At 45.2% G+C, this 65,258-nt stretch overlaps 2 protein-coding genes across 2 annotated transcripts; one reads left to right on the forward strand and one right to left on the reverse strand.

Annotated features, from left to right (window-relative positions):
• Positions 1-19,584: 19,584 nt before the first annotated feature.
• Positions 19,585-31,020, reverse strand: VPS18 (VPS18 core subunit of CORVET and HOPS complexes). The gene is made up of 5 exons (XM_048307145.1): positions 30,888-31,020; positions 25,743-25,884; positions 25,465-25,556; positions 22,885-24,755; positions 19,585-22,160 (listed from the first exon to the last, which is right to left on the reverse strand). The coding sequence occupies exons 1-5, from the start codon at positions 30,976-30,978 to the stop codon at positions 21,432-21,434; spliced, it is 2,925 nt and encodes a 974-aa protein (XP_048163102.1). The 5' UTR covers positions 30,979-31,020; the 3' UTR covers positions 19,585-21,431.
• A 9,251-nt stretch (positions 31,021-40,271) lies between these two features.
• RHOV (ras homolog family member V) lies at positions 40,272-47,176 on the forward strand. Its single transcript, XM_048308324.1, has 3 exons — positions 40,272-40,626; positions 43,956-44,014; positions 44,342-47,176. The coding sequence occupies exons 1-3, from the start codon at positions 40,431-40,433 to the stop codon at positions 44,780-44,782; spliced, it is 696 nt and encodes a 231-aa protein (XP_048164281.1). The 5' UTR covers positions 40,272-40,430; the 3' UTR covers positions 44,783-47,176.
• Positions 47,177-65,258: the final 18,082 nt, after the last annotated feature.

The raw sequence follows: 65,258 nt of genomic DNA on the forward strand, positions 1-65,258 counted from the left end.
TTGCTCCACAAACAGCAGGCACTAATTCTCCCATCTGCAGGCTTCACCGTTTTCCTTGCCTTGCTTTCTTGCCTGCCAGCAGACATGCCCTCTCTTTACCTAGTCAGTCTTGCAGTCTCCCCACCACTTCCTAAACTGGTGCTTTTTATCAAGCAAATTCTCTGTTGAAGCATGGTGTCATCAGGGGAAGAGCTTCAGGGGCCAAATGCTGCAGGGATTAAGACAGCATGATGTGCTGAAGCCTGTCCACACCCCACCTCTGACTGGCACTCCAGAGGCACAGCTGGGCACACCTGAAAACCCCAGAACCAGAGCAGAGACATACCACGTGTCTCTGCCTTGGCTTATGGTGGATTGTATTGCATACTGAGGACAAAAACACAATAGCAAGAGATCACAAACAGAGTTTCAAATATGCTGATTTCTATTTTTCTTTTGTTTTCTAAATTTGTCGATAGGTTATTGTAATTCTGTGTAGCACAGTGATGCTTTGGCTCGAAGCCAAAGACACTAGTATTTTGAGGCAGCTGACTGCAAGGTTAGAAATTGGGTTAATACATTTTTAAAAACAGCTTTAATATTAGGTGGTCATCTGCTTTCCCTATTAGATCAGTCTTTTTAATCTTTAGCTATGCTATTTAGCTGCATGCTATTCATGAGATTTCACAGTTATTTGAAAACCAGACTTAGTCCCAGCCCTTCTATCTTATGTGTTTTGAGAGACAGCTTCAAATCTAGCCTCATCCACTGAAAAGATTAAACCTTCAGAGAGAACTGCCTTAGGTTTGATTATAGTAGAAATGGAATTATACTTTCTTTTCCTGACTCTTTACAGAGGGTTTTTAAACCCATGCAAGTGTTAAATTCAGTCTGCAGTGAAGCTGGTGAGGATGTTTGTTCTGAATGGTTGTTCACTTTTTACCACTACCAAACAGGAATGACAAATTTGAGAGCAAGTCCTGTAATATTTGTTTTGACTGCACTGCTGAATAAAAAAAGCTTGAAGGACCATCCTGATATCTCTTCAAACCACCTTTGTACAATTTTATCAGACATGCTTACCATGTCTCTTTCTAGCACCATCTCATTAAGAAAAACAATCAGAGGCGAAGGAGGGTAAAAAGAAAACGGAGTGTGTAGATGACGAAAACTTCAGGTTTTTTCTTACAACAAAAACAGTTCCAAAGCTGGCCTGAATGTCTCTCTCATGTATTTTATTCTCTCCCCAAATCCTTCCTAGGTTGTGTCATTTTAAAAACCTGCAAGCTGGGACATCAAAGAGAGCTCAGGCATAAGAGGAAAGAAAGCATGGAGGCACTGTAAAGAATTAATACACAAAGATCTGTGGGATTAATGCCTGGAGATTTGGGTGTGTTCACAGCCACAGTGGAAACTATGCAGACAGGGCATGAGAAAAGATTTGCCTTGAATATCAGAGTTTCCTGCTCAAGGGCTTTTTCAGCTCTGCCTTGCAGGATGGGAAGGCAAAGTCAGCACAAGCAGATCTACACTGATACAACAGCTGAGTTACTGCCTCAACACCAGATCCCTTCCTCCCAGTCAGAGCTGTCACAAAGGCAGGTTTGGTTTTGTTGGGGCAGTTTGTTTTGGTTTTGGAAGGATACGCTTTGTCCTTGAGATTTTTTCTTGTTGGACAACCAACATTTGGGGCGATGCCATAGATTCCATCAATGCGGGAGCCTGCTGCGCCTTTTCTTTCTAGACTGAGCCCCCACCCTGCGAGACCAGCATGGTGTCTCTTGATCCTTCCAAATGAAATTAGGAAAATGGGCTGGCTGACTTGCATCTGCCCTACGCTGCACGAAACGGCATTGCAGAGAGGGCGCATTTGCTAGGAGAAGTAATAAATGTAATTTCCTCCATGAATTAGCTGTGCCACACTGGCTCCAAAGGGGCCAAAGGGAGAACAAGAAAAGAGCCACTGTCTGTTAAAACACCAGCCCCTGACTTATCAAAGGAAATGGGATATCAGGTCATACTTCAAAACCTAATGACAGCCGTTCAGGGGATTTGATCAGACCCATTTCCTTTGCTCAATTTTTACGGGGCACTGGGTACCTTAGAGTGAGCATGGAGCCCTCTGTGCCTTTGAGGAGAAGGTGACTGAAGGATAGACCAAAGGGATGGAGGGGAGGGCAAAGCAGGGCACCGGCTTGTAACCAGCTGGCTCTGTTGGTGCCTAAAGTGACCTTGTGTAGAAGCAGGAAGAATTTCAGGTCAGCAGAATGTAATTACTCTGGTTGGAAAGTTGCCAATATTCTGGCATTAACATCCCTATGCCTCTAAAAAATGCCACAGGGCCAGAACTATAGATTTCTCCATGGCTAGCACTGGAGAGGTAGAGGAGCCTGTAAGCTTTGTGAGCAGCTTGAATTGTTGTATAGTGGGGGTTGCAAGAGCAGTTAGGTTTTCCAAATCTCTCTTTTAGTTTAAAAGCCATGGCTAAACTAGAGTAAAATGGTGGATATTCCCCTCCCCTCCCCAACCCTTTCCTCTCTTCCCGGAACAGAAGAAGAAATTCCCATAGAACTGTAGCAAATACAACCTGGTAAAATAGCACACACAGATTATTTCTCTTCCCCCACTGTCATTGCTTTTTGCAAATCAATCTCATTCAGGACAAAGTCTATAGCAGACAGAACAACACTCAATTCTAGCACTGTCCCAACACCAGATGAAGACTGAGGGCCTACAGTGCCCCCAAAAAGACAAAGGTGAGGTTCTTTTTTCTAAGCACCTCCTTCTACTTTGTGGCAGTTCAGGGAAAGCCAAACTGAGTGCCCTACACTTGGCCAAAGTTTAACAGGACTTTCTGTAGCACGAGAGGCAATAACACTCTTAGAGAGTACTGAGTCCTGCTGAGTTTCATTGCCAGCAGAAACACTTTGTACAACCAGGTGTGGAGGTTTCCTATACAGATCTTCCAAATCCAGGGGCCCACATCTGGTGCCAGAGGAGAGGAAGGGACATGCTAGCAAAACAGCTGTATTGGATTATATTCATAATTCTCAGAAATGTACAGAAACACTTTCCAGCATGCAAACACTTGCGTTTCAGGATTAGTCTTGAAAAGGCAGAATCAAATTCTTCCCTTTCCTGGCACTCTCCCCTTGACCCACAGGGGATCAATCAGCTTGTGAGCTACAGACGAAAATTTGCACACAATAAAGATTCTTTTCAGATACAGCATTTGGCAGGGGCTCATTAGAGGAAAAAAGGGCACTGCTTTAGACAAGGAGTGGCATTAACTTTTCTCCTTATAAAAGGCAAAGGATATGAGTTACACAGAAACCAGACATGAAGTTCTGAGAATGGGGGCCTGATAGACAAGCCTGAGTGACTTTGAGAGCCCCATGGCATCACCACACACTGCCTGTGCAGCCATGCCACGTGACAAAGTTGTGGCTATGCAGTATGACTTCAGTTTTACATCAGAGCTGGGTCTCTTTACATGACAGTTGTACAGAAGAGCTTGAAAAAGCAAGATGGAATGGTCATTGTCACATCTTCCTTGTCAAACATTCTTTTAAAGCCCAGACTCTGAAAGAAGACAATGACGAAATACTTGTATTTCCAAAGTTAGCTTCTGTCCTTCTCTGCTATAGAAGAAAATGTGAAAAATGATGGAGGTCCAAAACAGAAGAAGTAGAACTTCATTTTGCAAGTGTCAAAATTTCTTGGTCTCTTGCTCTCCAGCTGGCAAGATTGCTTGAAAGCCCTGGGGGCTTTTTCCTCAGGAGCTTGCCTGACCTGCAACACCTAAACAAACAGGCAGGAACACATTCTTTCATTGTTTTCCTACAATTTTTGCTCCTGTAATTATTCGTATTTTATGAAAGCCAACAAGAGAGATGAATAGTCTAACTCTCCGTGAAGGCTGTCTTTTTCCCAGGGGAAAAATCTGTAAGTTTCCACAGTGTTGTTGCTCCTGTTTGTACCTAAGAGTCAAGTAAAAGTTAACCACTCCCGCACAGATTTTTGGGGGAAGTGCATTTGCTACTTTTTATAACAAGGCAAAACAGAAGCAGACTGCCAAAGAAACTCACATGACTGGCTGCAAGTGAATCACTGCAAGTGAACTGCTATTTCTTGTGTATGCATAAAGTTTTTCAGTCCCAGCATGCTCGGTCCTCAGAGAAGAATCTCCCCCTTACTCTATTTTGACTCACAATAATTGCATTTTTTCTGTAGCATCAGCCCAAATTGAAGCCCAAACTGTTCTGCATGCCAGAGAGAATAGTTCTGCTGGACAGATTAAAAAAGGACCAAAAAAGGCAGTCATGAGATGTCTCAAATTATGCAAGGTGATGCCCTGATGAAATACAGAAAACACCCCAAGAAGAGGGTAAGCGAAAAAAAAAAAAAGTCTGGAAAAAATGACCACAAGCTTGTATTTTAGGCAGGGAAAGGAAGCTCAGCTGGTGTCATTCCAGTACAGACCAACTTTGTTTCACAGTTTAAAATGTGTTGTGATTGAAATAAAGCTGTCCATACAAGCACTGCCTGCCTCAGAGGCACTCTGTAAGTCCAGGCCCCGCTGAGATTGTGTGCTGGCAATTGTTTGATAATTCTCAAGCAATACACCTGCACTCTGAATCACTGCAGGTACTGCTTTTATAAACAACAATTTTCAAAGACTTAAGTATGTATTAACCAAGGTGCAATACTGAAAAGGTACATTGCCCCCAGATGGCAGCCTCTAAAGTATTCCTCAGTTCCTGAGGAATAAAAACATGAAGCAAGAGCAGCAAGAAATCACCACGGACTTCCTAGGTGCTCACTGTAAGGTCACTGGATTGCAATATGATAGTCCCACTGCAACATTAGGGAAGAGTATTTTCTTTTTTAGAATGACAACAGTGTAATTTTCTGGCCTCCCCATGCATTATTGGAGGTCTCGCATTTCTGGATGATCTGGATTAGTGTAACTTTAATCTGTTGCAGCATTCATTCCATCACCAGCTCTGGCAGCAATCCAGGCAGAGGACAGAAAACCTCCAACAGCCTTTCTTTGGGAGCCTTCTTTTCCCTATCCACTTCACAGACACGGTGACAGCTTTTTCTGACTCAGAAATAAGCCTGTCTTACATTCCTGTTGGCTCTGAGAGCCTGAGATAGCCACATCAGCCTGTCACAGCCGTCTGTCACAGGTATCATTCTTCTTGTTTTATCACACCATTATGCGACTCAAAGGCCACAGAGTAGGCAAGTATCAGAACCAGGAAGATGTACTAAGTTTTTTACACCTTCAAGGAACAACAGCATTAAGCAGATGGTAATTTATCATGAGCGCTTTTATTTGGTTCTGGTTTGCATCACTTTTAAGAAAAAGGTGTTGACTTCATGAGGAGTCCTTCGTGATATACTATAAAAAGAGGGGAAAAGAAAAAAATCATCAATACTCAGTTAAAAATAGACTCCCAAACTTTCCTTTGGTCAACCCAGTAAGTGAGAGCAGAAAACAGAGCTCTGCTGAACAAAACCTAGAATTGTGGCACTTCTCATGTGTGGTGGCAGATTAAACAGTGATAGTCATGAAACAATCCCCCCATCTCTTCCTCCATGCCATCCACCATGTCTCCCTCAAGTGGGAAGCAGCATCCTCATTGCAGGATCAGCTGGTAAAGTGGCACAGCAGCTGCTCTGCCACCATCATGTATCAACGTCAAGTTCACAATGTAGTTTTCACTATCTGCTGCTAATGACCAAGAGGTAAGGTGCTCCTCACCACCAGATCCTCTTTCCTGCTTAGCAGAGCTGTTCAGGCTGGTTCAAGAAGAGAGGTTGTTCTCTAAGAGTGTGAGCACTGATCCTTCTCTTCTGTTTAGATCTTCCCCAGCTAACACCATGGCAAAGAAACAATTTTGGGAAGGGACAGAACAGCTGAGGATCCTGATCAGTTCAGATATCTCAGCTTAATCTGTTGCCTATACACTACCTGCATCATCCCTACTCTGCAGCTCTTAGCACTTCTCTAGAGCTCTGGAGCACTGACAGACTTATAAAGTGTCCTGCCTTACAGTGGCCTGACCAAGACTCAGGATGTATAGCAGAGTGGAATGCTTTGTGGGGGACCCAAAAACTTACACCACTCCATGGCTGCAAAACTTCCTAGCTCTTATTAAAGATTAGCCTCTACAAGTATCCAGTCCTCTCTCAGAATCACGCACCACATCACACACAAAGCACAGCTAGATTCACTCTAGAGCTGGGGCTGCTATGAACGAGCCCCTTTGAAGATGAATTAAAAGTGTGCCATCTGTAAATAAAGCAACCTGTTCTTGTGAAGCCAGACATCTTCACTAGGAAGAAAGGCTCTCAAGTCAAAGGCAATAAAATATCTCAGTTAGGAATGGTATCTCAGAGTTTAAATTCCCTCTTTGAAGTAGCACACAGGACTGTTGTTATGTGTGTTAATGAATAGCTCAGCATTCTCAGACTAGTTAGTTAAGCACTACAAGGAATTAGAAATGCCTTGTGCCAGCCACTCTTTTCTATGGAGCCACTGGCAATGTTTTTGTATTAGTTTGTCTCTGAAGCCTTAAAAGTGGCATTGATGAGGCTTTCCATAGAATGAGGGTAGGAAGAAAGCGAAAGCAGGTGTACTGGATAAATAATAAAACCCCTGGAATTTATTTCCAAAACGTCCCAAGCAACAATTTCAGCAGCAGCAAACACAGGTGCTCAGCAGCACTCTGGACAAGAACATGCAAATAAAGATGAGACAGAGACACATAGAAAGGTGAGTTCCTTATTCCCCAATCCCTCTTACTCCTTTTGGTTATGTTCATTTGAAAAAACACTAAGGTCAGAGAAAGCAGTTAGGTATGCTGCAATCAATAACAAATCAACTGCTTTTGAACAAGAAATTCTGCACCCCTCTGCTGTCTGAAAAAATACTGCACGGGACATCTTTCACAGGAGATGCACAGTATTACTGGGTGGACCAAAGCCAGGAGTCAAAGCCAGGATAGCAGCAGAGAGAAAATAACTGTGGTAAGCTATTAACAGCAGTTCAGTGGCTTCTAAGCTTAGCCTCACTTTTGCCAGCAGGAAAGATCCTGGATACTACTTCATTGAACATTACTGCCTTAAGCAATATAGCCTCATTTATTTGTGTATCTGTTTCACCTCCTAAAGAGAAGTGGTTTGGTCTTGTAAAGGCTTGAAGTGACAGCAGCCTTGAGAACACTTTCAAGGAAATGTATGGAGAGGAATGCTCTTAAAAACATTAAAGCCCCTCTGATTTTATTTCTGTACTCCAGATGCACTTCTATTTGTCCCCTAAATAAACCCTCACTCTCCATTCCTTGACTTAAAAGGTTGATGTAGAAGTTCCAGTACCTCTGTGAATCATTGTAACTAGTGTGACAGCTTCAGTCTACACATGGTCCCTGAGAATTCAGTGGCAGAAACCTCCCTCAGAAGGAAGCAAGCTCAGCAGCATAACCCTCTGCCAGCAGTCAAGTAACTCAGGTCTACCAGCAAACAAATGCAGCTGTCTTTTGCAAAGATTAACGGGATAGGGGGAGACGGACACAGTCCAGACTCCATCTCTTCTCCTGGAAAACCCCCCTTCCCCACATGCAGATACCCATAACCCAGCTAAAGAAGTCCACTTTAAGCACAAGGGACACCTCCCCAGTCTCTGCTGCCTGACAGAGCTCTGCCCATTACCAGCAGCCTGTGCTGTCACCGTGTCCCAAGTGGCCTGTGCAGACCCAGGGAAGCAGTCCTGCCACAGTGTGCCCCTGCTTCCCATGGCAGAGAATCACTAACCCTGCAACAATACTGCACGTTAAAGACTGCCCACTACCCTGCCATCAGCTAACACCAGGCAGGTCCCTGGGTACCAGCAAAGAAAGAAGCATTAACACACAGCGCTCTTTGGGAGAAACAGAAAAACCAAAACCAACTCCCCTCCACCCCCCACACACTTGTTTTTACTTACACTCTGATCAGTTCCAAGAAGTCTGTTTTTCACCCAGCATGCTGCTGTCAGGATACACACAGTCTCGCAGTTGACTCCCATTTGTCATGATTATTGTTTCCACCAAGAGAGATCCTGTCTTAGGAATACACATTATCGTTATGTATCCAAACTCTCAGCAGCCTGAGATACAGTAAACTAAATAGCTCACTATCACAGAGAGATGAAAGTCCTGCTCCCTCTTCTCACCTCTTCCCTCCCTACACATACCTTGTCAGATCTTATTGCCCACTGATGTCATGCACAACCCAGAAGAAACAAATGCCAGCTCAGATGTACACGAAATCTCTGCCTCGGGCTTTTCTCTCTCCCTGCAGGGCTTCTGGGCAAGACCCAACGTAATCAGGGGTCACCTGTTCAACAGAATGGCTAAAAGCTCCATCTTCCTTCACAAACATCACTCTCCCTCTCTAACACAGGACATGGCTCAGCCATTCTCTTTCCAAAAAATAAATAGAACATGTTAATAAGTGTCCTGCAGGCATCTACAAGGATAGCCTGTAGTGTTGCAGTGGTGCTAAATTAGCACAGTCATAGATAGTCTCTGAAAAATACAAGGAACTTGGTTTTTTTTTCCCCTTCACAGTAACTATTGTGACTAGTTTTCACTAACAATTGCAGAAGTCAAGTTAAAGAAGACAGCTGTTATATGAACTAGCATTTGAACTCTCATGTGTTTAATAACTCCAACATCAGAAGTTTTTGCTCTGGCCACAGCCTCCCCTATGTTTCTTTCATACAGATTCTTGAGTATCTCAAATTTTGAGCATACACCATGGGTGTTGTCTATAGAGCCACTCCCCATCACCTACTTTCAGGAAACTTACAGTAAGTCGGTAATTTTAAATGTGTGTGTCAATAAAAGCACTTGGCAAATAAATTCGAAATCATAGAGGAAAAAAACACAGACAAAGAAAAAAAAGGATATAACAAATATGCACAAGCTCAGATGCCCAGGCATTGTTTCCTTAGAAACCAGGCTAAGGACAGGAAAATCCTGTAACCAAGAGCAATGTCTGTAGCAGGGCCTCAAGACTTAATAGTAAAGCCTTGACCTTAGAGTATGAGCTCAAAACCAAAAATCCTCCCTCTCCTCCAGGTTATATACCTGCAACACATGGACAGGAGTAGATAGTGATTGCCTTGTAAGGTTCAGATGCTAAAATAATTAGTGAGAAGTGATACAGCTGACAACATGATAAATACCATCCTTGCAGAGAACTGGCAGGCTGCTGCATTATCAGCACCCAGACTAAACAGAAAGGCTTACCAGGGAAAACACCTGCACTTACTATCCTATGGAATCAAGTCTGAATTTCAAAAATCTCCATCTAGATCTTAAACAAAGGAAGGGATTTTGCAAAGTAAAGGGGTTTGATGGAAGCTTGTCTGCCATGTCCACCTGGGGGATAAATGGGCAACAGCCCAGCATTAGCACCCACATGTGTAAGGCTAATTTTTAAGAAAAGTTCTTCAATCCAAATCTTTTGCCAAAAGTCACAGTAAATGGCACCAAAATGATTTTTGAGTGAGTGTTACATGGCTCATGTCAGATAGGGACAGTTAGTAATAGGAAGAGTCTAAATACATACAGATTTCAAACAGTGAAAATCTGTACTACAGCTCTTGTGCAGCACAGGAAACTGGCATTACAAGATTCATAACTCTAGTAACACTCCTCTAGAGTATGCCAGGGAAGACTTATTCCTGCAAGGACTCTGGAATAGCTTAGATGTAGATTTGTATGGGGCTGTCTCAATCTGCAAAGCAGCAGAATTTGGTTGAAGGACTCCAAAACACATGGAAGTGGGAAGTAATTTTTTTCAGACTAGGTATTAGATAGTGCAAAGGTGATGCTGGTCCAAAGGAGATGAGGATCTTCCTGCCTTGTAGTAGAAGTGGGGGAAATTGTCTCAGAAAACAGAAAAAGGAAAGTATTTCTGACCACATTGGTCAGTTAGAGGTCTTGATCACAAGAGGACTGAATGTTCATTCCTAGCACTCCGTGTGCAGTCTCTGGCTAAAACCTTAGTCTGTATGGTGGAGAGTGCGTGTATCTCCAGAAATCTTAACAGTAGCTGGAAGAAATGGGTTCCTCCCTTACTATTTCTTTAACTCAAGAGAAGGTGCCTGGTTGTCTGACAGTGCAATCTTTGAGCCAGTGGAAACAGAAAAAAACCATGAAACCTGTTCACAAGCTGATTATTATGCAGATCAGCAATCGTTATCCTTTCTCTCATTACCTCAAATGCTTTCTGCCATCTGTTGGTAACAAACCTGCATCTGGCAGATTACCAGAGGAGCCCTAATCAATGGGTAATTGGGGTAGAGGATTGTGTGGACAATCCTGGCAAGGAAAGCACAGAAAAACTTACAGTGGGAGAAGAAAGTTTGTCCGTCACAAGTGTGACATCCTATACCCAGCATTTCTCTACCGTTCTGACATAATTCCTTCTAGGTGGGAAGTCTGTGGAGGGGTTAGACAGAGATTTGTCACAGGCAATGGGATGAATTATACCAGCCTCTGTAACAATACCTCAAGCAAAAGGTTAATTTCTGGCAGATTAAGCCAGCAAGTGCTGCCAGGAGAGGCACAAGCAGAGCAAGCACAAACATGCATGAGTTTTCATTTCCACAGTTGCCTTTTAGAACCATCTGTTAATGAGACACAGAGGATGCTATGGACTCATTCAAGTAATGGCTCCTAATTTAATCTCTTAGTGCCTTCTGATAAGAAATGCTCAAAATATGTCCACTGCAGGTTTTCCTTCTCCAGCCAAGCATTCAGGGTTCTGCTCCACTCCACGTAGCCCCAAGTCTTGATTACAGCAGCTCAGATCTAATATTCACATTATTCCTCTGGCTTCCAAAGGAAACAAAGCTTCTAAAATCATACTTCTGGTGATGAACTCCCAACAGAGACATACTGACAGATTCCAACTGAAATTTCAGAATGAGGCAGAGTTACCAGATTACTACAATTTTTTGAGGGAAATGGCATCTGAGTGGAACAGAGAAAGCCAGCCAGAATCACCAGCAAGGGAAAGAAAAAGGGAATTTGCTGCTCTGCATTCCCATTGTCAGCTGGCTGGTCTGTCAGCAACTGCTTTGAGCTATTCTGCACATGTGGAGCTGCCAAGTAACTACTTCTGCTGATGTTCTTCTCTACCATGAGCATCTAAGAAGTAAGATGAAACTTTAAGTGGTAATTGTAAAGATTTCTGTAAGAACAGATTTTACTGATTCATCTTTCAAAGAACAGACCAAAAAAACCCAATACTGTACTGTTTGAAAGTTCCACCCTTCTGCCACTCCATAGATCCAGAGGAAATTATCAACCAGAAAAATGTTTAGAGCATTTGACTTTCTCTCTCTCTCTAACCACATTGTAATGGTGCTTGAGATGTCAAGATATCGAAGTTTAATAATGACACAATAAATCAACAAGCCTAAGTAATCTCCCAAAACTAGATCTAAGGGTGTGAAAAAGGCAGTACTTTTTTTTTTTCCTCAGTGACTTGCAGGCCAGTGCTGTGTTATGCCTGTTTGCACTGGCCCTGGCAGCTGGGAAGGTACATACATAACATCCCCTGCCCAGACACCACCCTAGGAGGGTTGCGTTCATTGGCACATGGAAGAAATAAGGAATTCTTGTAGTTAGAAAGTAGCCCAAAGAAAAGAAGGAAGTAGAAATCCCTATAAATATCCAAATGCTGCCAATGCCCATGCATGCTGGGCTGGGATCCAAAGTAACTGTTTTGGGGTGATAAGAATCCAAATTAGGCACCTGAACATGGGAGAGGAACACCAAAACCCTAACTAAGACATTAGTAAGACTGTGACCAAAAACCAACACCCTCAAGTGATCTAATATCCAGGCTGGGGTGACTAAAATGTGAGAATGTGAATTTTTACTATTCAAAGGGACTAAAAGGAGACATAGGAATGCAAGTGAAAGTTGGTTTTAGAAGCATGTTCCCAAGAGATACAGATCTTATTTCCTTCCTGCTATTAAAGGAAAGGGGACTTTGATATGTACTGGACTACATAAGGGCAGAGAGCAACACCCTCATTTATTCAAATCCAATGACTTTGCTTTTTTTTAAATTCAGTGTTTCAGGGACATTACTGCAATCTCCATCTAACAGCTGCAGCCTGCGACATGCTGCATTTACGTCCCTGCTCAGTAGGCATCTGAACACAATAACTTCTCATAGGCTACCAACTTGGACTGCTACCAAACCCCAAGGGTTTTGTATAGCTTGTGACCCAAATTAGCTGACTTAAAACTTTCAGAGAGGGAAGAGAAATAAAGCTGGTAGAGAGAGATTTAACACACTGCTTTTTGGGGGGGGTTGTTTTTGTTTTGAAATAGAGATATTGTGTGGCCCACCTTGAAACAGGGAAGAACAACTCAGTCACTTCTCTGAAAGATCAGATACCTGTTTGTCAATGGGAGGAATAGTTTCTCCAGCCATCTTGAGCCTCCCATACTCACTAATTGTATTAGTCAGAAAGATGGAGGCACAGTGAAGAGCCAAATCCTCTTCACATGTTATTTGTGGCACTGAAAAAGCAGTGAAAAAAATACCAAAAAACCCAGACTCAGTTCTTCAACATGGCTATGCTTTTGTGGGGAATCTCTGTAGATTTAAATCTCAAGCTTTGCTAAAACTGCAATCCTATTGCTTTGCTACTGAGACACCTCAGCACAGCTACACTGGACAAGCAAGAGGCAGCATTAGTTCAGACATGACACTGAATTGTCCTGCTGACACCTCAGTGACTCAGCTGTGCAAGCATCTAAGATGAGAGCATTTTAAAGATCCTGAGTATTTCCATATATACACAGTGTTGTTTAGGAAATAAAAGCACCTAAAAGCCAGGTATGATACTCAGCAGCTTCTAGGAGAGCTGTTTATACATCAGTAACCCTCTTGAATCCAAAGTATGTCTGTCCTACTCTCTAACTCCTCATCCACTAACATAGGAGGCTTGTAAGTCATCCTCTGTGTCTGCTGCAAATGATAAAATCTGAAACACCTTTTCCTTCACAAACTTGTGATGCTCCTGTCTATGACTCAGAGAAAAGTAGTACACTCTTCAGGAAAGAGACACTGGCCAGAAGCAAGAATTTTCACAGCCTGTACTAATTCTACTGTATTGAAATAAAGACTGAAATACATTCATCACACTACCCTGGCACAGCTTTGGTCTGTATCCCATGTTTCCTCCTTCTAAAATCTGAAACCCAGTGGGCCTCTTGATACCATCTCCATATAATTCTCTTCTTTTCTTCCTTAGTTTTCAAGCTTGGTGGCAGGGAGCTTTACCACGTATTCACCCTTCCTCTATGTATGTCAGAGTCAAACAGTTCTTTGCTAAATCAATGAGCAAAGGAGGTGAAAGAATTAAGTGAGAGACAAAGGTGGCTGTTAAGACGGTGCCTGTCCCAGTGATAGAAGAATCAATAAAAATGATTTTTTTAGGCATCACTCTTGACTCAGGGTCTCAAACGAAGATAGTCAGCTCCACAAGTGTCCTAACTTCTGAAGAACAGGATAAGAAGAGAGCACTTTGAACTTCTGCTCAAGGCCCTACCTACAGATTTTTGTTGACCTACAGAGAGCATTCAGCCTTGCTCTGACTTACATTATGCAGATGTGCTGAAGGACTCACAGCAATATCTATGTTGTGTGCAGAAATTCTTCCAATTTCCTCATTTTAACATGAACTTCTCAAATTGTTGATTTCATTCAGAGCATAACCCAGGGCAGGACAAGATACCTGGCAGGCAAATAATCCACACCTTTACCTTTGGTTCAGGTGCCACAGCATCAAGCAAGCTACTCACTGCAACTCAAAGCTGCTAAAACATTGTACTGAACCACTCAATTCCATGCAGTCACCACTTTCCAGGTAACCTCTCCACAAGGGTACAAGGGCTGTTTAAGGTTCTTCTTAAAACTCCCTTCTGTGTCTGTAACCATGCTGCAGAGAAAAACAGCTTTCAGGGAGAAAACTCTGATTCTACAACAGCAAAGAAAGTACTGCCAGAGTCCAGTCTTGCTGCCTTCTGAACACTGCTATACATTGTTCCACTTCACAGTCTCCGAGGACTGGCTGTATGCACCAACACTAGGTACATCCAGGATCACAAGACATTTCTCAATCAACAGCCAACAACAAATTTAAGAAAATGCTTCTTATAAACAGAAAAGTCCACATTAATTGATTTGTACCCACTCAAGTTCACAGAAGATGACATCTCTGTCCCATTCCATTAGATGTTTCCTGTACTAAAATATTTTTTGCTTTGGAAACCCTGCAACTGCAAGTCTTTGAAGCATATATTGAGAATTACCATAAGCAACCCATCAGAAGAAGATAGAAAGATGACATGGTCCTAGTTGTTCCAATCTCATTAACTGGGTAAGCAGGCAAGTGTTTGAAACAGACTGCAGAACATAAGGAAGTGCTTTTCTCCCAAAAAGGCTGCTCAGCAGAATGTACCACTGTAACACAAATGCAGATGTCACTCTGAGACAGTCATGCTGTGACACACAGGCAAGTATTCAGCAAAGAATTGGGGCATCTAGGAGCATAAGCCTCAAGCCTCTTTCTCCTCCTCACCCAACCACTGTTCAATTCTTTCAAACAACAGGAGCTGATTTAGGTCTACAGTCCTGTTATCTAGGATGGGAACATATTGTTCAGCTTCATGTGGAATATTTTATTTAGATCAATTATACTGTTATCTTGATAGCTACTATGAGAAAAATTAGACAACAGATATTTTGCTAAAACCATGGTAATTAGTCAGAGACCAACAATTTTTTATTACCCCTGCCCTCCAAGGCTCTTATCAGAGAATAAGTGTCTTGTTCACATGGTGAAAAACATGCAGCAGCCATCAAACACAGCCAGGGCAGCTGCTAATAATTGTCATGTAGAGTCTGTAGAAAAAAGTCCTCAAAAACTAATCCATCAGCTTTTGTGCTCCTCTTTGCCTGTGACATTCCTCAAAACCACTCTGTGTACCTCACTTTTAATAAATGTGTGAAAATAAAAGAGAATCTGTAGATAGGAACAACTTCATTATGAACCCAGTTTCACAGTAATAATTTGTTTACTAGAAAATCTATTCAGCCTGTACACACAAAGAGATGAAAAAAGACTGTTGAATAACTGACTAATTGGAAAACACAGATGTCTGCTTAAGCAGAGTCCAGCAGCCTCCAAGTTCAGGCTGTGTTCTGAAGATCATGCCCCATGCCAAGTGACCAGCACTTGGATTTAAATTGCATGAAGTAGGGAATACCTGGTGTTGGATATCAAACCAGTTGTTCAATCCTTTTCTTATTAGCCATCATCTACAATGAACCCTTCAGTATAGATCATGAAATGATGGATAGCCTATAGTTCAGCTTCTCTGGAACACTTACACTGTGATAAAACTCTACCAAAAACTAGCATTCTCAGTTCAGATGAAGCAAATAAACCATGTATTAAACAAACATCTAATCCTTTTCTGAAAACAACCCAGCCCACAGCCAACACAGCAGCACAGCAGGAATATATGAACTCTACAAAGTAGGGAAATGCCTGAATTACTACCTGTCACATATCAGGTACAGCCTGTATGCCCCTTTATAAAGCAAGGGTATTTACATGGTGCTAGGAAGTGTATGATGGAAATCTCTGTGCAGTGAGACAGCCTGATATCATGCAGACACATCAGTTATGCTTATTCCCACACCAACCAAGCTCTGCAGCTCAAGTGTTGAATTAAAACAGCTCTCTCATCACCACAGGGGCCTACAAGCACTGCAGCAAGTCTGAACCCAATACAGATGTGCTGCAAGTTGGAAGCTCCTCTGCTGAGCTACCCCACCATGGCAAAGAGAGTGTGTAGGATCAGTTATAGATGTACTTGTAACCTTAAGAGTTTTCCTGTAGCTTCCCTGTTCCTAGGCAACCATTCCTACTCAAACAAGCTGCCTCCAATACCTCTGGCCATGACAGACAGGAAACGCCTGAGCCCCTTTTTCTCCCCATCCCAACAAGTTTCAACGAGTAGATCTAACAAGTTTGTCTAATCTTTTTTCCCCTCCTTTCACCTGAAAGCAGCTGCAGGCCAGGTTGCTTTGAAATTCATACCCTAAATAAGTAGCCTGATGCCTTTCCATGAGATCTGGGAGTGAAAAACCCAAACAGTGAGTTGAGGGGGAAGTATCACAAGTCTCCAAAATCACAGTATTACCATGAAACGCAGATCCGAAAGGGTTCAGAAGGTGTAAAGTCAGGACTGGGCATAATCAGAGATAGTAGACGGTTTAGGAGCTGAACCCATACATCATTCACAATGGATTTAAGGAATGCCTGTAATGTTCCTCTTTCAAGCCCTAAGCTCTTCAATTTTAAGAAAGTCCTTATTTCAAAGGAAATTTTTTTTTTTTCTTTAGCACCTCAGTGTGAGAAATACAGATCCATCAATATCACAGTTTGGCCAAAATGTTTTTTAGAAACCACCATTCCCTTTCCCTTCTAGGGCATCACTTCCTTCATGTACAAAACCAACAGAAGAGCCTGGACAGCCCTTCTCTGCTTTGCAGATGCCGTAAAAGTCTCTCATAAACACTACACATACCACAGTGAATCACATTGTACTCCATCTATTCTGGAGAAAAATACTTAATCCATCTCAATAGTAACAACTTAAAATTCAAAAATACCGCAAGTCTTGTATATTTCAAACCTCAAATTTCAGCTCAGCACACTTACTGCAAGGAGGAAGTCTACTTTTAGTCTGTCTTCCCACAGCTCAGTACAGGGCTGTTGGATGAAGTGAGGCAAGGAACAACAGACTCCCCATGAAATTCCACTAGAAATGAAGAATTTGCACTTGTAAACATAGACAATCTATATGTTGGCATTGACAGGGCAGGGGTGAATGGGAACCACCCATTCCAAGAAATACATGCTAATACATGACTACAGTCTGAGTCAAATTACATCTTATTTTGATAGAGTACAAGATGTACCTACTCCCACTTGCTGTTTTATTGGGATGATGATGCCACAACTCGAAAAAGAAAACATACTAACTTATCTGTTTATGCAAGTCAGTGTCCAATATCACATTACAAACCCAGCTTTACTGGTGCTTTTAACAAGACACACTAAATGTGAACTCAGGCGACTAAGGAGCTGGCTTACACTCTGCGTGTCTGCCGTCAGGAGAATGTGAAGAAGCAGCAAACAAAATGACCAGACCCCAGGTCACCAGATATTGCAACTCCAAGCCCAGGGATGATCTCTCTACAGTTTACTAAATCAGCCAGGTCTGTAGGGAACTTACACTAGAATACAATTAAACAAAAGAGGCTGCACCTCCAACACCATGTTCAGTTTCAGGCCTCTCACTACAAGACACATATTTGAGGAGCTGGAGCACCAAGAGGTGTCCAAAGAACAACAAGGGTCTGGAGCACAAGTCTTAGGAGGAGTGGCTGAGGGAACTGGGGTTGTTTAGCCTGGAAAAAAGAAGGCTCAGGGGGAATCTTACTGTTCTTTACAACTACCTGAAAGAAGGTTGCAGCAAGGGGCCAGATGGTCTCTTCTCTCAGGCAACAAGCAACAAGGATGAGAGGAAATGGCCTTTCAGTTGTGCCAGGGGAGATTTAGATTGGATATTATGAAACATTTCTTCACTAAAGGGTGGTCAGGCATTGGAACAGGCTGTCCAGGGAAGCAGTGGAATCACCATCACAGAAAGCATTTAAAAGGCACGTGGATGGGTCACTTGGAGACATGGTTTAGTGGTGGATTTGGCCATGCTGGGTTAGCGGTTGAACTCAATGATCTTAAGGGTCTTTTCCAACCTAAATAATTCTACAATTCCATGCTACTCATTTATTAACAGAGTAAGTCCAGATTTTGATGTTCAAAACATGAAAATCAGTGACCTGTGAACTGAAATTGCCATTTAGTTAAAGACAATTAACAAATCCCAAAGGCACTGAGATCCTGGGTTCCTCACTTTTGTGCCAGTCTTTCTTCTGCTACAGAACACCTTTAGTTGCCTGCAGCAAACCTCGGTATTTAAATGGACAGCAACGACATCTAGCGGCTTGTTGGGAATTTGCCTTTCTAAATTCCCAGCCTGGGCATTCATTTTTAGAAAGGAGACAGGACCCACTGCTTTCAGCATTTCTCTTTGCTGCTGCCAACTACAGGAAGTGCACCCAAAATTCTCTACAAACTCTTTCAAAACACACACTCATCACTGTCTTCCTCCAACTCAGAGTACTTCCCCCCATCCCTTGCTCAAAGCCTAGGAGAGGTCATGTAGTAGGCTCAAGTTTGCTTTAGGCCTTGCCTGCACAACTGAATTTCTTCAGTGTAGATTTAGCTGCAGATATTTGTTCTGGGTACACAGGGCTGGGGCTCCCACCCACCCTTTTGGTTATGCTGTTCTTCAGCTGCATTAGGCTAAGTGGTAGGATTTATTCACACAGGCAAGGACAAGACCCAAGGCCACATCATTTTTAACAGCTGGTACAGCTCATTCATAGCTAAAAATCATACAAGGGACTGCAAGTTCTAAAATGTAACTGTGCTGAAATTACAAAGAGAAAAGATAAAAATGCTATTCTGAATGCAAGGAGGGAGAGATCTTGCAGATTAGATTTATGGGAGAACAGTAAGCAGTTCACATCCCTTCACCACCATGAACCTACCCCATCCCCCAAGAAAAAATAAACCCTCTTACCTTTTTCACTGAGTGATGTTGCAAAATTGCAGAGAAGCACAGGAAAGTGGTTACTGAAACTTTTGAAGCATGTGACAATGTAATGAAAGTTCAAAAGATACCTTTAGGTAGCTTCCTGTATTACTGGCACTAGTCATTTAATCAATCACTGCTGCAGTCTTTGCCAGCAGTAACACACTCTATAACCTTGACAACAAACCACTTAAATGATTTTTCAGTTAACAATGGTGAGGAAGCATGAGATTTGTGGTACATGTGTCTGGTGCACACACCTACAGCCCTCAGAGAACATTGCATATTAGTCATTAAAAAAATACCTAGTTCTAGTTTTGTTACCTGATACCTATTAATACCCATGACTGGAATCAGAGGTACCTTTCCTTACTATCCCATCTCAGGTAAAGACTAGAGGGTTTTTATTTACTTGATATGCCTCACTTCCCACAGCTTCTTCCAATATTATGGACAAGCAGATCACTCTGCAATGGTCTGTTTAGTGATGTGACTACTATAGCACAAACAGGAAAATAATGGAGGACTATAGTAATTCTAATATACCAGGAAAGCATCCTGTAAAGGTCCAAAAGAGATGGAACAAGTATTAAGAACACCTCCAAAAAATTTGAAATTACCCCAGCATCAGAATGAGCCGATATCCATGTTCTGCTAAAGGGGAGAAAAACAGCCACTTACCTTTGACCAGAAACTGGTTTGGGTGGGAGGCTACTGTTGCTTTATAATGACATATACAACCTTAAATATCATACTGCTTACAGGAAAAGATGATGATTCACAGGAGTGGCCAGTTATAACAGGTTTAATGGTAAACTTCAAAAGACATCACATTTAGTTTTCATCACAAAATCTTCTGCCAGACCACTGACTTATTCAAAGCAAAAGGCTATCCAGAGCCAAAGAAAACTACAGCACATGGATTTTGTGAACCATCACTGAATGGAACCACCTGAACAGTGCTCTCTGATAAGCCAGCAAACACACACCACCAGGTGGTAACAAGACTGCTTATCCCATGGCCCCACCAAAGAAAAGAGGATTTTTAAACCTCAGGTTTCATATTTTAAACCTACTTTCTTATCTGTTTTTATCACTCATGTCATTTTACACAGATAAAATTAATTCATTCCAGGCTGACACTCCCAACAAAAGCATAGATGTTCTTCTGAAGTTCTGAACTCAGAATTCCTAGGTCAGATTCTTGAGGAAACCAATTCATATTCTCTTACAATAACATGAAGATTCATTTCTACAACCCTACAAACAGGGTAAGTGGCTAGGAGATTGAGAGAGGTACTCAAAACAAGCACATATATTCATGTGAAAGAACTGAGAAGGTTTTTCAGAAGACAGTATTTTCTATTGCCTTAATTACAAGAATTGTATTTTTTCTTTTAGAACATTCAATTCTTCTGTCAATTACTACCTTTGTGATTCAGTCCCAAACAGCAAAACTTAATTAAAACTTCATTTTCTTAAAATAAAACAAGGAACCCTTGCTAAACTGCTAACGAAAATTTTCTCTTCTCTCACTCACAAGGTAGTGATTGCTACCTTCTAGGAAAAATTTTCCAAGTTGGAGCAATAGAAAGAAGCACTGACTTTCAGCCATCTCCAAAAAGTGGAAGGCAAAAGACTGTTTAGGCACAAGGTACTAGCTTCAAAGGGCAAAGCAAATTTCACACCAACAGAACTTTTCTGTAGACTAACCTTGAGCAAGCCTCTGACTAGATCTTGAGTCTAATGCTCAAGTGTAGCTTGAATACAACCACAGCAAGACATCCAGATTGTGTTCCTGCTTGCAGAGTATCAGCTGAAACCTTACTACTGCATCTATAAATTTTGGTTTGGGGTGAAGACAAAACCAAGACCCACTATACAAAGGCAGTAGAAACAGGATGGAGAGAGGAAGGAAGGGGTGAACAGGCATTTCGAGAAACAGTACCTACAGAAAATCCAAATGTGTGTGGGTCTTGTGCATAAAGCTTGTGAGAATTACTCATTTGAATCGCAGGCAAATTACTTTAGTATATTATGAGACACTTCTGCTTGAAAACTATACACACTCTTGTATCACATTGTGTAGAAATACGTACTTGCGTAGCACGATGTTTACAAAATATATATATGTGTATAAGAGCTTCTGTCCTTTCACGTTCTTTCTCTGTATGTGGTTATAGACTCTCAACAAAAAGGAAACAGAGGGCAATTCTAGCTTTGAAAGTGATGAATGAAGATTACACTGCTTAGTGTCCTTCACTACCTTTCTCTTTCAGCTTGTCTTCACCAAAACGAATACCACATAACAGGGCAGATAAATCTCAAGCTGTTCCCAATTCCTCTGGGACAACAAGGCACTCCATTTAGTTTCACACTGAGAACCTCAGAAGAACTGCAAGCAGAAACACCTGCTAAATATTCCAGTAGGTTAGCTTTAAGTATTGGTAAAGTTCTTAGACAGCCATAGCTATATCTCCCCACTTCTCAAGACTAGCTCTCCCTAACACTGGTAAAAAGACTGCACTACCGTTTGCTTAGAGGCGCACAGAAGTCACTGTGTTCCTGCTCCTGGAGGTTATATTCCCACCACAGAAGCTTCACAATTTGTTTGACAGTTGAAGATTTGGAAAACTACAGCCAGCTTTGCATCTCCTCTTCATACTTTTGGGGATCAATAAAAGGCTTGTCAATGGACCGGATCATCAGCTCACCACAGTACACACATTCAGCTGCCACAATATCATCAATGTCAGCTTTGATCTGTTCCCGGCTCTGCTGCCCCTTCCCCAAGCTAATGGTATCTGCATCCTTGGGACGATGGTGGCTCTTGGAGGGCTGGCTGGTAGCTGCCAGCTTCTTCTGAAGATCTTCAAGTTTCGCCTGTTTATAGGCAGGAAGGTTTGGGAAAACTGCTTGGAGGAGACAGTCATAGTGAAACATGTGACCACACAGGAAAAGGTAAAAAGGGCGGTTTAGAAGTGGAAAGTCACAAGCAGCACATTTTTCCTGAGGCTCCACAGAGCCATATTTGTTTCTCATTTCCTGGATGTCCTCTCGGATCCTCTTGGCACTCTGTGTGGCTTCCTCCATCTCCCTTTTCAGCTCCTCAATGTGCTTGTTGTAGTCCTCCAGGGAGTTACAGATTGCCTCCTTGAAATGGTCAATAGTGACAAAGTCTGGAAAGAATGGCAGGACATCTTCAATCTTCAGCAGAGCACAGCTGGAGAGGCAGGCCATTGCCTTCTTGACATCCTTCTCCTCCTGAACAACATGGCGAGCGATCTTCAACCACAGCTTCTTCCGGAGTTCCTCATCATCTTCAGGAAGATCTGCACAGGACTTGGCAAGATCAACATCCACCTAGAAGTTGGACAGACAAAGAAACAGAGTTAAGCTTGCCTCTTTGTTTGTCCACCATTCAACTTCAAAGCCTGCTGTCCATTTTAAGAGGCATTTAGAAAACATCTACTGCTGTCTCATTCCCTAGGACTGCACTACTGGCCTGCTCCTTGCTTCCATGTCAAACGCCTCTCCTCTCCCCCAGTATTCCTCACTGAAGATTAGCTTGCTACCCAGTAGAGAACAAAGGCCAGCACAGTAAGGACAAATTCATGTTATGGTATCTTTGCTGACTACACATTTCAGCAAAGACATAGCAATTCCAATAGGATAAAAATCCAACATCCCCCTGAAGATCAGACTAAGCTGACAAAGGCTTCTGTGATAATTACCAAAGCTAGGAATAGGAAGTAATTAGAATTCTTAACAATAGGAATACAAATCTTGCATAAATGCAGATATGTTAAAGGTATTTTATGTCAGAGACTGAGCTTGAGACAGACAGTACTTCCCCTCACACTTTCCGTGGCCCTGCCCTCAGTTATGGCTTGTCAGTCAGCTGCCTACCTGGAGCAGTTGTGACAGCACACAAGAATGTTAACAGAGCCAGGTCTTTCTTCCAAGCCTCAGCTGCACAGCTTTGATACCAGTGAGTCTGTCCAGCTCCTCTCCATGCTCTGCTGTTCAAGCTAACTTGAAGAAGCTACATTCCTGTGTATCACAGCATGCACAGACACACACGTACCTGTAAGGCGAGATCCACAGCCTCCTCATATAATTCCATCACTTTGTAAATGTGGACACACGCTCGGTGGTGCCCGTGCTCTGCACACAAGCGCAGTGCATACTTCAGGTCGTAGTGGATCCTGTTGGGGTTGGTTCCTGCTTGCTCCAGGTATGACAGCAGCGAATCCGGCCGACACAAAGCGTAAAGAGACAACAGGTAGTTGTGAATGGCTTGCTGTGTTTCCTCCAGCTGGTAGACACAGAACTCCATGTATCTAATAGCTTCATTGATCTGCTGGGTGCTGGCACTCTGGCTGTAGTTAACAAGGGCTGGAATGAGGTTCCTGGCATCCAGTCTAGAGCCCATAGAAATCCAAGCATCAACTACCTTCTTGGGAATATGCTGGATGAGAACTGGAGAGAACTTGTAGAAGAGTTTCTCATCTCTGTGCCTAGACAGCACATTTAGAGCCTCATCGTACTCATCATGCTGGCAGTGGTGAGCTACTACACGCTCATAATCCTGCATGATGACTGCAAAGTAGACCATGTGCTCTGTGTCGCCATGGCTTGCCAACAGCTCATAAATAGATGCCCGATTATTAAAAAGACAGTCTTTGTTTTTAGGACTGCTCAAGAAAGTACGAAACTTCTCCCGTGTATCCAAATAGAGATTTCGCTGAGAGGGATCTCCTTGCAATATACCCAGCCAGTTCAGGTACAGCTCTGTCAACCATGTGGTCAGCAGAGTGGTCTGTGTCTTCTCCGAAGGCTTTAGGTTACTTAGCTTCTTAATTAGAAACTCCATCAGGGCCTCTTCTTGCTTGGCTTCAATGAACTTCAGAGCAATTTCCTCGAAGTAGTTCTGGGTCAGTGCGTAACACTTGGCACTGTCCAGATACCTCTTGTTTTGGAAGCAGTGCTCTGCCTCTTTTGCCAGCACGATGTCAAGACACTCTGGACGGTCCTTACAATACTCTTTTGCTAGATCAAATTTGTTCATATTCATATACATCTTCCACACATCTCTAGATTCCCGCTGGACATGGTAGCGGAACACTACTTTCTCAGTGTGGATCCATATCTGCTGGACTGTGGGATCTTTAATCATGCGTGTCAGCGAGCCAAACTTCTCCAGGAACAGATCTTGAAAAACAACTTGTCCATTCAGAGTGCAGACAGCCTTCACACGGTCAGGCAGCAGCAACAGGAAGTGGAACTGGGTAAGTACAATGGATATTGGCTTGTTCACAGTTATGTCAATATCAGGAGGATAAACCCAGACCCGTTCATCACTCAGAATTGAATCAGGACGACTATAATCCAATGTACCATATAAAACCCCATTTCCCATCATCCAGGCAAAGGAGCGCGGGCTGGAACGCAGTTTTGGAGTGTAAAAGGCAATCTCACTGAAACCCAAGTTGGCTGGAAACTCCCGAAAGCTGGGCAGATGGTCAGCATGCACAGCAAATATGGAGCTGAAGCCTTGCTGCTCTGTCCCTTCCGGCACTTTGCCAACAAACTGAAAGAGTCTCTTCCTAGTGGTGGCTATAATAAAAAATTTCCCTTCTATCCCTCGTTCAATTTCCAAGCAGCAGACTGGGGCAGGTCCAGATTCCTCTTCCAGAGTGTAGACCTGTCGGAAGTACTGGTCAGGGTTAGTGCTGAAGAGGCTTCCTTCGCTGACAGAGATTTCAGCCTCATAGATCTGCCCCTGGGATGTCCCCACCAGGATAGGTCCTGTGTTGGTTTCTGAACCAAGAAATTTGTTCCAGCCCACACTTTCAATCAAGTGCCCTTTCCAGCGGGAGAGTGCCCGCACTTTCTGAACACTTCTGTTCAGGTAGAGGCATTCGCTGGTGTTGAGAGCAATCAGGAGATGAGAGCCTGCCAACAGCAGAGGGGTTGTGGGAGGGAGAAGGACAGAACAAATCAAGACTGTGCCTAAGCGAGCCAAATTCCTGAAGCTTCTAATCCTAACATTTGATAAATTCCAGTATCAACATACTTAATACAAGACTTTCCCAGGCATTCATGGGAATGTGGGGGATTTCCACGCTGGATCAGAACAGTAGTCCATATGTTGCAAAGTTAAGTAACTGGTACCAGATGCTTTACCAAGAAGGTATTCTGTTTCAATAAATGTTCTATGGATAAACAATTCCCAAAGTTCCCTCCTATCCCTGGCAGTTGGTGAGAGATACGAGCATCTCTTTCCAAACTTCTGTTTAGTTTCTTAGAATCAGCCTAGGCTACAGTGAACTGCAGATGTTTTTCAGACCTTTTTAAAAATTCTTATATAAACCATACAGCACAGAGTGACTGCAAACACTTCCTTTGATTGGTTTTAGCAGCCTTGCTCAGAATAGCCTAACTGCATCTGTTCATTTAGAGTTCGAAAATGCAACACGTGCACAAGCCCTTGCATTACTAATAGCAAAAGGGCAAACCAGGAGGCAGGGGCCCTGGGAAACAGAGTCTGGCCCATGGAAGACTGATCTGCTCTCCTTACGTACAAAACAGCATGATAACTCCTTCACCAGCACTTGTTCTGCTCTGTCCACTGTCTGTAAATATCCATGATCCACTGCCTCACCTGTGTGGTCCAAAAACATCTTGTAGACTTTGGCTTCATCTTTGCGTCCCAGCTCTACCTGATTAGGTTCATCTGGCTTCCCAAGATCAATCCTGCAAAGAGAAACCATGAAAGCATGCTGCCAACAAAAGTTCACATACGTGTAGCTCCTCATCTGTTTTCCACATTGGGCTCATGGCATTTTATCCAGTTTGCAAATATAAGTTCTCTAACGACTTAAGGGAAAAAAAAAGGCAGGGGAAAAACAAGCAATAAGTTCAGGATTCTGGCAGCATTACCTGAGAAGGGTGTCTTTCCCAAGGCTCATACAGAGCTGGTTAGAGGAGACTACTAAGCTGTTAATTTTCTCTGGAGGAGCAAAATCAATCCTCTGCTTGTTAAATATTGGTGTTTCCTTCTCCAGTCGTGCACTGACATATCCTGGAGAAAGAACGTGAACACTTAGAAACTAAACAAGACAAAACCCCACAACAACAACCCCACACTACATCAAAATCCAGCCTAGAAGACTAAAAGGATCATTTCGTGCTCCAAGTTTTACTGAAAAGGAAGTGTGTTCCATGGAGCGTGAACACGGAGAGCAGCACTCACATAGATATGTGTAACAGGGAAGAAAAGTATTAATATAGTTTTAATATTAATTCATATTAATCTGTCTTGTCCCAAAACTGCAAACTTGTCGTAAATATTAATTTGAAAACACATAGAATTGCAGGGAATGCCACAAAACGTCACAAAAACTGCATAAAAAGCTGAAAATTAGAGTAGAATCACAAAGTAATTTGTTTTCCTTGGTTGACAGCTTATTTGTTCAAGACAAGAAAGAATGGCTGATATTACACAAGACACAAAGAAGGCTCTGGTTGGACACCACCATACAAGCTACCCAAGAGACCACTGCAGTGTTAATTGAAATCTATTTCTCTCTTGTTCCATGTTGGAACTGAATGAGCTATCATACTTTACATCCAACACACACAAGCTAAAGCTATTTTTTTAAAGCCACGTTGGTTTTTTCTGTATCCACATAGCAGACTTCATCATAGAGAGAAGTCTGATGGGTGAGTTGCTGCAGAGAACACAGCTGGAGGTCACAGTGAAGCTTTTACCATAGCCCCATTTCACCAATCGTAACACTATCCTAATTGCAACTTTTCAGTTGTTGTTGGAAGGCATGCAAACTACCTATTAGAGCCAAAGCAATAACTAGGACATGGTGATTGCTGAATCAATGCTCCAATCTTGGCATAAGTTGCTTCCTCAGCCAAAACCCTTTCAGACTGGTTTACCATTTCATAGCAAGTCCCAAGATGGAGCCAGACTAACCTAATCCTCTGATCTTTTCAAAAACTATGCCTGAATTCGAAGAAATGCCCAATGAAGTTAAGGCTAGAGTTAAAAAGTTTGACAAGACAAAGACACCTTACAGAACCCATGCTGCATTTTAAGCCCAAGCAAGCAAACCTGACAAATGAAAGAACTGAAAATGGCCATGTAGACAACCAGAGGAAGTAAGTTAACGTGACTAATTAAGTATTCAGTCTGTCTGTTTCACCCCAACCAGCTTGGGAAACGTGGCAGACACAGCGAGGCATGCTGAAGAATTACTCAGGAAGGACATCTAGGTGGGAAAGGCAGAGAATGAAGGAAGTCTTACTTAAAGGTAGTGACATACTTCTGGAGAAGTGTTTAAGTAAATAAATAAATAAAAACTTAGAAATATAATGCTTTATAAACCTCTTATGATCTTCAGTGTAGCTAGACAAAGCATAAGATGCAGTTCTAACTCATTACTTTGACTATGAAAAAGGCAAGAAGCCCAGCCATAAGCAAGAGGTCAACAAACAAACTTTTAAGACCAGTGAATCTGTAACACACATGGCAGCACAGAAAAGCAGCACAACAGATTTAGTTTTCATTGCAGATGGGTAGACCTCTGCACAAGCAAACATGGGACTTGAAGAGACCATGCCATTGTATTCCTAAATAAGGAGGTCATTCTTTATGGCCTTCTTGTGATGAAGCAAAAAACTACAAAAGAGCTCAGATAAGCCAGTGAACTGAAAAATAAGAAGACATTCATATAAAACCAAACCCAAATGATGTTACTCATTAGCAAAATGCTGGAACTCATGTGCATCCACCAACAGACCTTATCACAAAGTGTCATCCATATCTGTCCCAGGACACAATTTTCCCAGTGACTCAATTTCCCATACGCACAAAATCTTACATAAAGCTCTGCTGAAGAAAACCGCAGAGGATCTCAATCTGGCCACACTACCTCAAGCTCAAAAGCAAGACAGACAGATACATTGTTAGATTAACCCATCTGCTTTGCTCCACGTGCAAGTGAAGGATCTCTAAAGCAAGCAGATCTATGCAGCAGTCACCCTGGACAAAAAGATGGAAACCAAAAAGATCTATAGCAAGTTAAGGCCATCTATGGCCAAAGCAGCTAACTAGGAAGTATAAACTTAGAGAAAAAAGAAACACGGAACTGTATCTCAGAGGGAACACATTACTTCCCTGCTAATGAGCATAGGCCTGACACACTCTAGACTGGGACTAACAGCACCACTTTGAAACACACTCGATACCCATAATATTTTCCAGTTTGTCCTCAAAAACTCTAATTTCAGCCATACTGGTGTTGAAAAAGACAGTGTAGTAATGGAAAGTAGCTTGCTACCAGTAGACAAATCCTTTAATTGTCTATTCCACCAATGCTTTCTCCATGCCTCTACCTCACCTCTAGACCAGCTGCAAGATCCTTAAATTACACTTTACCCAGAAGAAAGATGCAGGAACAGACAAAGCAACCATAACCTGAGTAGGCAGCCTTTTGCTGAGCACGTGTTTTTTTCTTACACATTGATCCACACCTTAAATGCTACCCATTTATGCAAGTGTGCATTCCTTTATTTCCAGTTAAGCAGAACTGATGCTCTTCTTTTTAGATCAGGGAGCTGCAATGCCACAGTTTAAATTTGCTGGTATGAACTGCAGTTCAAAACATGTACACAGAGCTCCCAAGGTGTAGATACACATGATATCACAGCTAACCAATAAATATGTATTCTTATATATCTATATAAAAGGGAAGGATTACTCTGAAAAACCCATGTATTATCAGATCATCAAGTCACATTCATCAGGTAATCTCGAATTTTTTTCAGACTGTCACCTGACAAAGCAAGGCTGACTCAGCAAGGAAACCTAAACGCAGGAAGGAAAGGGGAACAAATAGCACCTATACAGAGGCAGGGGTTTAGAGTTAAGGAGAAGCTGTTTATGGTTTAATTCAGTCATAATTCAAGCCAAACTATTGGATTTCAACATTCTAGACTCTTTAGGCCTGTATCCATTACATTCATAACACCCATAGGATCATCACCACTAACCCATGAGAATTTTAACTATTGTCCCTAATAGGAGGATGAGCTTCCTTAATATACAGTTCTCTGTACAAAGGAGATGTATGTTTTATAACATTCATTCCTTTCAGTCAGTCTCCTCCCTCATCCTGTCCCCAGTGTCCCTCTTCTGTTCACACAAGATTCTACTGCAGCATTTCCCACCTGATTTCTGGGCAAACCTGCATATTTCCTCAGACCTTTTCATCTGTCCAAGGATCTAAGATCACTAGTATGGTCAAGTCTAGTGGGTCAAAGTAGGCTTTTCAAAGCTGGAGCTACAGTACTTGAAGTTCACAACGCAGCAGGACTTTAGGTTGGATACAGAGTCACTGCTTGTTTATCTACAACTTTGAGAAACAGTACCTGCAGTTTAAAAAGCGCAGGGAACAACTCACTGAAACTGAGGAATAAGTTTCAACAGCCTCCAAAATTTCAAACCTAACCTTAAGGACTGCCTTCAGGAAGTTAATTATTGTATATATACAATATATATATTTACAAAATAAACTATATATATATATATATATATATATACAATATATATATAAACAAAATAAACAAAAGAAACTACAAAATAAATTTACTTAAACTTCAGATTGCCCACAACTTTTACCAACCCAAGTTTTATTAAAAATTGCCAGTGTGGTCTGATTTAAGAATAATTGAAATCCTGATTAAGCCATGCCTTTGCAATTAAGCAGTTTCCCAAACTTCCTCTGCCAATATCAACTGTCAGCAAACAGGCAGATTTCTCAAGACAGCCATGACTGGAGACTGTGTTGCAGCAGTCAAGAAGAAAAGCTGAGTCCTTGAAAATTTATTTTCAGTGACATGACTTGTCCCAACACTGCTCTGCACACCACCTATTCAGGCCACTTATTCTTTACCTAACATTACACAACAAAGTAACCATGCATGTCAAAACAAACAAGGGGAACATACCTACTTCAGTACCTAGACTCAGAGTAATTCTGTCAGTGTATTTATCGTCCATAATACACATAGCATGACAGAATTTATCAATTCTTATCACATACATTAATCTCACAACCTGGTTTCTCCAAAGATTACAGGTGGCCAACACTATACAAGGAAAAAACTTGAAAGAATGTGTCCTTGTTTTTCCAAACTTGTAACTCAAAACCACCAACTCCGCATAGTGGCTGCTACTACCATGACAATACCAGGTAGAGTAGAATTCTCTCATGACCTACATTTCCCTGCCACACTCAATAAAATATTGAGAGGTAGCACCGCGTAGGAAATGGTTATTGAACCTAATAAAGCTTGAATTTATAATGGAATAAATTTCTCTGACATGAAAGAAAAAACAGACTGGCCATCATACCATTACTTTACACTGATGGGACAACTCCCTGAACAGCACAGTAAACCAAAGCTGCACATCCCTTGACAGAAAAGCGTAGCAGTGATACAGACTGCTTTGTTTGTCACCTTGCCATCCTGTAGTCAGCCTAAGCGAACCACTCTAGAGAAACGAAGTCTTTGGTAAACTGCGCCTGGGTTAGGAAACGAACTCCGTGCAAGAACAGCTGTGCACACATCCATAACACTGTAAAGCATGGCTTCCTCAGAGAGGAGCAGAAAAAGGAAGCAAAGTGACCCGCTCCCACAGCTCCGAGGTGTGGTTGGTTATAACCTGTGACCACACAGGCACATGCGACTGCACGCACCCGCGCTGGCTCCGGGCAGCACCTCAGGGCCAGCGCCTCCCACACATCGGCAGCACCGCAGCTTCGCTGGGCTGACCGGCATCGCCACTCTGCTTCGCCAGCAGTCAGGTGCTCCCTGTCTCTGAACACTTCCCACAGCAAGCCGTGGAAAAAAACAAGCCGCAGCCGAATGCTTTGCCACACACACACAGCGACAACACCTCTTCCAGGCAGCACAGCCTGGCATGCCCCGCTCCCCACCCGGAGCTGCCGCCTCGCCTCCCCCTCTGAGCATGAACGGCGCACAGGGGCGGCCCCGGCGCACACGTACCGGAGTGCGGGATGCCCACGCTGGCGCGGCTCTGCTGCACGGACACGGAGCGGTGCAGGGAGTCCTCGTACTCGTCCAGGATGGACGCCATGGCCCAGCGCGGCCCGAGCGCGGCGCGCTCAGCTGACCCGCGTCACGCGCGCATGCGCCGGCGGGGCGGGGCCGGCGGGCGGGGCCGCTCCCGCCTGGCAATGGCGCTGGCCGCGGGGCCGCGGGGCCGCTCCCGCCTGGCAATGGCGCTGGCCGCGGGGCCGCGGGGCCGCTCCCGCCTGGCAATGGCGCTGGCCGTGGGGCCGCGGGGCCGCGGGGCCGCTCCCGCCTGGCAATGGCGCTGGCCGTGGGGCCGCGGGGCCGCGGGGCCGCTCCCGCCTGGCAATGGCGCTGGCCGTGGGGCCGCGGGGCCGCGGGGCCGCTCCCGCCTGGCAATGGCGCTGGCCGTGGGGCCGCGGGGCCGCGGGGCCGCTCCCGCCTGGCAATGACGCTGGCCGCGGGGCCGTGAGGCCGCGTCCGCCGCCCTCCCGTCCCCGATGCTCCCCAGAGATGGCAAATCCGTCTGTGCCCTTGCTGCCAGGCCTTGCGGTCCGCGCAGTGCCCGCGGCTTCTGCTCACTGGCCGCCGATACCAAGAGGCTTACATTGAAATAAGAAAGGGCCCACTCGAATAAACAAAGCCAGCGTTTGTGTATGCCAATAATAACCAGGAGTTCCTCTAGGCGGGTTGTACGCTCTGGTTTTGTTGCAGAATATTACATGATAGAACCATGCCAAACATCAAAACTTGTATTTGCCACCAAAGAAGGCTAAAAAGAGGTGGGGTACCATCCCACAGGACCATTAGAGACCTCTTCCCTAATACATCAGCATGTGTCATAAAACCTACAAAATTAATTAGCATATGTACAAGGCTTCTTGGAAATAAGTGTAAACTTCTTGGAATGTAAATACATATTCATATAATAAATTTTAAATAAGTAACAGAAGTGTGAATCTTGGTGCGCATGGTAGGCAGAGAGACACCCCCACCCCCATCTACCTGGCACTGTAACGAAGTAGTGTCGGCTTTCTAAAGTGTAACTCCAGTTTGAAAGTTTTCTTTCCCAGTTTTTAGTGACACAGTCCTGTTGTGCGCAGCTACAAGTGCGAAAAATCACCTCATTAACGCAGCAGTGTGCCCTACTAGAATGAGTGCTGATTGCCATAGAAATTCTACTGACTGCAACTAGGAATTGTCTGGTTTAAAACACTCTGTAAAAACTCCTGTATTGTGGCTCTTTTGGCATTGGGTGACAAAATCTTGGCTTTATCACTAGAATGATCATTGTAGCACAGCATAAGGGAATCCAGCACAAGGCTGTCCTTGAACTGTGCTAGACTTGCTCTGCAAGTTTATCCCAGATTTTTGTGATGGACCCAGCTTCTGTATGACTAAATAGTATTTCTAACCTGGAGTTTTCTTTTGTTCTGGTGTGCCAACAATTGTTATTTACAATTTTAGCCTCTAGCTTAAACTAGGAGAATTTATAACAATGACATTAACAAAAAGACTAGTCTCTTACACAACCCTTCGGGTTTCATTCTACATAAAATTAATAGAGATGTACATGTATGCTGTACACTGTACTGTGACTATACTATGTACAGCATATTAATCTTCACTTTCTGGAAGCAATGGAGAAATGTCTCACAGGGTACAGGACAGTTTGCAACACAGAGGGATCCACTACAAGACACAAGAGGTCTTCCCAAACTTAGTTTGCACATCAGGTGGCAGTGAGGCTCCACCCGCAGCCATAGCATGTGGTTGGCTTCTCACAAAGCTACACCTCCTTTTTCTCTGCCCTTTTACTGGGCACCGCACCCTCATAAACTAGGGCTGTGGTCTGCATCACTCAGCCTCAGGCCTTCTCCCCAGTGCTGAGCCAGACATGCAGGTCCCACACTAGCTGGGTTCCTGGAGGCTCCCATGGCACGCCTCCACAGGGTCACCTCTGCCTGCTTTGCTAAAAACAGAACATAGCTTTTGCTGACTTAGCCTGCCTGCAAGCAGTAGTCCCAGCCTCTGCTGTTTACCGTCTTTATGTGGCAGGTCTGAGCCAAAATAACAAAACCACATTCTTTTGCTGTCTAATCATCCTGATCTTCATAAGCAGCAACTGTTCTCTTTCAGCATCTCGAAAGGTACAAACAGATTACATTAGGTTTAGGGTAATGAGGTAGGAAGGGACTTCTTGGACTATCAGATGCCTTCTCCCACGCTTGTAGATACCACATCATATAGTCCTTTCTCTATTCCTGTCAAGCTCTGTCTGATAATGTGGGTATTTTTTCCCTTGACTGCCCTAGCTCATACCTGTTCCAAACACTCTCATGATTTCAAGCTCTGATTTCCAGTCTAACATAAGCCGTGGCTAGTCTGAATCCTTTTGTTCTTGTTCAAACACTGTCCTTTAGTGTACAGGACATTTTAGAGCTTTCATTTCCTCTGCAAAAATTGTCACCAATCATAGCCTTCATTCAGATGTACCAAATCCAGGATTTATCAAACCAAGAAGTTCTTGACTTCTCTTAAAAAGAGGAGATAATTAGTTCCTTGGAGCATCCTACAATTCTCTATGTTGGTTACAGATTCAGCTTGTGTTTATGTCACAGGGGTGAGCATAGTCTGACGCCTCATTTGAGATGAGGTCTCCTCCTGTTGTCTTCAACAGTGATGCTTCTGCTTTTTCTCTTTTTAATCATATATTTAGCAGTAGAAAACTGAAGGGTTATTTGGTAAGGGGGAAATAAACTGTCTTGAAATCTATCTGGATATTAGCCTAAATTGAAATTTGTGCACAAGTTTCTCAGCATCCAGCTCTGTGGTCTGTTTCCACTCAAAGTCTAGATCAGGCCATGTCTTGTAAGCTGTTTTTCCTTGGTCAGGTCTAGAAATGGAAGAGATTTCTGTTCTCATTCTGGCAGATATTATTGCCTGTTAGGGCTGATACCTCATGAGAAACCTGTGTCTGATTTTAATGTGGTTAAATTGGAAGCCAGATTTTCCCCTTATTTGGAAATAAAACATCAGCTGAAAGCTAACCCAAGCCCACAAGCCTGTTCCATCCATCTGCAGTATCAGATGCTGTGATTATTTAATTTACAAACATGTGCAATAATTATACCCCAGTGCTACAGTCAAAGATTTGGTATTCTGAAAAGAAGGGAAGAGCAAGGGTTGCAGAAGGAAGATTTATCAGCTCTTTGATTCACCAGGAATGTGTGGAGAATCAGATGATTACATTTTGTGTGTAGCAGTGGTGTAAGTCTATAAGAGGTACTCATGCAAGAGAATTTAGGAGATTTTGGCAACATGTTTGGATTGGAAACCTAAATCCTTGTCTTGCTTTGGTGTGGCTTTGGTCACAGTTGCAGCAATTTGCAGTAATTTTGACTTAAACAGTTAACATTTTCTCCAAGCTGTGGACACAGCTATCAACATCTAGGTATTGCATGGCATGTTATTCTCTTCAGATGCCTAGAGGAACAGGTAATTCTAGATAATGACATTGACAAACATATAATGTGTCCAAGGTCCAGACTCCCAGAAGATTAACCCTGTCTAAATCTGGTCTTCCTCAACGCTGTGTCATTGCTGGCTGCCCTGTCCAGCCCCCACTTGGCGCACAGCAGTGCATATATGACTGCAGAGTGAGACAGTTCATTGCCCCGCAGCAGATGACTCTGTGATCCATGATCTAAACATGAATGCAGGTGCAGAGGAGAGGGCAGGAAGATGTGGCTGTGGAAAGAAGTACAGGCAGAACCTGGTGACACAATTAAAATCTGAATTAAACCCTGGACTTCCTCACAGATTTCCACTACAGAAGATACTGATCATCACTCCAGCTCACTGTATATAGAATATTCCTTCACAATGATCAGCATAAAAAATACCCTGTATTCTTAAAAGCCATAGGCAAATAGGGGTAACTCCCTAAATGGAACAGTCTCCATAAGATACCAACAAAGGTGTAATATACCTCCAGGCTATGAGGCACCCCTGTACTTGCTTTGAGGAGAGTGCTGCAGATACCTGTGTCCCCCACCCAATCAAGAGACCTTCTCCCAAAGTGAAGAGACAGTGTTTCTGAGTGACCTCTTGAATGCTATGTACAGATTAAATGCAGTAAAAAAAATTACAGTGACTGCGTATCCTGGGTATCTCAGTTACCCATGAGAACCTGAACTGGAACCTACACGGGGAGCCATACAACATTATAATTTACCCTGGAAGAGATCAAAGCTCAAAGTCTTGCAGAGCCCACCTCCTAACCATTAACCAACCTCGCAAGGTCTTCAAACCCATTGTCAGAAGCAGACTTCCTGCAGACCAGTAAACACAGGGTGGAACTGTATTATGCTCGAGCAACAATTGCAGACCTGCGGACCATGGTTCCCCTGACACTTTAAGAAGTTTTCCCACAAGTGAACTACCAGTGTCTGTTGATGCTACATGTGCATTCCTGAGCAGGCTGCCCTTTGTAAACCCACTGAGTGCCCCCATGGAAACCCTACAGGCGTAACCCATCTGTCCTAGAATGCACAAAAAGCACCACAGGACAGGTGATTTTACAGTGAGATAACCTTTTTCCCATCACCAGCACCCTGTGGCTAATCCCTCAGTTTGGATCCTCAAGGAAGATCCATAAATGATAAGCTCGAGAATTGAAACTGATAACTTGCCAGAGACAGTGATCTTACAGCGTTTTATGGTTTTCCGATCCCTCTTCAACCCAGCCCTTCACTGTTTGGTGTTAACTGCCTGCCTTTCCTTGTTTCACAGGGGGGATATGAACTTTATCACCTTTCTCTTGCTAATTCCCTCACCCATTCCTGTTAAAAGGTAGCTCCTCTTTTTTCGTAAAGTGTCTGATTGAGTGACATAATTAAATTAAGCTCAGACCATTGTCTTCCAACCTGTCTTCAGTCTGAAATTTGCTGTTTTTCTTTCAGATTTAAAGAGTCTTTGAGTGCCTTAAACTTTGCCTGTTCTTTCACATCTATCAGTTGATGTATTAAAAGATGTACTTTCTCCAGCAGATGGCAACACACTTCTAAATTATTCATAGAATGTCTGAGAGGTTGGACTACTTCCTAAGCAAGTCAGATAGGAGATGAAGTCGAGTTTGAGAAAGGGGCTTAGTACAATACAGCGCTTGTCTTCCTTTGGAACTTGTAAGAAAAACTTGTAAAAAAAATTTAAGCTGGTGGCACTGTTATTTTATTTAAACTTATTACTCTCTAATCTGAAAATGTAGTATAATATTGTTGTTGTGGCAGTTTGCCTCCACATTTAACAAGAGTAACAGGGAACAGATGAACCAGAATATCTCTGTGCATCTCCCATGGCATTGCTTTTATTTCCAAAGAGCAGTGAAGTAGTTCAGAGGTCAGGATAGTGGGAGCTGTATCCTAACATTGTTTCTCTCTCTTTTTTTTTTTTTTTTTTCTTCCCAAAGACATTCCAAAACCACACGTCTCCAGTTCACACCAGAAGTATCCACTAGCTGCTACAGAATAGTGAAGCATTTTTATTGCTGTAGACTCAGAAACTATGGAGTTCCTACCAATCAAAATTTTTATATAGGAAAGTAAGTACTAGAATCTTTCTTCCTTGGATTTCTCCTGTCATAATATTTCTGTGAATGGGCACAGCCCGATGTTTCACTGGCTTTGTGTTGTGTCTGTTTCCGACTCTGCGAAGTTGATAAAAAATGATACAAAGAAGCGTTTGACATCACTTCCTGCAGGTTGCAGTGACTAGACGAGGCACACCACACGGGAAAACCAGACTCGGGCTCTTGTCTTCACCCTTTTGTCTGTCACTCCTTTTAAGTGGTAATTATAGTTAAGCTTGATTTTTCCCAGGGAGGATGCACACTCAGGTGCATGACAAACACTAGGTGACTCAGAACTGGTTGTGTCATTGCTTGCAATTACGAATTCGACCAGCCGGGCAGCGGCTGTACCTCGATTTCTTCAGAGTGTCTCTTGAAATCACGGGATCCAGTTTGCTCTGGCACCTGCACTCCAGTTTAGCCCCGCTCTCAATCTAGATCCCCACCCACCTGCCCTGTGCGTGATTGTTGCCTCTTCTCACTGTGCCCCCATTTCTCATCGTTTAGGGTTTCTCTTGTGCAGCACTGTGAATGGACTCAGAAATGTGATCCCAGGGCGCCATTTGCAAAGGAACCATATTGACATAGGCAGCCCTCTTGTACAAATGAAGGTAAGTAACGCTGAAGGCTGGATTTGCTCACTACCATGTTAGGAGGGGCTGATAATTTTTTTCCTTTCCCTTGGTGAGAAGGGAGCCATGCTATTTTTAAAACTGCCACCTCCTGTAACATGTAATGCTTTTTTTGAGGCAACATGAGTAGTTTGCTAGGCTTTGCAAAAATGATAGTGGCTTCCACTCAGTGACTTTCTGTGACAAGACTGAGGAGCAGAATATCAGCCAGGGAGGCAGAATACAGTGTTGTCAGAAGAGCAGAATACAAGGTTGTTGGTCAAGTATTGCTCAGGAGACACTGAAAGTCAGGACCACCACCTGCAAAAAAGCCCAGTGTCAAAATTTCCCAATATTATAACACTGCATTTCAGAAGAGAAATTATATGGAAGAGTTTGAGCTGATTTGTAGTTTTGTCCCCACAAGGGACAAGCCCATGTGTCCTCCTCATCCAAATTGCCTTATGTAGTGTTCTTGATTTGGTCTATACATGGACTTCTCCTGCTGCAGCAGAGGTGAGAAAAACTATTATAATTAATAGAAATGAGCATAAAAGGAATTGTCTTCCTCTAAATAACTGGGTTTTTTTAATAACAGGACTTTGTACAGTTGTATAAAGTTTGGTTGGTGGTGACAATCACACACTGCCTAAACACAGAGATCTATTTCCACTGTAAATCACTTCAATGGAGCAGCTTTTCTGTGCACCTCAGATAGTGCAGCCTGGCTGAGTAATGGCTAGACACTAACAGTACCTGAAATCTGTATTTGATCTGCCTGGAAAGAGTTTGATCTTCTGCACTTAATTCCTGGTGGATAGGAATTCACATCATGAGAAATACCATCATAATTTGTACTAATTATAATTCCTGGGAGTGAGGCCAAATACAGCCTTGCAGACTGTGTATTTCCCACTCAGGCACAGCTGATTTTGGCAGAGGAGCATGTCAGGCAAGCAGCACACAATGGGGCTCTCCTAATGTACCTGCTACCTACATAGGCAGAGCCAGTCCCCAGGGCTGTCAGTTCAGCAGCTCAAGGAATAGGACAGACTTTCACTGCAAAAAAGCCAAAACTGTTTAAAAAAATCTAGCAAACCCAAAATATCTGACTCCTCGCTGCATTGTGAAACTAAACCTGCATCCTCTGTTAGATGTCAGGACCAAGGCAAGACCTGAGAAATGAATCTGTGGGAGCTGCCCTGTTTGCTTAATCACTTAGTTTAAATATAGATTAAAAATCACTTAAGCTCATTGACAAGTTAAGTGTGTGTCAACCAACGGTTGTCAGAAACTGCAAGGAAAAAAGAGCATAGGCACAGAAGGAAGGGATTTTAGGAAAAGAGTAAGAGAAAAAGGGCTGGATCCTTAGAGGGGGGCAACAGCATATCTTCTTAAGAGAGATCCATTCCTAACAGCAAATAGGAAACATGAACTGTCAGCTTCTCTTCATCTCTTGCCCCTGTTAACAGTGAAGAATTTGGTGAATAATCCCTCATTTACATTCATTTCTTCTGATTAAATGGAAATGTCATAGTTCACAGAATGTCAGCCAGTGTCTGAAATGCACTGGAAAAGCTTTGCAAGATCCTCGCTGGCTGTGCTGCCTGTCCCAGCTGCAGTGTAGCATGTCCTTGCTGGTCCCATTGGAGGCACAGCCACACCTCACACTGCGGAGTATCGCCTGCCCCAGCGCATTCTGCCTTTTCTGGAGAAGTTCAGCTGTCACCTGCCTCTGAACTAGCACTGAAGAGCATGGCACTGGAAAAAGCCAGTCTAATGCAAGCTAGTCCCTTGAGATAGCAGCCACTTGCTGTAGCAAGACTATCTGGCACATGTCCTAGCAGCAGCCTAGTTTCTAATACCATCCCCACTGTTTGTAGCTGTAGAAATTTAGGGTTTTCCTAGTAAAAGCACGGGGGTTTATTAAAGCAAACTGCTAGAGAAAACTTCCTTCTTGCTGTTCTCAGGAAGCTTGTTGGCTGTCTCCAAGATTGGACATGCTTTGTCCACTGAACCTGAATGGTTGCAGTGCTTATGACTTTCTGTCAACCACAGGGAAAAGCATTCTAGACTGTGGCTGACTTAAAGATTTCTTCTCAAGTTCAACATTAGTTGTGTATCTTCTCAGCATGGATGCAAACTACAGCAAGACAAGTTCATGAACTGCTAATCAGCAGCTGCTTGCAGCACAAACCTGCCTAGTGCAGACAGGTGTGCCTTGCAGAGAGGACCATGAAGGACATCATGGTATTAAATGAGTGGTGTTCACTGACAACCTGAGTTTAGCTCCTCCATTAGGAAGCAGCTCCACATTCAAAGCTGATGTTGCCATATTGGGTATTGCAGGCATTAATACTATCCCTCCACTGTTTCCAATCACTTGGAGGTGCTACACTGGTGTGCAATGATGGCTGCGATTGTGTGGCTGTATCTCTCCTTTTAAGTGGTGTGTTCCCACTCCTCTGTTTGTTTAGTGATACTTCTTTAGACAGGGAGCTCCTCAGGGCAGGGATGGAGCTGTCTTCTTAGCTGCCAAGGGCACAGTGTGGTGTGTGAGCTACCAGAGGTGAATATGACAAGCAGACAGCAGACTGGGAACTCCTGCACTTGTCTATGCAGCTGAGAAAATACACTTTGTGGCTTTTGCCAAAGGGTAACAACAGCTTGGCTGGGTCCCAGGAATCCAGTAATGGCAATCACATAGTTAACAAATGTGATGACTTTTGGCCATTTGTTTTCTATTGTCCTTCACAATATTGACCAGCACTGTTGGTTTTATTTCTGTCCTGATTTCATGGCAGAAATCACAGATGCCCCAAATGGGACAGTGGAGCTGCTTCTTTTGAAAAGGAAGTGGGGGGCACCATGGATGGAGCGCGGCTTTCCCACGTGTCCACGACTCAGAGCACGGCGTGGCACCTGCCCAAATTCTGAGGGCAGGCGCTGCTCGGGGGGCATCGCGGGGCGTGAAGGTGCAGCAGCGGGGCCCTCGCCCGCGGGAGGAGGCAGCCGGGCCGGGCCGGGCAGGGCTGGGCTGGGCCCGGCCACCTCCCGGCGGGGCGGGACAGGGCGGGACTAGGGAAATAGGGACTGGTTTTGTGCGCACGGTGGCAGGTGTAGTGCTGAAGAGCGAAGCTTAGCGGGCTGGAGAGGGTGGCCCCGCACGGCAGCCCCGACAGCAGCCCTCTCTCAGGAGCATGGCAGCGGCCCCGCCGCGCCGCGCCCCACGCTGAGCCCTGTCGAGTCCGCGGTGCCACCGGCAGTGCCAATGCCATGCCTCCCCAGGAGCTCCTGGATTACGCGCCCGCCCTGCGGAGACACAGCCCGCCCCGGGGCAGCGGCCCGGAGCTGGGAATCAAGTGCGTGCTGGTGGGCGATGGCGCCGTGGGCAAGACCAGCCTGGTGGTCAGCTACACCACCAACGGGTACCCCGACGAGTACCAGCCCACCGCCCTCGACACCTTCTCCGGTAGGTGCCCGCCCGGGCTGCGCGGGGCACGGGGCGGCCGGGGGGATCCAGTCTGGCGCAGCGAAACCTCGGGGCGCGGCGTCGGGAGGAGCGGGATGGATGGAGGCGAGCGCTCCCGGGGCCGCGGGCTGCCCCGGGCAGGGCTGCGCAGCCTGCGGGCACACAGCCCGAGGCATTTCTGGGACTCGGACCGAGTCCCTCCGACGTTTTGTGAGGTTTAGCAGGTGGAGGTCCTCCGTTCTGCAGGTGTGTCAACCCAATACGTGTCGAGTTGGTTTGCAAATTCTATGAACTTGAGCACCTTCCTGGTTTTGTGGTGTTGTTATGACTAAATAGAAGGGGGCTTAGGTTTTTGTATTGTTTGTGGTCATTTTAGCCTCAGAAATAGTCTACAGTGTAACACTGTGATTTTTAGCTTCAACTGATACTCAGGAAAACCATCTTTTCCCTCACTTGTCTGGTGAAGTTAGCATTGAACAAAGGTTGTCAAAAAGTTGAAGAGCTTTATAAGTCCGGCTAGAATTGCAAGCTGATGAGCTCTCATTAGTTTCCACTTTTGTAAATGCTATCTTTGTTCTTGTTCTACACTCCTCTTCCTTTGGGCTCCAATTTCTATATAAACCCCAGGAGAATAAAAAGCCCTTTGAAAGATTCCTTATCTTCATTTGATATGAAGAAACACAGCACTACTTGACAATGTAGATTGGTAGATTAGAGATGTGCTCAAGTCAGACCAGGAATGAGGCATCTAATGTGTCATAGTTTTAGGGGTGCTTAGAGGGAGTGTTTTGTCTGTCTGAATGTCCCCCCAGTTGCTCACTCTGAGAGCTGTTGATTTATCTTGACCCTCTCCAAGCTATTCCACTGTCACTTGAAGGAACTGAACTGAGAACATGCTGCTGTCCAGAGTCCAGAAGCCCTTTGGGAACAGATGCAAGGAATCATGAGTCCTCCAAGGGAAAACTTACTGCTCTCTCTGCTCTCTTTACATTGAAGTGTAAGGATTAGACTAAGAGAGGCTCAAAATTACTGTAGTTATTAGACTGCACATTTTTGGAAGGGCAAATCCAAAATAAAATGGTCCAGAAAGGTGAAGGCAGGATGAGTGCAGACATACCATGCTTAACAGCAGGTAATTTGAAGATAGCTGCACATGGGTTTAGTCCCAGTCTGGATGTCCAAGTACTAAGTCTGAATTCAGAGGTTCATACGATTTGTAACTGATAGAAATCAAAACCGTTAAATACGTGTCTTGTGAAGTTCACTTTCTGCTTATTGGGAGGAAATGGAAAAACAAACAAGTTTCCCTTCCCACCCCTATTCCAAGCCTGAAAAAAGTCCCTTCCTGGAGTCACATATTATGGTTCAGGATCCACTTCAGAAATTTCAACCCGATTCCTTTCACTCATGGGGAAGACCTGCCATTGTAATGGCCAGCAGAACTGAGCAGTTTACATTCTAACCTTAATGCTGGTCACGGGACTGTGATGCCAATAACAAGATAGGAGAAGGTGTCGCATTATTAGGGGAATGTCTCTGGGACAGTGACCCAGCCACATACATCTGTCTGGCTGCTACCTCCTGCTGGGTGTCGCTGCCAGGTAGAGCAGCCTTGAGTGAAATGCGGACCCGGTGACCTTTCTCCACCAGGCTATCCTGTTCTGCCAGCCCCTTTTCTATCGTACCATGATCCATCCTCATCCTGAGGGTGTGGACCTTGTGAGGGCGGTATTTAGAGGGTTGTTGCAGAGTTGCTAGCATAGCTCAGGCTAGCAGCAGATGGGATGAAACTCTGTGCAAACACTGGAGCAGCAGGTAATATATGTGGTGACTTTCTTCTGAAGATGGCAAAACATTTCAGAGATGCTAATTCCTTCTCTCAATGCACTTGTGAGACAGAGAAAACCAGATACTAGAAAGGCAAATGCCTGCTGCCTTGAAGATCAAGTCAGGATCTAGCAAGTTCTTTGATGAGGAACAGGTTTCTCTTCCTCCTCTGGGGCAAAGATATGGTAACAACCCAACAGTTTCCTAGTCACAAGGAAGCAATGACTTTCAGCTATGCTGCGAGGAGTGGCACTGTGGTGGACAGACCCACCCCTTCATTTTTCTTCCAGGCTCAGTCTCCCACCAAACTTCAGTTCATCTTTTTGTCTATGTGTCTCTGTTTTTTCTCCAGACTGCTTTCAGGGAGGAGTGCATACCTCCAAAAGCTTGTGTTAAACTCTCTTGTTTCTGTCACTTCTCACCTGGTGAATTACTTCAATAATCACAAAAGGTTGATCCTGCTTCTGGTTGGGAGATTTTTTTGTTTGTGGGTTTTGGGGGGCTTTTTGTTTTGATTTTGGTGGGGTTTTTTTTTTAATGAAAAGGACAATAAAGCCTCCTCCCTGCACACAGCAGTGGAGTTTTGCTAGTTCATGTCAAGTGCCAGCCATTGTCACCGTAGCCACGATGTCTGCCTCTATTCATCCAAGCACAGCCGCATCCACTTTGTCAGGACTTTCAAGTGATTTCCAGCTCCACAACCCCTTTTTCCCTCTCCTCAGTTCCTAGTCAATCTCTGTGGTGTCTATGCACTTAAACATCTAACAGTTTCATTCCCGATTTCCATCAGAGGTCCTGCCAGCCCTCAGTCTGAGTCAGCTGATACCACATGAAGGCTTACTGTGATTAGGGAGTGAAATGGGAGCAAACCTTACATGTGTAACTCAGCAGTTTTTCAGAATGTGGATAGTCTCTGAAAGGGATTTCACTCATCACTCTTTCCTTAATATTTCCTTGTTCATTACAAAGGTGGGTTTTTCCCTAGCTAGGACACTCACATAACATTTTTTTAAGGCCAGATTTCTGGTCTGGATGGGAAAAATCTCCAATAGCTTGTTTGATGGACACTGATTTGAATTTGCTTGGCCAAGGAGCTAGAAGCAAGTTGCTGAAGTTCTCTGGCTTTATCCTTATCTTTTTTTCTTGGGTTGTGGAAGAAGAACAAGTGGTTCTCGGGGAACCGTTTGGCTAAGGGCTCTTCTTGTCTAGAGGAGCAGTTGGCCAGTAATGTGGAACTATTCTTTCAAAATTCTGGAGAAGAACACACAACACCTGAGAGCTAACAAAATCAGGTCTACTGCAGCTCTCTTGATGTTTCCAGTGCAAGCTTCAGCAGTCTTAGTGAGGCTTGGGAGGATGCTCAGCTGGGAGGAGACTTGAGCGACTTCAGTGAGTCTGTTCAGCAGAGTATGAACCAGAGTGTTCAGGAAAAGCCTGTATGAGCGTACGTGTGTATGCTGGCCAGCTGCTTTAGACTCATCCTTATTCTACTTCTGCTACAGTGCAGGTCCTCGTGGATGGAGCCCCAGTCCGGATTCAGTTGTGGGACACTGCTGGACAGGTAAGCTCTATCAAAGCAGCTGTCAGCTCTGGTCCTGTGGGACAGGGATTGTTTTCAGGCTTTGAGGAAGGCAGTACTTAACTGGGAAGAACAGAAATGCACTAGTTGAGCACCAGCCTTTTGCTGATATGGCAGTCACAGACAAGTGAGTGACAGAGGCCCTCAATTCTGAAACTTGTGTCTGAAACGTGGCATGGCCACAAAGTCAGCACAATGCCCTCCCTCTGTTGCTATCCTAGTTAACTTGTGGAAAAGCTACTGCAGCATCATGCTGTTAGAAGAACAGTCCAGTGATGATTTTTTTTCCCCCCCCTCCCTTTTCTGCAGGAGGACTTTGACTGTTTGCGCTCTCTTTGTTACCCTGACACCGATGTCTTCCTTGTCTGCTTCAGTGTGGTAAACCCAAGCTCCTTCCAAAACATTACAGAGAAATGGATCCCTGAGATACGAACTCACAACCCCCGGGCACCGGTGCTGCTAGTAGGGACACAGGCAGACTTGCGGGACGATGTCAATGTCCTCATCAGCCTGGATCGCTACCACGTGAAGCCTGTGCCCCGGCCTCAGGCAGAAGGTCTAGCTGACAAAATCCGGGCTGAAGCCTACCTGGAATGCTCAGCACTGACCCAGAAGAACCTTAAAGAAGTTTTTGACATGGCCATTGTCAGTGGTGTTGAGCACAAGGCACGTCAGGAAAAGAAGATGACTGCCAAAGGCATTAAGACTCTCTCTAAGTGCCGCTGGAAGAAGTTCTTTTGCTTTGTCTGAAGCTGCTTTGAGGGAGGGGGAAAAGAAACACCCAATGCCAGTATTGGCTCTGCACCTTCTTGGAGTGACTGCTCCTATGGCCCCAGCAAGGAGGGTATGATAAGCTGCTGGGCTTGGAAACCTGTCTCTTGCTGGGTACAGTATCAGATGCCTAGGAGACATGAACTAGATTTTGATTGTGCTGAGATGTGGAATGGTCCAGGCAGCTTTAATACCTGCTGGACATGTCTGTAGTGTCCCAGACTAATGGGAGCATTTAATACACCAAGACTCAGTACCCTAGAACAGGCAGGTTCCTTACATTGTTCAAAATGACAGTTTTCTGGTTGAAGCTCATACACTTTCAGTGTTCTGATGCAGCATAATAAACGTGAGGGACTTTTGAAATCAGCCTGTGTTTTGGCTGATTTACAGGCATGGCAGAGAGTAGGGCAGGGGCAGTTACAGGCAACTGCAACGTGGTCAGGCATGGGGTGCAGAGTTTGTAACATGAGACTTGGGTTCCCCCTCTGATTCCATTTGCCAAAATAGGTAGAATTCACTTGGCTGTGAAAAAGCAGCACTCTTTCTTACAGGCCCTGTACTGGGAGAACTCTTGAGAAGGTACTTCCTAAATAAAGGCCATTGGCAGGCTGAAGAGAAAATGCACTGGAAGCTACAGTAATACTTTGAGCAAAACTTTCTCTGAGAGGACTCTCTAGTCCACTGGGTGCCAGTGTTACAGTCCTATCCTAAGAGGTAGTTGTGGACTTGGGGACCAACTTTGAAAGGCCTTTTGTGTGTGTGGTGTTTTGAAAGAAAGAAGAGGTGAGGAACAGTGATGAGTGGCTCTTAGGAGAGACAAAACTGTCAGCAAAGGGTTTATAACAGTACTGAGGGGTCAAATGGAGATGGAGAGAGAAATAAGAAAAGGAAGAAAATAGAAAGGAAAAAGATGGAATGAAGAAAGGTAGATAGAGAAGGAAAGAAGAATGAGTTGTTAAATGAAAGCTGTGATTCTACTTAGTTGAGATGCTAATATGCAGGGAAACTTCTAGGCACCTGAAAATTTTGCTAGTGATATGAATTTTAAAGTAATATTTTCCGTACATTCAGTTCTGAATCAAAAGGAGGAGGTTGTAGTGAGAGAAAGTTCCTCTTCATTAGTAAAATCCTCCATTTCAGATCTACACAGAAGAATGGATTTTACCTTGTACTGTTCTTCCTGAGGCTGCAGAACAGGAATGGAGGACTCAGGGCTTCTTTCTGTTATGCTTCCCTTTTCTAAAAGTCACTGCTTGATCTGCTGAAATCAAAAGCAAAGGAAATCCATGAAGTTTATGCCGGAGAAAATTATTCCTTATGTTTCACTCCCTTCCCCTCTCACCTGTTTCTCAGGGGATTAATATCCTGGAGAGTCTATTCACATTTTATTATATTTTATTACAGAACTTGCATCATTTTCTAAATCTTTCTTTTGCAGAGACATTTCATTTTGGTTTATGTAGCAGAGAGCGTGACAGGTCTGTCGAGCAGTGCTTTCAATACTCAGGGGGTTCTCTGCATCTGGCCACAGCCCATCACTTTGAGGATACTCTGGAGTAATGTGGTAGAAAGAGAAATAGCTGTGGATGGTTTGCCCTAGACCAAAATCAAGCATAGGCGAGCTCGTGAGCCTGTAGCAAGGCAAATGCGAGTAATGCAGTGTGGCTCCAAACAAATGCCTGTGAACATCTCTCACAGCCATCTGGTTTTGTAGTGCAGCTGATGTAGTCCCCAGGATGTGAGACAAGACTGCTGTCTCCCTGGGCAGTATTGAAGGATGAAAGAGGTGGAGAAGTCTTCCTCTGAATGGAAGTGGCCCACAGCCTTGGAGCTGCTTCTAGGGTAAGGCTTAGACACCTTAAAAGGATGGTGCAGCAAAATGAGCTGAATGTTGAAAGGACTCCTCCAGCTGAAATGCCATTTGTGTCCAGTGAGGAGTCCTAAGAGATGGTGAGCACAGAGGCAGTAGCTAGAAGTGACATGTCTGACGTGGGTCTAGGTAGGACACCACTTCCTGAACAAAGCTCTCACTCAGCAATGCATCCCTGTGTGTATATCCTACCTGTACAGGCACCTTTGCTGTATCACTAGTTCAGTTTGTCTGTTGGGTCTTTACACATTTCTTTAGCCTGTGAGAACAAGGGCTGTGGTGTGACCTGCCAAAGAGCATGCCATATCCCTAGGGAGCAAATCCACAGGTGGAAAGAACACCAGCCTCCTTCCTGCTTAGGAGAGCAAGGGTTGTCCTGCAGTAGCTTGGTATGAAACAGGGATTATTTCATCCTGGAAAAGAAACTGTACTGAGAGCTACTTTCTTCCTATTTGATTGTGTCTAAAATTTGATCAAATAAACTTTTTTAATGTCCACAATCTGTGTTTGTAATTTTGTCAGTGCAAACTAGGTTGGGCTTTAACATGGAGAAGGAGTTACTCCATTTTACTGACAATAAGTATAAGAGGGAAATAGCCCCACTTCTCAGTCCATGTCCTAACCCCCACTAGTGATGGTAAAAATCCCCTCATAGCTGAAATTTTCCAAGTTCCTTCTGTTGCCCCAGTTAATCTTTCTCTACCTCAGCAGCCACTCAGCGTGGAAGCTGCCAAGGGGGATGGAGTAGCAAATATCCAAGGCTTTCAATGCCTCTCCCTAGAAGCCACCATCCAGGTACCAGTCAGGAGGCCCTCCTAGCACTCACTGACCCAAGCCCATGTAGGACTTGCGTTTGGAGCCTTAATAACAGCATGCTGCTCTGTCATTAGACTGATGGGTAATTTAGCGACCAGCTTTACTCAACTTACCTTGGTAATTAAACACTGCTAAAGTGCTAAAATATTTTGCCTGTGCCACATAGGATGCAAAGGCCCTATGCAAGACAGCTCACAGGACTCACCCTTTTAGCCCTATATTCAGTGTTACAGATAGGTCAGGGCTCCTGCCTGTCCAGATCTGGGGCCCCATAGCTGCTCCAGAGTCAGAGGGCTGGAAAGTGAGGCTGCTGATGGAGGAGTGTGGTGGTTCAGCAGAGAGCTAGGAAAGAAAGTGGACAAAAAACAATGTAGCAGAGGTAATGAGCAAATTCAGAAATTAAGAAGGTAATAGAAAATTACTGCTGATAAAACATGATTTGGGAACTTGTGTTTTGGGTGAGGAGGTTGTTGGAACTTTCACTATTTGTTTGGATTTTTTGGGGGGGAGGGGGCATGGTGGTTTACCAAGTCCACAATCACACCATCCTTCTATAGACTGTTGTTTACTAGATGTAAAGTAACCTGTGGGAATATTTGGAGCTGGCTCCCAGCTTTGTAGCTTCCTGGCACTAAATCTTACAGAAGCACCTGTGAATGGAAATAGCAGCAAAGTGTGAATTAACTTTACAGGGGGTGAGTCATTCCACTGAGCCATATCCTGTCATATGCACAATAAGCACTCTAAAACTCCCTGAAATCCGTGAACAAAGCTGAACTCCTGGGTGTGGGGGTGAATCTATCTCATTAAATGGAGTTTCCTACCAAAGCCACCCGAGGTGTCTTTAAACCCTTGCTCTCACCCTCTTACAGTGCAGTACTGGATCTGTGCTACTACCCGGTTTTGGTAGAGTCTGGGCTTGTTTCTGCCTTGCAGTGCTGCTTGACCAACCTGTATTTTCAGATGCTGAGAGCACAGAGGAGTTCCTGGGAGACTGTTGTTAACAAACCACCCCACCAGGCTGGGTGAAGCTAGCCCAGTCCATTGCTAGGCCAGCACAATTCCTCACAAGTGCTGCTTACTTTTCTGCCAAAAAGGATCCTTATGATTAGTTGATCTGACTTACTCCGTAGCACAAAGCTCAGCATCAAATGCTAAAAGCACCAACATTCCTACAGGGTAGAAACTCTCTAGTACCTTCATTCCTGCTCAGGGCTCTGACTTGGATCCTGGATAAGAGACTCCTGCATATCCTTGCATCCAGCTGAGTAACTGATAAGGAAGACTGTCCTTCCTGTACGGGAGAATGCTGCTTGAGACCCAGCATAGGTAACAGTACTTCAGTACAGGTACACACCATGTTGTGTAAATCCACATGAAGCCAGTGTGCCTGCTGCCACTTTTAGCTGCCATCTCCAAAGGACCTGAGCTTGGATATCAGCAACAGTAGGGATACAGTATGGAAAGGACTCTTTAGTTTCCTTTTTCTGTAGGTATCACACCTTAAATGGGCTTAACTATGCCAAGAAGGTTTCCAGCTAACAATGCTTTCCTCAGCTTCCACTGAACCCTGACTGGGAATTAATCCCCAAAGTAATACCAAGTTTCATCTGACTCAGCACATCCTCCTTCCAGCACCAGAAGGGCAAGTCTGAAAGTCCTTCTGGAGATCTTTATGCCCTGTAGGTTACATCCTATTTACTTTGAAGGGACAGGCTGACCTATTACCAGGTCAGGAGCTGACATAAATCCAGCAGGAGGAACCCTGCTGAAATGCAATTACCTCGGAATGGCATCCTCCCCCCCATTTCCTGAGAGGAGAGTGATTGCTTTAACAACCTTATCACTTTCTTAACACTCCGCAATTTAATCCTCAGGTGCTAACTGGCTTTTTTCTTCACATTGCTCCAAGTTTAACATTATTTATCAGTTAGGCCCAGCTTGGAAGCAGGGTCTGGTTTGACCTTTCTCAGCTGTAGTGGCAGGTAAGTAATCTGCTTCGACTTTGCTCTTAATGCCTTCCTGCCCCTAATTTGGGCTAGATTTGTCCCTTCCCATGGTCCTTTCTGTAGTCTCTCAAAAAGCAGCATGGGAACACCAGAGGAGCAGAAGAGAGCAGAGGCACTGCTCAAACAGATGCTGTCACCACAAGGAATGCTTGTTCTCTCACAGCCTGTGTGTTAATTGAACTGCTGCTCTTCCACCCTGCTGAGAGTCCTCTTTGCCCAGGATGCTGTCCTTGGCCGCATGGTCTGCTTGTACATCTTGGGTCTGCTTTACATCATTATTGCCTCTTTTTGAGCCATGTTAAATCATTCTGTAGCAAGCCTGGGAGATAAAGCACTTATACACAGAAACCACTTGAACTTTACAATATGGCTCTAAGACTGTCCTTCCTGTACTGGAGAATGCTGGTTGAGACCCAGCACTTAGTCTGCATCTGCTCCCAGAAAAGGAATCAAAGAGCTGGCCCAGCTGGCACCTGGGCCTCCTGGAAGCTGCTTACTCATGCCTCTGCAGAGTCCAGCCCTGGGCTCTCCGTTCCCACCGTATAAATACAGCATTGTACTTGCAAAGACCTATTGCACAAGAGAGCAGGGTATGTCTCAACGTATCCCTGAGACAGGTTCCCTCTGCTGCAGCCCCACGTGATCCTCGTTCCCAGGGTGACACCATGCCCTTTCCAGCTCCCAGACTGAGCTGCTCGGCATCCAAACTTGCAGGACTTGTTCTGGAGGAGCAGGAGGAGATGTGGGTCCCATCCTCCCCCTGCAACCCCTTATCCCCAGCACTACCCCTAGGGCACTGTTGTGAACTGAAATACTCTGGTTTCTGCTGCTATGGAGGAACATCAGGTGCAAAGAAATTTGGCTCGGGGACAAGTTTCACCACGAGTCACTGAGCCAGGCTTTTCTTTCCCATGAGATAATCTTGGGCGGGGCAGACAATCTCTTAAAATTAAAATACAATGAAAATACACGGGCTTCCCAGGGTCTAGGGTAAAGCTCTCTTTCCTTGTTTTCTCAGAAAGCAAGCCAGGCACTGCTGAAACCTTCCCCAGGCTTTCAGCGGAGAAGGAAGCGCTGCAGTGGCAGCCTCAGAGCCAGGCCTCATACCTGCTGCTCCCCCAGCTGGCAACAGGAGCCCACCCATGGGACCTGGCTCTACTGGTGGTGAGGGTGGAAGAGCTCGACCTCCTGTGGAAGAGAGCCCAGTCTAGCAAATCAGTCACAGACAGCAAAGCCCCCTTCCCGTGGCTGTGTTGCCATCATTGTGCTGCTGGCATGGTGGAATTTTCTGGTGGGGACAGCACTGGTGATTCCCAAGCAGTTACCTACATGAGAACGCTTGTGCTGGTGGTACCATCACAAATGTTAAACTTTGCAGGGAGCTCAGGGCACTCAAGCCGTGAGTTTGCCCCTTCCTCCACCATCCTTGTAAGCATCTCACCCTGCCACCGAGCTTAACCCTCTGCTTCTCCAGGTAAACACCTGGTTACATAGCTCAGTGGCAGCAGAGACACAGGGATCTAGCTGGAATCTGCCAAGGATCTAGCTGGGATCTCACCTGGAATGAGTGTCAACACCTCAACCCTACAGACTTGAGATTCTTTCTCATCCAAAAGGGAAAGTCAGCATCACGTGCTGAAGGAGAGTTCATCGTGGGAGGGTTCGGTTTTCCCATCAGAGGCTGTATCCCTGCAGGGCTGGATGGGAGGGAGGCTGGGAAAATGCTGCCCGAGCAGTGCACATGGGTTTCGGACGGTGTTGCAGAGCCCCAGCTGCTCTCCTGCAGGGAGCCCTTTGCTGGGCCACGTGCCTGGGGAGCAGCGTGTGCCTGGGGACAGCTGGTGCCTGCCGTGGCCGGAGCCGCTGGGATGGCTCTCCACTGCGCTGAGGCAGGAGCACCCAGCTACGGGCAGAGCTTCAGAAACAGCGCATTCATCTTCCCTGCCAATAAGCCAGGGAGCGCCCGGGGCAGACTGATGACGCATAGCACACCTGAGATCATTTTCATGGGAATAGACCCGTGAGAGACAGCGAGAGGAAGAGTCAGGGAAACTCTCCCAGCACTTCAGTCAGTGTCAGCATTCAGTGGGCAGATTTCACAAGATAAACAAAAGCCTTTAATAACCGCACTGCAGGGAGACTTTGAAACCCTGTGAAACCTCTGCCAGGAAAGGAGAGCAGCAGGCTTCTCGCAGAGTGCCAATGCCACCAGCCAGCCAGAGGTTTGGTGGGCATGGGGAAAAAAAGGCTTGCAAAACCCAAACCATAAAGATCAAACTGTGGGTACCCAGGCTGTACTCCTAGCTGTGGATAGTTGTACAACTATCCACATGTGTGCACGTGGTGCTATATATAGCACAGAGGAATTTTCATTCCAATTGCTAAGGGGTTTTAATAACATAGAGCAGACGAAAGATGTCAGCTACCCTGGATATCTGGGCAGCAGTGTATTATTTGAAGGGAGGGTAGGAGAGGATATCTAATGTTGAGATATCTTCTGCAGGATGATTTGATTTCTTTCTTGTAAGCCAAATAGATTTGTAGAATAATAAGTTATTAGCATATAACAGTAAAGTCTCACATGTACAAAACTCCTGTCAAAGGATGCTAAACCTGAAATACAGGGACTCTGAGCTAATAAAAAAATACAACCATAACTTGGGAGGAAGAGGACTTCCTGCAATGCCTGCCTGCCTTGTGAGTACCAGGAACAGCAGTATCCTAGCTTTACATGCGGTGCACTTATTCACTATCTCCAAACGTCTCTTTTCAGATTATAAAGACACTGCATTAGGTGTTGAGAGAGAAGGTAAGTCTAAATGTAATTTAGGTCATCAGGAACCTGGAAATGCTATCCCAGACTTTAATATCATTTCCCTGTGTGGTTTTGGGTGAATGACTTCCCTTTTCCATTTGCAAAATGGAGTTCCTTCCCCTCCATGGGGTATGATAAACATTTATTAACTGGTACTCACAGGGTGCCATAGCAGGAGAAGGGTTATTGCCAGGAACATCACAATGCTTCTTCTCATGGTCCTCAAAATGGGATAAAAGTCCTGAAATGTGTCCAGACACCAGTCTCCATTATTGTCTTCTGTGAACTTCCAGAGAGAATTGGAAAATCAAACTCTCTTGGTTATACCTCCAGCTCTGGGGTTCAGGTAATTAAGAAAGAAACTCAGTATTCATTGAGAGCAAATGCCTCCAAACTTTAGTGCTATTGAAGGAAACATGAATCCTATGGTCCGCAAAGTTAAGAGATGATTAAAAGGAAGCTCTGTGCCTATTGCTACTTAAATAATGCATATGCCACCTTGGTGATGTGGTGGGAGAGGAGGAAGACTGAAATGTGGTGTCTTCACACAGCTATCAAGTCCCCAGATGAAATAAAGAGATGGACCCAAAAGCAGAATGTGGGACATTCATGTCTATTCTGCTGCTTCCGTGTGATGCCTGTAGCACAGGCAGAGCTATCTGAGCAGAGCCACAGCCCATGTGGATGAGAAGACACTACACAGGAAGTCTGGGAGCCCAGCAGCAGCAGGAACTCTTCCCAAACAAGACTCTGAACTAGCTTTAATTATGGGTGGAGAAACAGCATCCCACTCTGAGTCTATCATTTTTAGGATGGGCAGAGGAGGAAGAAGCATTCTGACTGTTGAGACACCTCTGCAGACTTTAATAGACAAGAGCAGCTGATGAGCAGCACAGGCTTCCAAGAAGGCCAAGGTCTTAGGCAAGCAGCTGATTGCCCAGGCAGTCATGTGTGAAGCCACGCTGAAGTCTGTGCTGCTGTCACGATACTTGACGTGGCTGGATGAAGTGAGCTCACCACCACCGAGCTCTCACCATGCCTCCCAACTGAGGTGCAAAAAGATGCACCCAAGGGGCACAAAAGACTTCTGTTGCCACTTGCTGTCAGGCATGGCTTGGACATTCCCCTCTCCCTTTTCCAGAGGTGAGACCAGAGTGGGGCTGCTGAGCACCTGCGATGCTCATCAAGAGGAAACAGCACACTGTGGGGTACAGCCTTCTTCCTGCCTCATCCACATAAATAGCCAGTAAAGATGCAGTTTTTCTTCTGCTAAATATCAGTGCTGACTTCACTGATGCTGCCTTTCCATGTTTTATTGGCATCCACTGGAAATCTCTGGCTACATCTGTGGTCCAAATAATTACAGCTTCTGAGCAGAAAAGGGTGAGGGGGCAGCACAAGCATTTAAATTTTACAAATGGGACTCTACAGCAATCCTGGGTTGTTCTTTCCTAAACTGCTTTCTATACATCAAGGATCATAAGAGAATAGGAAGAGACCGAGGCCTGCTCTCAACCCTCTATTCTAGAGCATGGCTTTATTAAAAAATTAAAAACTACATCTCAGCTTAATTTTCTTCCCACACTTGGCTGTACTCTATCTTACCCCCATCTCAAAGAGGCATGTCAGTCCTTTCGTATCCTCACTGGAGTTCACAGAAGTTTGCCAGCATTAATCAGAGGCAATTACCTTTGCCTCTTTAGGCAGGGATATCAGACCTGAGCCTAGGGTGACTCATTGCAAGATTGCTTCCCCCTGCAAGGTTCTTCCAGACATCTCCTTTGACTGGAGACCTCAGCTGTTGCCTTTGGTCATTCTACTCCTGGGAAACTCTCCTGGCAGGGAGCAAGCCCCAACTACTACACAGCCTCATGTACTCTGCATACCTGTCTCTTCATCTCACTCAGTGTAACTGATAAAAGGGAATTATCTAACCAGTATTTTCACATTTTGATAGATTATCTTTTTTTCAATAGATTTTTTGTGTGGAACAGTCCCATTTTGGTGATAACCACTGCAATGCAACCAGGGCTGCTGGACCACAGGCCTGTTCTCAGCAGTGAGTCTTTATGAACCCTGGAGAAACCCAACCACACTAACCATTCCTGATTCAGTCATCTCCAGGATTCTTGCCTTCTTGCTGAAAAGAAACAAGTGGCACCTTCATCCTTTGCAGCTCTGATACTGTAAGAGCCCTGGCTGGAAGCACATCCCTTTCAAGACCCCTTGTGTCTATGGGAAAAGAGATCTCTCAGAGGTGAACACACCATGCTGCTTCTTTCATTTATGAGAGAAAGAATTCATGGTTTCCTAGAGGAGAAGTTTTCTGTCCTAGAGAAATCCTGGGGTTCAATGTAGGTCATAACAAAAATCTGCATTGGACTATTTGCCAGAAATATTGCAAAACAGTATAAATATATGCCCCAGAGAAGAAATGGATTTCCAGCAAGCTGCAGCACTTGGAGGAAAAGTGGAAATTAGTATTATGCACAATATGAAGTAGATACTATGTTACTGTTAATAACTAATCCATGTGTTATTCAGCTCAGCCTGCCAACACACACTCCTGAATGTCGGCTGTAGGCGTCCTTACCACTGAAGTCCGTGTCAACCTCGCAGACATCCTGACTGTGACTAAACACTCAAGTGGCCCTGGCCCACCAGCCTGCCTGTACCTCCAGAGCTCCACGCTCCATGCAAGCATTTGCAGGAGAGCAAGAAAAGTCTGGTGGTTTAAAATGGCACTTCCATCACAACTTCCAGCGCAATCTCTCTGGCTGGCCAGGAAGCAGAGCATTTCACATCACACCTGCCAGGCTATGAAATGAGGTTGGAAAAGTACGAGTGTTAGGGGCCTGCTGGGATAACTTAGTGAGGGTCACTGCCCTTTTACTTCTTCCCTTGCCCTCCAAGCAGTCCATCACCTAGGACAGAATTCTGCTCTTCTGCAATAACATGAATGCACTGTCTGTACCTCTGGCTGCTGTGCAAATATGCTGCTTTGGTGTTCTGGGGTCAAAAAGGAGAAAGGAGGAGGAAGGAAAGCAACTGACTGAAAATAAACCACATCCCAGTAAAGAGATGAAAGACTCTAAGGGATGATCTAGTTTTGTGTAGAAGGGTCAGAGTTTTCAGAAACTCAGGGAACTGGAAAAAGGCCTGCCTTTCACAAAGGCTGGAAAGCACCTTGGAGGGACTCACTCCATGTGTGGGGTGCTGCCTCAGAGAGTCCTGCCTCAGAACTGCTGAGTGCGCAGGGCATGAATGCTTTACACAAAGCATTCTACTGCAAAGTAAATACTGCTCTGGATGGAAGCAAGCTGCCCAGTCATAGTACACATGGCTGGTTGCAGAGTTGCACAAGAAGAAGCCAGTTCTGACGTAGGTGAGAGCGGCCCTGTGAGCACCCTGAGATGGCAGGGTTTGGCTGGGCAGCAGCTCACATCCGACAGTTTTCCAGATGATGCTGAACACAGACTCATTTTCAAAGGTAGAACCTCAACTCAGTGAGCAAAGAGGAAAAATGGACATGAGGAAAAATGTACATGAGGAAAAAATGTAAATGTCTTCTGCATGCTACTTAATGACATGCACAGATGTGCTCCACTGCTGGCAGTGAAGGCAAAACAAATGAGCTGTCACTTCCATCTCAGGCACTGCTGGTGACAGGGAAATCCTTTCATAACAGGGACAGATTCGCAGTGAGAAGAACATTTTTTTGATTGGCACTTCCCTTTTTACTAAAACCTTTTCTTTTCATCTTCTTAGCCAGCATGTACATCCCTGGCTTCTGTTCTTAAAAGGTGGACAATAGCCTCCTTACCAATAGGAATTACCTCTGTGCTGTGAAGAGGACAGGGACATGAAAAGCAGGCTTCTCTGACAGGGCAAGCCTTTCCATCACAGCAAAACACTGCGGTGCATAACAGGCTACAAAACTGTTTTGGTGCCCATTGTTCCTTTGCATAAAAGCCTTTGAAACAGAGTTAGTAATTATGGGAGCCGCACTGTGCACAGCTCCTCAGCTGCTGATATGTTTATCCGCACAGCATCAATCTGACTTGCTTCCAGGAGGTTTAGATGGCATGGGGTCATGCTTGCATCAGCTATTAAACTCCTCAGAGCTGGGTTCTTTTGTATCTGTGAAGCAGACAGCATCAGTGGAGTCCCCATCCCTGATTTAAATAGCTGTGTCAATTCAGCAACGACAACCTGCAAGGCTTTAAGGCTTGGGGACTGGAGAGGCATTGCAAAGGGGCAGGGGTGCTTCCTGAGAGTTTTGGGAGGTTGAAAACAGACAGGCTTTTAAACTAAATGAGCAAACAGATCTTGCTATGTTAAAATATATTTTGTCACGAAAACAAAGAGGTTTGCTTTCCTCTCACCCTGTCTTAACTTTGGCCAAGTATGGCTGGCAAACAAGGGACTTAGAAAGAGTCAGTGGCCATGGCAGAATCCTCTTTGATATTTACCCTTGCCTGGGAGGAACAGGGATGCTTGGACAGCAGGCTAGTCCCTCTAATTTGTCCTAGGGTGGATCAGCAGTCTTAGCTTCTTTAGACACCCCAAGGATTTCTGAAATCTCTCTTTTTTTGTGAGATTCACCGCTATTCCTATGGAGCTAGGAAATCCAATGCTCTAACCATCACATATTGCACTTTGGGATGAACTGCAAGGAGAAGTTGAGACATAGACACTGGCTAGCCTCTTCATGAGATTTGCAGTTTCCTTATGGTAGGGGTAGAAAAGAAGCTTTTTAAACAAAAGAACAAATTTGGACACAAATTAAATGGGTGTGAGCTGGACAAAATTCAAGACAGGTTAGAAAACAGATTTCTTTTCATCACAGGACCTGGAGGTTCTGGAGAAGTTTGCAGATGGAACACCGTAAGGACAACCCCTTCCCTTGGAGACTGAGCATGTCTTGTTTGTGAAAACAACTAGATGACAAAGTTGTCTAAAAAATAGAAGGTAAGTGGATATGAGTCAGGAGGCCCTTTCCAGCCCTGCATTCAAAAGCAGTTTCAAAGGACTGCTGTGCCTCACAATTACAATCACTCTGGGGATGGCTCCTGAGCTTTGCCCAGCTCCACAACACTCATCTCTATGAGAAATTTGGACTGTACTATGTGCAACATGTATTACTCCACTCTAATTGCAGCACAAACAAGCATAGACTTGGTACGGAACCAAGCATGGTTTGTCTCATTGCTTTCAGGGGCCACTTCTAAGATGCACCATGCATCATCTTTTCCCTTGTAACAGCGTCCTTATTAGGGAGCCTGGGATCTTGATCGTCACTTTTTTCCAGGGAAAACTGGGCAGAGAGCTGATTTCCTTACTGCTTCAGCTGGGAAAAGGACTCTGCCCCCCCACAGGTCTGGACTCACAAAAATCTACCCAAGATACCAGGAGCAGAACGTCTCAGCAGACAGCCCCAAACCCATGTCACATAAGCAGCAGTCTGGTCACAAGGAGGTGGCTAGTCAAGCTCTGAACATTTCAAGGAGTTGTTTTGTCGTCTGCTCCAAGAAGATGAAAGGCACTCTGGAGAGGACAGTTTGGTTCATATTTGCTAAAAAGCACCATTAGGCTGGGCGAGAAAACAGCCAGGTTGTTTTTACCTTCACACAATTGCTGGACATCGCCCACAGATAGGAGCTGGAGTGTGGGCCCAGTGTGGATGTACTGTGATGAACATTGCCTTATCTTGAATTTCACTGTTACTCAGCTGAAGCTGGTTTTCTTGGAATCAGAGACATGCTTTTTTTTACAGACAGGTATATTCTCAATCATTAGGGTTCCCATGGAGCTTTCTGCAAAGTTTGCAGTTGTCCCACCCGGAGTGCTATTGGAGTGTTTTGCACAGTGCCAAAAATTTCCTTAGTGGTTCAAACTGGGAAAAGTTATTACCACTTCCTTTCCTGACACCCTTGCATCTGGTGCATAAAGTTTACAGTGTCCGGGAACATACAGAGAGACATGATGCTTCTGCAACTGGAGAAAGATGCTATCTCCTGCCTGATGCTGTGATATTTGGATTGTGCCGCATGGTCTGGCAGTTCCAGACATCTTGCAAAGCGTATCAGAAGTCTCTGGGAAAAAAAAAAGGGCAGGAAAGGAGGGCGTGCTGAGAGTCAAACAAAGGTAGAGTTTATGGGAAAGTGAACGGGAGAGGGGCAAAGGAGCAATAGGAAGTTAAGACTTTGAACAAGCCCAGTCATGCCTCAGGTACTGGTTCTACCTGTCTGCTGCCTGACCACAGCCCAGTCTGCCCAGTGACTGCAGTGGGAACTGGGGTGCTGAGCAGCACTGAGCATGGGGTTTGTTTGCTGGTCATGTTCCTGTGGAGGAGAGGTGGCTGAGACACATTGCAGTGAGCGTGCCAGTCAGCTGACTGCCCTTGCCACAGGTTCATGTGCAGGAACCAGAAGTGGCTCTGGAGAGGAAATGCTGATCCACGTGTGACATCTCCATTGCAGGACTTGGGGACGCAAGTGGATAGTGACAGAGGAGGATTCAATAATCTCTGCAGCACACCTCAAGGTACATCTGCTTGCTGAAAGGGATGGCAGAGGAGGCCCTGGCTACAGGACTAGGTATATCCACAAGTCATTGCAGTTTAATGTGATCCCCTCTTTGCAGAAGAGAAATGACCCTCCCTATCCAGAACATTTGCCTTTCTCCTACCCTACAAAGTAGGATCTTTGTACGATCTGACCAAACTGTGAGCTTGGTAAGAAGAGGCAGCACTCAAACAAAACAGCAAACAGATGGGCACACAAACCCTTCTCCATTTTGAAGCAGAAACAGCATACTCCAAAGCCAATTACAAACTGGGATTAACTGTTCTGGATTTCATTAATTACATATCAATTAAGCCACCTCAGAAGGAAAACCCATTAAGAGCTATGAAGTAGAAAGGGCATTAGGTAGACAGGAAAGAGTTATGTCCCAGGGAAGGACAAGCATCCTGTGCTCTCTGCCATCCTCATTTCCTCAGTTTCTTCTCAAGGTTTGGGGACAACCACTATGCATTTCTGCTTTGCTCCTGATAAAGACAGCAAGCAAAGGGAGGCTCAGGTACCCAATCTACAGGTTTTCTGAGACTTGAGAGCACCTCAGCCACAAAAAACTTCTGGAGAAACTTTCCTGAGTGCAGGAAAGGGAGCAGGGACACAGGGCTTGGTTCCCTCCAGCCTAGAAACCTGCCAAGCTCTTCAGAACTATTGAAGAAAAAAAAAGGCTTTTCTCCTGACCTACTCATGGTCACACACACAACCCTGCCAGGAAATATTTGGCCTGCTGTCTCAGGTGACTTATGCAAAATAAGTGGTCACTTTTCCCCCAAAGACAGGTTCTACTTGATACTGCACTCCTGGGCATTTGTAGCCTGCTCCTCCTGCTGCAGAAATCCAGGCTCAAGGGAGAAGCTTTTGCAGTTTTATGTGCGGGCTTCACCACCACTGTTTCCTGGCTCTTTCATGGCTTCCTTGGAACAGACTCTTAGAAGAGTTTCCAGCCCACAGCTGGCTAATCACACACAGTTAACATAAACCTGAACATAGTGGGGAAGAAAAGAAACCTGGGAAACCCCCCTTTTCTCAGCAGCTGGATGAGGCAATTTGCAGAAAGCCTGGAGGCGTGGGGGAAGCAGGAGCCTTTCATGAGGTTGTGGGTCCATGTGAAAGGGCAGATGAGGGCAGTTTAGGGCAGCACTTGGGCTCCCTCAGCTTCAGCACTGCGGGCCAAAGCAGGACAGCAGGGAAACTGCCTGCCCAAACACCAGCTTTGCTGCAAACAGTGCAGGGGAAAGCTCTCTGAACCATGGGGAGGGCCGAGAGCAGCATGACTTGCAGGACAACAGACAGAACCTGGATGCAGTTTCCTACAGCCTCAGTCCAGCACGGTAGAGCCAGAGCACACGGGGCTAGGGGAAACGTCAGGACTGATGGGTACGGTTTGAGGTTTCTGGGTAGCTTCCCTCAGAGATGCTCTCCAAGCCACGCTCCCGTAGGTTCTCTTCTGCCAGCGCTGGTGCTTCAGCCGGTGCCCTGGGGGGTAGGCTCAAGGAGCCATACTAGCAGAAAATAGATCCCTGAAAAGTGAATTGCTTTTTTCCAGGATGTTTCAGGGGGGAGCAGTGCTAATGTGAGGAAAGCTACATCAGCATACTCCTTCAGCAGGGGGGAGCAGTGCTAATGTGAGGAAAGCTACATCAGCATACTCCTTCAGCAGGGGCTAGCTGTAGGACAGACTGAGTTGTAATGCTGAGCTGCTCCTTTGGGCTCAATTTTCATCATCTGCTCTGCAGGCTGCTGCTCACCCAGGGGTCCTACCCTGTCTTGCACCTTTGGCTGGAGGCTCCCACCACACAGAGGGCCAGGACAGCCCAGCAGAAAGCTCACCTAGTAGAGAAACAGAATGTCCCTTCCAGCCTGTCCCACCAAATGGACCTGCCTGGTACCTGGCAATATGAAGACCATTGCCCACCTGATGGGGCACAGGTCACCTCCAGTGCAGAGACAAACATGTTCTGGAAGAAGCTGCAGTGGATTGTGAAACATCAGCTGTGAGGTACAGCTTGAGAGATCTTAGATCAGTTCTTTGAATCCAGGGCCTTGTGGAGAAAGAGGAGCCTAGTGGTGAAAAAATACTGATGAAAACAAATAGCTATTTTCTTGGTTCTTGGACTTCCTTCTGGACCTCACCCACTTGCCCCAGGGTTTGCCAATACTGGAACTTCCCCCAGTACAAAACGCTTTAGTATTCAAATGGCAGTGTCTGGTACATTGACTATTTCCAAGCAGAGCCCTCCAGATGCTTACTCATTTTCGTGATGGCCACTTATTTGCATGGGTTTTACAGCCTTGCATATTTAAGAGGGTAATGTGATGGGAATGCAAGGGAAAAGAGAGAAGATAAAGCCTCCCTGGCTGAGAATGCACATATACAAGGTGATAGGAAGAATGGTGTTGGGCACACACACTGTGCCAGCTCTTCCCTTTACCTAAGGCTCCACACAGGTTCTGTCTCTGGTCAGTCCCTTAGTTGCTGAATGGGGAGATAAATGGAAGTAGGATGGAAATTGCATGGCTGAGCAGCAGAGGAGTAGTGGATGGATCAGCTAGCAGAAGACATGGCAGGCAAGAGGCGATTCCTGAGGAAATCTGTTTTCCATTTAAGACAGATTAGCCCAGGCTTTGGGGCAAAGGGGAGAAGAGCTCCCCCATCCCAAAATACTAAGAGGAGAGGGAAAGGAAAATTTGTTGACAGGGTGTAATTCTACAGCATAAGCAGGGATAGTTTCTAAATATGAGAGAGAACCAGTTCAAACTGGTTTAACAGAAACTCCATGCACCAAAAACCTCTAGCGAGGACATTAGAATAAGAGCGTTGCATCCTTGCTGGCAGCTCCTGTCTGCTCGCCTGCAGAGCTCCACGGTCCATGCAATGACCCCACAGCTCCCCAGAGCTGTTGAGCCTCCTCAAGTGTGTGACAAATGCCCCTTCATCCTCTAATATAGGTTTGCAGGGAAGGGTTGTATAGCAAAGCCTGGAAGAGAAAGCTGCCAGCTTCCAAATTTGATGACAGTCTATTAAAGAACTGTTTTGGCTTGCTTTGGTTTAAATGAAGGTTCTACTGCCTGAACTCCTCTGATTACTGGAAAAAAAAATCTCTTACTTCTTTCAAAACGAGTGTGTATGTTGGGGAGAGCAGTAGAAGTCAGCAAAAAAAAAAAATCTGGGAAGCTGATCCAAATAGATAAAGAGAGAGAAGCACCCAAGTGTTTTTTCTTTTTTAAAGTCCCTCTGACAAATTTTTGGGGCTGAACTGGTGACCTCAGTAGCTGGGCCTAGCTCTGTGTAACCCATACACAACCAAAGAGAAGGAGACCCAGGGCAGAGAGCACCCACAAGAGGCTTGGGAGACCCTAAGTCAATTCTCTGTTCTTCTGAATGTTGTACCAGCTCTCCCCTGTCTTGCAGGTGGATATGATGCTTTGAGACCTAAGGGAGTATGGTAATATGGACCATGATTTTAGAGCATAATATAGATGGGGAGGCAGGGAACAGGACCTTGCACATTATGGAGCTCATAGAGTCTCACATCTCACACCTCAGCACTAACTCCAGCAGTCCACACTGTCCCTGCTGCTTTGACAGTACGGTGTCCAAGGCAACACCAAGAGGGATATTAAGATATTGCTGCCCCCTCTTGTGGACATTTCAAAAGGAGCTAGCAAACCACCCTAGGCAGCTGCTCTGAGTGACCAATACCCCGTACTGAAAAAAAATGCAGCAGTGCAGCCCCGGAGCCCGTGCTGGAGGCAGAAGTCTTGGGGCCCCTGCAGCCTCCCTGAGGGAGGGAAGGGCTCCCACAATGCCTACATGAGAAGGGCACTATAGTTTCATTCAGAGAAGACTTTCTGGCTGGGGGAGTCCCAGCAGCTCAAATTTCTGGACCAGGGTTTTACTTCAACTGCTCACAAATATTTTTTAGCAATCCTGAAGCAGCCATCATATGGGTCAGGTGTGTCAGGGCAGAGAACAAAGACACAGGCTCTTTGTATGCACTGAGACTGGTGGAAAAATTCCCTTCTGACTGGAGCGCCTGGCTGGCTTCAGCAGGGCTCCTATTCCTCTGCATCTCCCATCAGCTGCTCACTGTCATTTTGTATATCCTCTCGTCTAGGCTGGCTCTGGGCAACTTGGAGAAGATGGTAATTAAACGGTGGGTGGCCTCTGCAAAATCTTCTAAAGCTGTTACAGGAACTGACGGTTAGTTTCAAAACTCCTGACACAGCTGGAGATGAGGACATCTTGGAGAGGCAACTATTGAATAAGGGCCACAGAAACTCTGGTGGCACCTTGCCTCAGGTGGCACCTTGCCCAGGAAACACTTACTGGTCAGCCAGGTTTCCTGGCAGAAAGGTTCCTTCATGCCCTTTAAGGAGCTGCAGAAGAGATCACAGCTGCTAGACTTTCTAGAAGTGACTGTATTTCTCTGTGACTATCAGCTATTACAATAACCAAGGGAGAGCATTTCCAATTTCTCTCTCCATTTATCTGAGGAGAAAAAAAAAAAAAAAAAAAGACTGTCTGGAAAGTTTTCACAAGCTATTTCTCACACAGGCATTATTTTAGTGAGCAAGGTTTGCTTACCACATGCTGGACTAGACATGGTACTTCAAATCTGCATGTGTTCCATTTAGGAGCTCAAAGCATACTGCAGTAGGAGCAAGTCTAGTCATTCCTAATGCTTGAAGTAAGGCGGGGAGAAATAACATTCAAGATCTGTCTTTACATTATGCAGAGCTTGCACACAACACTGTTCCTTCTTTCCTCTGACTTTAGAGCTCCTCTTTTTAACCAGAATGAACAGTTCAGTCTCAAAACCATAATAATTTCTTCCTTAGGCAATAAATGAGGCCTGAGGGTTAAAGTAACTTATCAGAAGGTTTCACCCCACTGTGGCTTTTGTGTGTGGAACAGTATTCTGGCCTGCCACTGTGGAGCCATATGCCCTTGTCATATCAGGGCAGCTGCTGCGTTTGTTTGCAGAGCCATTGTGCCCCAGGGAAGCCGGAGAGAAATGATACTTAGCTGTGAGCTAATGCTTCCTGCATCCAGGCCAGTAGCCACATAAACCCTGCGAGGTCCCCTCCAGCCTGCTGGGATAATCTCAGCCAAAAGTTCAGGCAAATCCTCCTTCCTGACAGTCGGAGCAAGGTGACTAAACAGCTTTGCTGGTCAGGAAGGGGAGAGAGGCTCCATGGTCATCCTTCTGCAGAGGTGGAAGCCACCAACAGGCAGATTGAACAATGTGAAGGGAGAGTAGTTTCTCTTCAGTGAGGCAGCACGGTGGGCAGCAGCTCCTGGGGCCTGGCAGGAGCCTGGCTCCTCAAGGCATGCGAACAACCCCCTGGAAAACACTGACCTCGGTGGGGAAGGCATTGTCTGCACACACTGCAAGGACAAGGAGCGGGTCCAGACCTCGGAGCCTCCTGCACCGCGGAGCAGCAGTGGGGAGCACGCCAGGAGCTCCACACCAGGAGGAGCAGCTCTGCCCTAAACCAGCCAGCAGCTTCACACAGCTGCGTGTTCCTGGTAGCTGGGAAACATGGAGGACGTGCTCCCTGATCGGCACAGCCAGTGCAGTGGGGCGGCTCAGCTGTCACCGAACGCTGTTCTTGCTTGGGCAGTAAGGCAGCGAGGCAGCCTCTCCTCGCCGCTGGCGCCTGAGGAGTGGGATTCTCATTTTGCGAAGTTTCAAACTCTGGGCTCCTGTTTCCATCTGAAAATTTCCAAGAGCTGAGATTTCCTGGGAAGCAGGAGCCCTTGTGTCAGGTGGGCGTGCAGGGGCTGAAGGCAGGTGGGACTCGGGGGGTGCGGGCCCAGAAGCCATGCAGGGGAGGGCTCAGGCCGGACCTGCAGCCTCCAGCAGGGCTGTGTCCAACCCCAGGGGACACAAAGGTGTGGTGTCAGTGAAAGAGGCTGCAAAGCACGCACCCGCCTCTCTCTGGAGACTGTGAAGAGAAGCAGCCGTGGTTTCAGGTGGCGATCCCAGGCCAGGGGTTACTGTCGGGAGGGGAGCGCTGACCGCATCGGCCGAGCTGAGCCGGCCTCAGCAGAGCTGCTCCTGGGGCAGCGCTTCAGGGGACAGGAGAGATAATGTCTGCACTTATGCCCGTAAGTAGCTGGAGATGGCAGGATGGGAGAGCTGGTGTAGAGTGCGTGGTCATGACAGAGCAAAGCCCACAGCCCAGAGCAGAGTGCGGGGAGAAGGCGTTCCTGCTTCGAGCAGCACTCGGAGGCCCAGCCAGGGTGGCCGGGTCAGCAGCGCAGGGCTGGTCCGCCTGGTTCCCGTACAAACCCACTGCCAATTAGCCAGTTACATTTAGCTGACTTTACATTGCAGTTCTTGAGTGATCACCAGCC

The sequence above is a fragment of the Corvus hawaiiensis genome, chromosome 6 (assembly GCF_020740725.1).
Source record: "Corvus hawaiiensis isolate bCorHaw1 chromosome 6, bCorHaw1.pri.cur, whole genome shotgun sequence".
In the NCBI taxonomy this organism is placed as follows: Eukaryota; Metazoa; Chordata; class Aves; order Passeriformes; family Corvidae; genus Corvus; species Corvus hawaiiensis.

Coding starts and splice junctions, on each gene's coding strand:
- VPS18 (XM_048307145.1), bottom strand. CDS start 30,978: ATGGCGTCCATCCTGGACGAGTACGAGGACTCCCTGCACCGCTCCGTG. Junction 24,756..25,464: donor GATGTTTTTGGACCACACAG/GTGAGGCAGTGG, acceptor TGCTGTTGGCAG/GCTCTCATCTCCTGATTGCT. Junction 22,161..22,884: donor CTGTGGATCTCGCCTTACAG/GTACGTGTGTGT, acceptor TCCAACTTCTAG/GTGGATGTTGATCTTGCCAA.
- RHOV (XM_048308324.1), top strand. CDS start 40,431: ATGCCTCCCCAGGAGCTCCTGGATTACGCGCCCGCCCTGCGGAGACAC. Junction 40,627..43,955: donor CGCCCTCGACACCTTCTCCG/GTAGGTGCCCGC, acceptor CTTCTGCTACAG/TGCAGGTCCTCGTGGATGGA. Junction 44,015..44,341: donor TGTGGGACACTGCTGGACAG/GTAAGCTCTATC, acceptor CCTTTTCTGCAG/GAGGACTTTGACTGTTTGCG.